The 72,089-nt window shown below is 45.5% G+C and overlaps 1 protein-coding gene and 1 gene segment (V, D, J or C); one reads left to right on the forward strand and one right to left on the reverse strand.

Annotated features, from left to right (window-relative positions):
• Nucleotides 1-9,247: 9,247 nt before the first annotated feature.
• On the reverse strand, nt 9,248-10,174 carry LOC122458280. The segment is given in 2 exon segments: nt 9,248-9,564; nt 9,699-10,174. Coding segments are annotated over 2 exon segments (348 nt in total).
• Nucleotides 10,175-24,141: 13,967 nt separating this feature from the next.
• On the forward strand, nt 24,142-37,528 carry LOC119854006 (trypsin I-P1-like). Its single transcript, XM_043506129.1, has 4 exons — nt 24,142-24,194; nt 34,559-34,812; nt 35,983-36,116; nt 37,219-37,528. The coding sequence occupies exons 1-4, from the start codon at nt 24,142-24,144 to the stop codon at nt 37,369-37,371; spliced, it is 594 nt and encodes a 197-aa protein (XP_043362064.1). The 3' UTR covers nt 37,372-37,528.
• Nucleotides 37,529-72,089: the final 34,561 nt, after the last annotated feature.

Raw genomic sequence — 72,089 nt, forward strand, 5'->3', positions numbered from 1 at the left:
ATGGAAAACCGTTATGCTGCCCTGGCAATGAGCGATGAGGAATCACCCCCAAAGTTGGAGGAGGAGAAGCTATGTACCCCCAGCCTCAGAGGATCACAGCCACCACTCCCAGCAGGATACATAGGATAGTAGTGGTTGGTGACTCTTCTAAGGGGGATGGAAGCACCCATCTGTCGCCCTGACATGGCATCCTGGGAGGTATGCTGCCTGCCAAGGGCTCATATCTGAGAGGTGACGGAGGGATTGTCGAGGATCATCCGACCCTCTGACTACTACCCCATGCTACTCATCCATGTGGGCACTAATGATACTGCAAGGTATGACTCTCAGCAGATCAGAAATGACTACAGGGCTCTGGGAGAAAGGGTGAAGGAGTTGGGTGCACAGGTGGTGTTCTCTTCGATCCTTCTGGTCAAGGGTATGGTCCTAGGCAGAGACAGATGCATCCTGTAGATGAATGCCTGACTGCGAGGGTGGTGTTTCCAGGAGGGCTTTGGCTTCCTTGTCCTCAGGATGCTGTTCCGGGAAGAAGGACTGCTAAGCAGAGATAGGGTCCACCTATCAAGGAAGGGAAAGAACCTATTTGGATACAGACTGGCTAACCTAGTGAGGAGGGCTTTAAACTAGGTTCGAAGGGGGCAAGTGATCAAAGTCCAAAGGTAAGTCAAAAACATGGAAACCTGGGAGAAGGGTCGGAATTTGGGGAAGCATGGGGTGTTATAGCAGGGATAAGAGAGAAACAAGACAGAACTGGAAATGCAAGTAAATAAACACCACTATGACATAGTTGGCATTACAGAGACTTGGTGGGATAATATGCATCACTGGAATATTGGTATAGAAGGGTACAGCTTGCTCAGGAAGGACAGATAGGGAAAAAGGGAAGAGGTGTTGCCTTATATATTAAAAATGTATACATTTGGACTGAGGTTTAGATGGAAAGTCTCTGGGTAAGGATAAAAGGGGTAAAAACAAGGGTGATGTCATGGTAAGGGTCTACTACAGACCACCTAACCAGGAAAAAGAGGTGGATGAGGCTTTTTTTAAACAACTAACAAAATTAACCAAAGCACAGGACTTGTTGGTGATGGGGGACTTCAACTATTCTGTTGGGAAAATAACACAGCAGAGCACAGATTATCCAACAAGTTCTTGGAATGTATTGGAGACATTTTTTTTTTATTTCAGAAGGTAGAAAAAGCTACTAGGGGAGAGGCTGTTCTAGAATTTGATTTTGACAAATAGGGAGGAACTGGTTGAGAATTTGAAAGTGGAAGGCAGCTTGGATGAAAGTGATCAGGAAATGGTAGAGTTCATGATTCTAAGGAATGGTAGGAGGGACAACTGCAAAATAAAGACAGTGGATTTCAAGAAGGCAGACTTTAGCACAGGGAGTTGGTAGGTAGGATCCCATGGGAAGCAAGTCTAAGGGGAAAAACAATGGAAGACAACTGGCAGTTTTTCAAAGCAACATTATTAAAGGCACAAAAGCAAACTATCCCACTGCATGGGAAAGATCAGAAGTATGGCAAGAGACCACGCTGGCTGAACCAGGAGATTTTCAATGATCTAAAAATCAAAGGAGTCCTACAAAAAGTGGAAACTAGGTCAAATTACAAAGGATGAATATAAACAAATAATACAAGTATGTAGAGGAAAAAATTAGAAAGGCCAAGGCACAAAATGAGATCAAACTAGCTAGTGACATAAAGGGTAACAAGAAAACATTTTACAAATACATTAGAAGCAGAGGAAGACCAAAGGCAGGGTAGGTCCATTACTCAATGAGGGGGGAAAAACAATAACAGAAAATGTGGAAATGGCAGAGGTGCTTAATGACTTCTTTGTTTTGGTTTTCACCAAGAAGGTTGTTGGTGGTTAGATGTTTAACATAGTGAATGCCAATGAAAATGAGGTAGGATCAGAAGAGGCTAAAATAGGGAAAGAACAAGTTAAAAATTACTTAGACAAGTTAGATGTCTTCAAGTCACCGGGCCTGATGAAATGCATCCTAGAACACTTAAGGAGCTGACTGAGGAGATATCTGAGCCATTAGCACTTATCTTTAAAAAGTCATGGAAGACAGGAGAGATTCCAGAAGACTGGAAAAGGGAAAATATAGTGCCAATCTACAAAAAGGGAAGTAAGGACAACCCGGGGAATTACTGACCAGTCAGCTTAACTTCTGTATCCATAAAGATAATGGAGCAAATAATTAAGCAATCAATTTGCAAACATCTAGAAGATAATAAGGCGATAAATAACAGTCAGAATGGATTTGTCAAGAATGAATCGTGTCAAACCAGCCTGATTTCTTTCTTTGACAGGGTAACAAGCCATGTGGAATGTGGGGGAAGCAATAGACGTGGTATATCTTGACTTTAGTAAATCTTTTGATACTATCTCTCATAACCTTCACTTAAACAAACTTGGGAAATACAATGTAGATGGAGCTACTATAAGGTGGATGCAAAACTGGCTGGTAAACCATTCCCAGAGAGTAGTTATCAGTGGTTCAGTCATGCTGGAGTGGGGTCCTCCAGGGATCAGTTCTGGCTCCAGTTCTGTTCAATATCTTCATCAATGATTTAGATAATGGCATAGAGAGTACACTTACAAAGTTTGCTCATGATACCAAGCTGGGAGGGGTTGCAGGTGCTTTGGAGGATAGGATTAAAATTCAAAAAGATGTGGACAAACTGGAAAAATGCTCTGAAGTAAATAGGATGAAGTTCAATACGGACAGTACTCCACTTAGGAATGAACAATCAGTTGCACACATACAAAATGGAAATGACTGCCTAGGAAGGAGTACTGAGGAAAGGGATCTGGGGGGTCATAGTGGACCACAAGCTAAATATGAATCAACAGTGTAACAGTATTGCAAGAAAAGCAGACATCATTCTGGGATGTATTAGCAGGAGTGTTGTAGGCAAGACACGAGAAGTGATTCTTCCACTCTACTCCATGCTGGTGTAACCCTTCTGCCCATCAGAGTTGGCAGCAACAAGGGCCAGGTTCAGTATCTAGGGGTTCCGTTCCAATAATACAATGCAAAACTGGCTTGAGCCCCCACCCAGTGACCTGGGACAAATATATACCACCCCCGATGTGCCTCTAAGAGGCAATACTTCCCCTCTCGCAAGCACAAAGTCTGAGTGTAGCAAAAACGTTTTAATAACAGAGCAAAACAATGTGGCATTATCTTGGGGAAACATCACCAACAGGATTGATAACACAAACCATGAGTAAAAACTCACCCCAAGCAAATTGGGCCGTGTCCTTTCCCTTTGGTTCTTGAGTCCAGCAACCCTAAAGTCCAGCAACCCAAAAGTCTCTGTCTCTGGTGAGTCTAGAGTTCAAAAGTTCATCTACAGAGTTTTAACCTCCACAGCCTGTTTGGAAATGCAGGGGGGGAAGGGAAGAAGAGTAAAGAGGCACCTTACATGCTCCAACAGCCAACTGTCCCACCTCTCTGTGGGTTTCTGCTGCAGCCTTCACCACCAGCTGCTCCTCCCCAGTAGCCATCCTGCAAGCCACTCACCAATATATTTTCAGGCCCCCTACTACTTAACACAGTACTCAGTGATTTCAGCTCACAGTAGGGGAGGCCCACTGCTGGTGCACTATTAGCTCAAAGTGAATTCAGCTCTGTAATCTGTAACCAGACTTCTAATAGACTCAACATTAGCTTTGCTAGGACAGGACAGGACGCATTTATGGCCTTCAAAAGGCACCTCTGCCACAAAACACAAATACCCACCCACAACCTCTCTCCATTCAGTGAATTTTGGAACCCATGTCCCTTCCCTAGCGAGTGCTACTTAGTTGAAGGCGAGTCCCTCCATCATAACAAAAAGCCAAGTACAGTTCCACTGTCCTTGATTCACATAATCAGGATAATAACACTTCATTCTTCCTGCCCCAATAACAGAGAAACTGGGGATCCCACAGCAGCCAAAGTGACCATTTGGGCTCATGCTAGGCTGGGTGGATGTGCCTATGCAAACAAGATCAGCCCCCTGAAGTTCTTTTCCACAACTCGCCACAATTCACCACCAGACATCAGGGTAAAGCTCATCCTGACTCTGCTTACACTGGTTAGACCTCAGGTGGAGTGTTGTGTCTGGTTACGGGCACTGCATTTTGGGAAAGATGTGCACAAATTGGAAAAAGTCCAGAGAAGAGCAACAAAAATGATTAAAGGTCTAAGGAGGAGGGAGAAGAATTGTTCTTCTTAACCTCTGAGGATAGGACAAGAAGCATTAGGCTTAAATTGCAGCATGGGAGGTTTAGGTTGGATATTAGGAAAAACTTTCTAACTGGCAGGGTGGTTAAGCACTGGAATAAATTGCCTAGAGTGATTGTGAAATTTCCATCACTGGAGGTTTTTAAGAGCAGGTTAAACAAATACCTATCAGGGATGGTCTAGATAATACTTAGTCCTGCCAGGAGTGCAGGGGACTGGACTAGATCAGCTCTTGAGGTCCCTTCCAGTCCGATGATTCTATGCAGATCCAATGCTAGTGCCACTGTCAAGGCTGCTATTATTTATAGTCTGAAAATTATGAGTCTTTGATGCCAGGTGCTGTTGCAGGTCTCACCATCTCTCTCTCTTTCTTCTTCTCCTCCTCCTCTCCTCAGTTGCTCCCTCTCTCTCTCTCAGGGGAGGGAAGGTTTGAGTTTGAGTTCTGGATCCCCTCACCACACTGTGTGCTTACAGGCAGCACAGAAATAGGTGGCTGCATCCTGAGATAGCATCTTCTCTTCACTTATAGCAGACAGCCCTTCTTCTTCTCTTCTGTTCAGAAACTTGCTCTCCTTGTAGCCCTTCATACAGAAGGGTGGTGATGCAATGATATCAGTAGCTATTTATTTCAGCTCTTCTCCCTGGGTTTGCTTGGTACCATACATGTTTGTCCGGGCAGTGTCGTTCTGGTAACAGCTCATGGTCACATCCTCCCCAGATTTCTGGATTGCTGCTCTTGGCCATTGCAAGATGCCGTCTCTGATCCTAGCACCTATAAGAGCAAGAGGTAAAAGAAGAGGAATATATTAGACAGGCACCAAAGTGTCCTCCACCTCCTCTGACTATACTCAGGGTCATGGGCAGCGGGTATCGTAGGTGGGGTAGGCTGTGCCTTTCCAAACAGCCTAGTGTGCCCTGCCCATGCTCCGCCCCAGGACCAGCCCCCTCCTGCAGTTCCCAGCACTCTGCCTTGGCTGGCCCCAGGGAGTCAGGGTGGCTGGAGCTGTGCCAGCCAGTAAACTAGGGCTGCCTGTGCTGCCTGGCAGCCCCGGAGCCCCAGGGCCAGTAGTGCTGCTGCCCGGCGAACAGGGGCTGACCACGCTGCCCGGAGCACTGGGGCTGAGGCCTCACTCCCAGGCTGCCTGGCGTTGGGGCCAGGGGCTGCGGTGGGTGTGCTATGGGCTCCTGCAGGGGAGCGGGGGCAGATGGGAAAGGATGGAGTCTTTGGCACAAGGGGAGGGGCTGGGGCCTAGCCTCTCCCGACAGCCGGGTCACTGGCTGACCATGCTCAGGGTGTTCATTAGCTGCAGAAAAACAACTGTGCTGCTTAACCCCCAGGGGAGCCTGGGATTTATGGGGCCTTACCAGACATTGGAAGGAGCAGAATTTTCAGCATTTTTAACAACAGATGTTCCTTAACACTCAGAATATACTAAGATAACAGGAAGTAGTTGGAGGCCAATTCACCACCCACTGCTGTGACATTCCAGCCCATGTTTCACCACTCAGTCACTATGAGTGGTTACTGAAACCCAGTTTAATCAAACAAAGGGTTCTTCTGATCTATAAGGTGGATAGAAAGCTGGCTGAATCGTCTGTCTCAACGGGTAGTGGTCAACAGCTCGATGTCTAGATGGCAGCTGGTATCAAGCAGAGTGCCCCAGGGTTTGGTCCTGGGGCCAGTTTTGTTCAACATCTTCATTAATGATCTGGATGATGGGATGGACTGCACCCTCAGCAAGTTTGCAGATTACACTAAGATGGGGGAAGAGGAAGGTAGGGATAGGGTCCAGAGTGACCTAGACAAATTGGAGGAGTCCAGCAGAGGGCAAAGAAAATAATTAGGGGGCTGGGGCATGTGACTTATAAGGAGAGGCTGAGGAAATTGGGATTATTTAGTCTGCAGAAGAGAAGAGTGAGGGGGATTTGATAGCAGCCTTCAGCTACCTGAAGGGGGGGTTCCAAAGAGGATGGAGCTAGGCTGTTCTCAGTGGTGGCAGATGCCAGATCATGGAATAATGGTCTCAAGTTGTAGTGGGGGAGGTCTAGGTTGGATATTAGGAAAAACTTTTTCACTAGGAGGGTGGTGAATCAGTGAAATGGGTTACCTAGGGAGGTGGTGAAATTTCCATCCTTAGAGGTTTTTAAGATCCAGCTTGATAAAGCTCTGGCTGGGATGATTTAGTTGGGGTTAGTCCTGCTTTGAACAAGGGGTTGGACTAGATGGCCTCCAGAAGTTTCTTCCAACCCTAATCAGGCTTCGAGATGCTCCTGCACCATGGGGTTTCAGAACCTAATGTCTACATTGTTAGCTCCTGTGGGGTTTTTTTTTTGCTCTGGTGACATACCCTAAGTGACATCTCTATCCCGTCACACCATTTCTGTGTGTAGTTGGCCTGAGGTATGCGTGTTGGAAGGTACATGAGGTGAGCAGCACTGGCGGGTTATTGCACAGGTGTGAGGCACAAAGTTCTCACTGTGCTTTACTTGCTGCACAGAAATACACTGCAGTGTCTTTAACCATCCCCAGATTGATCATCAGGGACGTGTTCAGCGTTGCTGGCCGTGCTAGACTGTATCTGGTTTGGAACTGATCTTCTTTTACTGCTGGATTCCCAACTACAGAGAAGGCTACTAATTGCAACTGCCTTTCTGCATTCTTCTTTTGCTGATACCACAGGACAGTATAGTAGGAGCTGTCATCATGTTCACATGGGAAACTTCCCTTGCTCCCATTCTGGATAGCTATAAACTTCTCCTTCTGTGTCACCGTCACCCCACTGCAAAGACCTGCAAAGGAGAGTGGAGGGGACAGGGTGAATGAAGGCCAGGGAGGATGGAACACACCTCACCTGGTCTCTGTGCATTTCAGGATTCACCTTCAAAACTCTGCCTTTATTTTCAACTAGGGTGACCAGATGTCCCGACTTTACAGGGATAGTCCCGATTTTTGGATCTTTTTCTTATATAGGCTCCTATTACCCCCCACCCCCGGTCCCGATTTTTCACACTTGCTGTCTGTTCACCCTATTTTCAACCCCTCCACGGACTGGTCTAATCACCTCACTGACCTTGTGTTTGTTCTGCTTCCTCTTCACTTCTATCAATGGTCTCTCTTCACACAACCTTGCCACAGTCAGTACATAAGGCCTCTCCCATGCACTTCCTGCCATCTGGAAGTGGTCCTTTCTAGTTTCCTCCACTCATCTAGCAAAGGCCCCTTCACTTTGTCCTACACACTCTTGCCAATTTGGTAATAGAGCCTTCTTCTCTGTGATTTCTCTCATATTCAGCAAACATCTTCCCGCTAATGCTGCATCTGATTTCAGATGCTAAAGAAAGTAAAACTGCACCATCTTGGAGTCAGCAGTATACCAGAAACAGTTTCTTACCGGCCAGCAGCTACAAGCCAAGGGAGACACCCAATGTCCTCCACATGGTGTCTGCAGGAAAGACAAGACAGAGTGATGATTCTCAATAATTGAACAAGGCGCAGCATGCTTTCCAGGGGGAGGAGCTCTGTAAAACCACTCAAGGGGAGGAATTGGTGATCATGAGGCAGAGCACATATTGGAGGGGACGAAGCATCCAGAACAAGTTGGCAACCATGTTGTGTTCCATTTATGATAGAACTTAAAACCCTGATCCGCACACTCCAGAATTGTAGTGGTTAGACATTCATATGCAAAGTGTGCACCTTGAGCCCATCTCCCACTACAGAAAGCCTGCTGATGCTTCACATTGAAGAGAGTCAATATTTTGACATTAGGATTTCATGGTCTTGACCGTGAGCATTCTGGGAAATGTCAGTTTTCTGCTCAGCAGTGTGCTGGCCAAGTGGTGATTTCTTTCTGCCTCTTTAAATCCCCTTTGCAGTTCCAGTGGGAGAAGTCACATGACCCTGTTTATAGCATTACTGGCAAAGGACAGCTGCCATGTTCTATCCCTGTATTGGCTACATTTTGGTGATAGGTGACAATTTCCTAATTAGAATGCACAGGTGCCAGAGAAATGTTGGAGTTTTTAGTAATTTGCATCTGCAAATGCTTGGAGTTTACAATAAGTCAAGGTCACCCTACTCTATGACTCTCCCCATCTCTCCTGTGTCCAGACATTCTCACCCAAACCTGGTCATTGGCTATGTGTTACACAGGTGAAGCTAGAGACAAAACAGACACAGCCAGGAAGATTGTTGACTCTTTCTCTGGTTTTGCTCTTTGCTGCTTTGTTTTGTTAGCATTATGTTGCCCTCCAGTGGCCAGGGCCAAGAAGGCTAATAGAAGACAGTTCTGGTAATCTAGCTTCTTTCTTCTTCTCCTTTCCTGGAAATCCAAAGCATTGTACCCACTGGGGAGTTGGTTAAATGCCAGCAGTGCAGGCAAAGACAGGGTGCACTGTCTGTGAGAGTGGCTAGTGCTTAAAGGAAGATGTTAGGCCCCCATAACTAACCTCTTTGCACAATAGAATCATAGAATGACAGGGTTAGAAGGGACCTCAGGAGGTCATCTAGTCCAACCCCCTGCTCAAAACAGGACCAATCCCCAATTTTTGCCCCAGATCCCTAAATAGCCCCCTCAAGGATTGACCTCACAACCCTGGGTTTAGCAGGCCAATGCTCAAACCACTGAGCTATCTCTCCCGCCTAATGCTATATATCAAATGGAGATGTGTTTGTGTGGAGGGACAATAATTCATTAAATATTATTTCAGTCCCCAGGTCCTGAACAGCTTATGCCCTGAGTAGGAGCATCAATGGCCCTGATAACTGTTAGTCTCTGTCTGTCTAGCACCAATCTCAGTGCTATTTGAGTGCTTAGATTGAGATCCATACTAGAGTCAGTATCAAGGCTGCTATTGTTCCTAGTTTTGAAGTCTGTAAGTCATTGATCTCAGCTGCAAGTTGATCTCTCACATTTTTCTCATACACTCCCCTCCCCATGCCCCTCTGAATTCTCTCGTTAAGGGGAGGGCAAGTTTTTGCTAGAGTCACTGATCCGCTCACAGCAGTGTGTGCTCACTGGCAGCACAGAAATAGGTGGCTGCATCCCTGGCGGTTACTTTCTTCACAGTCATGACAGACAGCTTCTGCTCTCTGCTGATCATGAACTTGCTCTCATCGAAGTCTTTCTCATAAGAGGGACTTGACCCAGTATAAATAATGGCTATTAACTTCAGACCTTCTCCCTGGGGTTGCTGGTACCAGAGCATGTTTGTCCGGTCACTGTCATTCTGGTAACAGCTCATGGTCACAGCCTCCCCTGGTTTCTGGATTGCTGCTTTTGGCCACTGCGAGATGAGGTCTCCAACCCCAGCACCTGTGTGAGAGAGGGGGAAAGGAGCAGAGATTCATTAGCCCGGCACCAAAGGGTCCTCTGCCCAACACCACCCCAGTCTGTGCACAGCCATGCTGTAGTATGCCCATTGCAGGTTGGGAGTTCTGGGTTCTTACCAGGCATCAGAAGGAGAATAATTTTCAACATCTCTAGCAACAAATGTTACAGGATTGGTTCTTGTAGCACTTGAATTTTGCTAAGGCAACAGGAAGTGAGAGGAGTGCAATACCCCTCCTACTGCTGCCACTTGGCTCTGAAAAGTGTGTCAGGGAAGAAAGAAATGACACTTTGTCTCAGATATTTACCTCTATATTACAGACTTCCTAATAAGCCTTTTAACCCAAGGCCTGAGCATTCATGGTGGTTAAAGATCCAAGAGCATTCTATCTTCTGCAGCGTTTGCCTCCAGCAGACCCCTGGACAATTCCAGCAGGGTTAAAAGTTTTGGTGTGTTCTCAAAATCACCCCTGCGATTTCATACTGTACAGTATTCAACTTGATTTCCCATCCTATGCCAAAGTCACGTATTGTACTTGCCAGAATGGCAGGCCTGTTCCTCCCCAAGAAGTGAGTGAATGGATCCAGTATTCAGAGCCTGTAGAAGATCCTTTGGGATAGGAATTTATATGAGAATGAAAGTGATACACATTCTGTCTATCTATCTAAGTGTGAATGAGCTGGTCAAATGAAGCAAAAACAATATTCATGAATATTAATTCATCCAGTATTCTGAATGCCTCTTTGGTTTAACCATTTTTGTGCTACTTTTTAGTGATCAGTGAACATTCAGGCAGAAGAGCTTTAGTTTGTATCAATGTTTGGTGGTAGCTGTGCTGAATAAATACAGTTACATACATAGTTGCACGCTTAGGTGTAGGCAAACAGGAATCTTTGCATGTGAATGAGATTATTTACTAATTCTTATAATTTTTCATCCTTATTCTTTATTCTTCTTTCTAAAAACACTCATTCAGAGTGACAAGTTACATGCCATGAATTTAAATGTAAGGCTGAAATACAGTCCACTGTTACCTCTATTTAGTTATACATATGTGTCTGACATACTGTTTGAGTGTTGCAAGCCAGGATCTGAATGAGGTATCCCCTGCTATTTAGTATGAACTGGGGAAAAAGACTTCAGTAATAGTGTGTCTATTTGCTTAGAGACATATATTCTTCCTAGGTGTTCAGCAGAGAGAGCTGCTTTGCCAAAGTGATCAATTTTGGCTGATTTGGTTTAAAACAATTTTAGGTATTGAATGCTAGGGAAATGAAATGTTGTCATCCTTACTGTACGAGTAAAGGGCAGCAGAATGGTGCTTGGCCTGCACTGACTGAGGGGGTCTCCCTTTATTGAACCACACTTACTAAGCAGGGAGTTTGGATGCAAAATCCAAATGAAAGCCTGAAGGGGGTTGGGGACAGTTGTTCCTATCTGGTGGTGTGAACTCTGTTTAAGAGTCCTGCAAACCATTTGACTCATCCTCTCCAGTGTTGAAAGATAGGGCTGATCAGCCTCAGTTGGGAGGTCTTGTTTCTGATTAGTGATTACCAGAGCTGATAATAAATTGAAATAATTGTTAAGTAGGTCTAGAGACAGGCTTAGACCTGATGTGGGGACAGTGTTGCAGCATTGCTTTCATATTCACCCTTGAGATCCTAAACCTTTGAATGTTTCATTCATAGAATCATAGAATATCAGAGTTGGAAGGGACCTCAGGAGGTCATCTAACCCCCTGCTTAAAGCAGGAACAATCCCCAACTAAATCATCCTAGCCAGGGCTTTGTCAAGCCTGACCTTAAAAACCTCTAAGGAAGGAGATTCCACCACCTCCTTAGGTAACGCATTCCAGTGCTTCACCACCCTCCTAGTGAAAAGGTTTTTCCTAATATCCAACCTAAACCTCCCGCACTGCAACTTGAGACCATTACTCCTTGTTCTGTCATCTGCTACCACTGAGAACAGTCTAGATCCATCCTCTTTGGAGCCCCCTTTCAGGTAGCTGAAAGCAGCTATCAAATCCCCCCTCATTCTTCTCTTCTACAGACTAAACAATCCCAATTCCCTCAGCCTCTCCTCATAAGTCATGTGTTCCAGTCCCCTAATAATTTTTGTTGCCCTCCGCTGGATTCTTTCCAATGCTTTCACATCCTTCTTGTAGTCTGGGGCCCAAAACTGGACACAGTACTCCAGATGAGGCCTCACCAATGTCAAATAGAGGGGAACAATCACGTCCCTCAATCTGCTGGCAATGCCCCTACTTATACATCCCAAAATGCCATTGGCTTTCTTGGCAACAAGGGCACACTGTTGACTCATATCCAGCTTCCCGTCCACTGTAACCCCTAGGTCCTTTTCTGCAGAACTGCTGCCTAGCCATTCGGTCCCTAATCTGTAGCCGTGCATGGGATTCTTTCATCCTAAGTGTAGGACTCTGCACTTGTCCTTGTTGAACCTCATCAGATTTCTTTTGGCCCAATCCTCTAATTTATCTAGGTCCCTCTGTATCCTATCCCAACCTTCCAGTGTATCTACTTCTTCTCCCAATTTAGTGTCATCTGCAAACTTGCTGAGGGTGAAATCCAGATCATTAATGAAGATATTGAACAAAACCAGCCCCAGGACCGACCCTTGGGGCACTCTGCTTGATACTGGTTGCCAACTAGACATGGAGCCATTAATTACTACCCGTTGAGCCAGACGATTTAGCCAGTTTTCTATCCATCTTATATTCCATTCATCCAGCCCATACTTCTTTAACTTGCAGGCAAGAATACGGTGGAAGACTGTGTCAAAAGCTTTGCTAAAGTGAAGGAATAACACTTCCACTGCTTTCCCCTCATCCACAGAGCCAGTTATCTAATCATAGAAGGCAATTAGATTAGTCAAGCATGACTTGCCCATGGCGAATCCATGCTGACTGTTCCTGATCACTTTCCTCTCCTCTAAGTGCTTCAGAATTGATTCCTTGAGGACCTGCTCATGATTTTTCCAGGGACTGAGGTGAGATTGACAGTCCTGTAGTTCCCCGGATCCTCCTTCTTCCCTTTTTAAAAGATGGGCACTACATTAGCCTTTTTTCCAGTTGTCTGGGACCGCCCCCGATCGCCATGAGTTTTCAAAAATAATGGCCAATGGCTCTGCAATCACATCAGCCAACTCCTTTAGCACCTTCGGATGCAGTGCATCCGGCCCCTTGGACTTGTGCTTGTCCAGCTTTTCTCAATAGTCCCGAACCACTTCTTTCTCCACAGAGGACTGGTCACCTCTTCCCCATACTGTGCAGCCCAGTGCAGTAGTCTGGGAGCTGACCTTGTTCATGAAGACAGAGGCAAAAAAAGCATTGAGTACATTAGCTTTTTCCACATCCTCTGTCACTAGGTTGCCTCCCTCATTAAGTAAGGGGCCCACACTTCCCTTGACTTTCTTGTTGTTGCTAACATACCTGAAGAAACCCTTCTTGTTACTCTTAACATCTCTTGCTAGCTGCAACTCCAAATGTGATGTGGCCTTGATTTCACTCCTGCATGCCTGAGCAATATTTTTATACTCCTCCCTGGTCATTTGTCCAAGCTTCCTCTTCTTATAAGCTTCTTTTTTGGGTTTAAGATGAGCAAAGATTTCACCGTTAAGCCAAGCTGGTCGCCTGCCATATTTACTATTCTTTCTACACATTGGGATGGTTTGTCCCTGTAACCTCAATAAGGATTCTTTAAAATACAGCCAGCTCTCCTGGACTTCTTTCCCCCTCATAAAAAGAAAAGGAGTACTTGTGGCACCTTAGAGACTAACAAATTTATCTGAGCATAAACTTTCATGAGCTACAGCTCACTTCATCGCATGCATCTAGTCCAACCCCCTGCTCAAAGCAGGACCAATCCCCAACTAAATCATCCCAGCCAGAGCTTTGTCAAGCCAGGCCTTAAAAACCTCTAAGGATGGAGATTCCACCACCTCCCTAGTAACCCATTCCAGGGCTTCACCACCTTTCTAGTGAAATAGTGTTTCCTAATATCCAATCTAAACCTCCCCCACTGCAACTTGAGACCATTGCTCCTTGTTCTGTCATCTTCCACCACTGAGAACAGCCGAGCTCCATCCTCTTTGGAACCCTGTTTCAGGTAGTTGAAGGCTGCTATCAACCCCCCTCACTCTTCTGTTCTGCAGACTAAATAAGCCCAGTTCCCTCAGCCTCTCCTTATAAGTCACGTGCCCCAGCCCCCTAATCATTTTTGTTGTCCTCCACTGGGCTCTCTCCAATTTGTCCACATCCTTTCTGTTGTGGGGGGCCCCAAAACTGGACGCAATACTCCAGATGTGGCCTCACCAATGTTGAATAGAGGGGAATAATCACTTCTCTTGATCTGCTGGCAATGCTCCTACTAATGCAGCCCAGTATACTATTAGCCTTCTTGGCAACAAGGGCACACTGTTGACTCATATCCAGCTTCTCATCCACTGTAATCCCAAGGTCTTTTCTGCAGAACTGCTGCTTAGCCAGTCTGTCCCCATTTAAGTGATCCATCCCGTCGCCCATTCCCAGCTTCTGGCAAACAGAGTCTAGGGACACCATCCCTGCCCATCCTGGCTAATAGCCACTGATGGACCTATCCTCCATGAATTTGTCTAGTTCTTTTTTGAACCCTGTTATAATCTTTATAGTAATTCAAACACAAAAGTCACAAAGTAACAAAAAACTAAGCTGTTCCCCTGAACAATACAGGCTACAAGTGCCCAGAGATCTTTCACTTTGCATGCCTGTGTCTGCTGCAAAAAGTCTGTTTCTCTGGGAAGCCAACAATGCCTCTGTGGTTTTGAAGCCAGGTGTGCTTTGGCCTATCAGCATCATCTCTCTCTCTCTCTCTTCCATTATTGTCAGCTCTCTCTCATTTGGGGGTAAGGTTTCTGATTGAGTTGCTGATCTCCTCACAGCACTGTGTGCTCACTGGCAGCACAGAAGTAGCTGGCTGAATCCTGGGTTCTCAGATCCACAATGCTCATGGAAGAGATCCTGGTATTGGGTCTAGTGATTGGAAACTTGGGTGCATTAGATCCCTCCTCATAAGTAGCATTGGACCCATCCACACTTTGGGCTATTAACCTTGGACCATCTCCCTGGAGCTGCTTGTACCAGTACATGTAAGGGTAGTTGGTTTCATTCTGGACACACATTATCTTCATGGTTTCTCCAAGTCTCTGGGTTGCAGTTCTAGGGAACTGAGAGATGAGAACTCCCAGTCCAGAGCCTGTGTGAGAGAAATAGAGCCAAAGCCCTAGAAATTAGCAATGAAAAGTCCAATGAAATCTCATTCAAAATGCCTCCCACTCCCCCAGCCAATGTAGATTTGCTCCTATAGCATAAACTCCATGGCATCACCAATTCAGGCTCTAATTGTTACAGCGGCAGTGTTTCTGCCTCTTCCCTTGGGAGACTATTGCACGGCCTAGTTCATCCTCATTGTTAGAAAGGGTTTCCTAGTTTCTAGACTAACGTTTTCCCCTTTTACACAGTTTCACCCCATTTACCTCTAGTTACATCACCTTGTCCTACCCAAAACAATTCTCCTTCCTCCTTGATATGTAACACTCCAAATATTGTTGTCATAGTACCTAGTTCTCTTCTCACTAGCAGTTTGGCTGAGCTGAATATGTTTAATTCCATTAACCCTTCTTCAATGGATAGTCCCTAGGTGCCCCCAACACTTTCACTGATATTCTCAGAACTCTCTCCAGTTTGTTGACATCGCTTCTGCATCCAATTCCCAGAACTCTGGAAAGATCCATATTGATGTCCTGGCCTGTACGTATCTGTAGGGAAGCTGTGCTCTTCTTGAACACCTGGCTGGATTCTGTCTTTCGTAGGGGTCAGGGCAGAATTTCTGGGTTCTTACCAGGCACCAGAAGCAGCAGGAAACTCAGCATTTTTGCCAATTAATCTTATTCTTCTCTTTTTTTACTTCTTGGTTTTTATGAAGGTGACAGGAAGTGGTTAGGAGACCAGAGCCCCTCCTTCGCCTCTGGCTTCCTTTTGAAAACCTGGGGAGGAGAGAAACCTGTATAATGAATGATGTATAAAGTTCTTATAAATGAGATATAAAACTGATTTCCTGAGTATTTGTGGTCAGAAAAGATCCTTCAGCACTTTATACAAGAGAAGCAGGAGTCGTTACCTGGTTCCTGGGCAAATCCCATCTCATGGTATTCCGCTCTGTCCTCCAGCGGTGTAGAAGATGTTATTCTGCACTTTCTTTCCTGAAATACTGAGCCATATGCTGAATGTATTACAGTTTTATTGATGCATCACCAGGGCCATGGAAATGTTTCTAGTTTTCCAGAATGTTCTCCTCAGAATCTGTGGAATATTTTGGAAAATGGGGATACTTTGAAAACAAATTCAATCAAAACACAAATGGTAACACCCAGTTGTTCAGTAAATTCATTAGTAGATTTTTATATGATTCACTTTCATTCTGGCTTCTCTTTCAGAATGTTTTAATATATTTGCCCCTTTCACCCAGAGATCTTTTTTTACCTTCCTTGAGATCTTTCTGCCTAGCTCTTTCACTTCCCTCAGTCTCCCCATCCCCTCACTGTGGAAATCTTCTCCCATCTCTTCCCTTCCTGCAAGAGAGAGAGAATCCAAATCTGTCATGTAACAGCATTTTGGTATTCAGTAGATGAACAATCTACAATCAACTGTGGGGTTCTTGGGACTGGGTGCTGCAGGGAAGAGACAGGAAGGGGGAAAGATCACAGGAGCCATCCCATTGTTCATGGGTGGGGAGACAGGGGTGATACCACACTGAACTGCTGGTCTCTTTGTTCCCATCTTTGTTCCTGAAGGTGTTGGCTGCTGGTGGCAAGAGGCGCTTTGTCTGCTTCCTGCAGAAGCTGTGGTTGGCTGCCCTGCCCCAGGAGGCAGAGAACTGGGGAAGTCAGCCAATCAGAGGGAGCTTTCCCCCCAGGAAGGGCTGAAATTTGCCAGAGGGTTGGAGCTTCTCCCATCATCACAGTCTGGAATGTCAATGTGTATTAGCATCTATCTATCCTCTACAAACCCCTCTATGTCTCTCCAGTGCCAAAGAGGCAAAGTGAAATGACAGGGCAACCAGCCATAACAGATTGCAACTACACCAGGGTTAAAGCCCCTGCTATTACCAACTCCAAGAGGAGAAGCATACTCTGCACACATAGGACAGGGGTGACCCAAATCCCACTTAAAGAAAGCACAGCCCCAACAGCCAACTTCCTGTAAGTGTGTTCCATGTTGCCATGTGGAATGTGCTAACAAAGAAAGGGACTGGGTACAAGACAGCTCTTGTCAAAGAACTCACCCATTATGAGATCACAATCACTGGCATCACAGAGGCCTGTCTGACACATCTAGTTACTGTGGAAGGAGCAACCTTCCTTCACACTGGTGGTCCACTGCAAACCCAAGGTATGGCTCTTGTTATTAGACAACCTTTAGCACAGAGTTTAATCACATGGAACCCCATCTCTCCACACTTATGGTATGCTAGGCTCCAATATCATTATGGACACTTACTGTCATTTTGGCTTATGGACCAATAGAAGATGCATCACTTGCAGAAAAGCATGCTTTCTACCACCAGCTAGCAACAAAAATCCAGTCAACTCTGCCACATGACACATTGCTAGTGCTCAAAGATTTCAGTGCCATGACTGACTGTGATTGAACTGGGTATGAAAGCCGGTGTTTGACATTGTGTGCCGCTGAGACCTTGTTTGTTATGGGCTTCTGGTTTAGGCACTTTAACAACCATTGCTGGACCTGGATTTCAAACAGTGGATGTGCCATGAAGGAAATTGACCACATCCTCATCAGAAATCATTCTATAGTGAAATCTCACTGGGTTTTCAGAAGCACAAGCCAACTCAGACCATAGACTAGTTGTCACTCAGTTCTCACTATTTTCTTCCAACTTCTCACAAGCCAGATGTCCACAAACAGTACAATGACCAATGTCTTTCTGAGGATCTTGTTGAAGCCATGAAATACACACAGGCCATCAAGGGTCACAGACATACCTTTGGTACCCTCTCAGATGATGTTGAGATTGCCTGGAGTGGTGTACATAACGCTACATCACATGCTGCCACTGCAACAATCATCTTCGCATAGTTATGCAAGAAACCTCAGCTTTCTGAAGAGGCCTTTGATATATTAGCAAAAATGGCAGAAGCACATAAACAAGGAGATGTCCAAGAATGTAAATGTCTGAAAGGCAGTTTCCAGGTCATGGTGAAATTTGACTGTGAGAACTATGTCAGCTCCCTGGCTGACAAAGCAGATAGCCTAAAAAACAGTAATCTTCATCCTGCCTACAGTGCCATTATGCACCTGGCTGGCAGCCATAAACAGCCTTCTATCATCTGCCTTATGAAACCAGATAGTTCTCCCTGCTCATTGACAGATGAGGTTCTGGACAGATGGAAAACACATTATGAAAGCACACTGATCCACAGACCTGTTAATGACTGTCTAGAGCTATGTGACCTGGTGAACCACAGAGTTGCAGACCCAGGGATGAACACTAATCCTCTGTCATTCAAGGAATTATGAAAGGTCATCCAAAAATTACAGAATGGACATGTTGGTATTCCACCTGAACTGCTCATAGGTGCCTTGGAAATATGAACATCAGCCTGCGTCACTGTTCAACAAGTGTGGGCATCAGGCAAAGTACCAGCAGAATGGAAAGATGGCATCATAGTGTCCCTGTGCAAGGGCAAAGTGTCTCACACCACGTGTGGCAACTACAGGCCAATCTCATTGTTATCCATCCCTGGAAATGTCTTTGCTCACATTTCTTGTTAGTAGGATGCAGCTGCTCCATAACAGATACCGTTGTCCACAGCAATCAGCTTTCACTGCAGAGCAGTCAACAATGGATGCTGCCCTTACCCTTCAGCTTTTGGATGAGCCACAGTGAGAATTTAACCACCCGCTTCATATAGTATATATTGACATCAAAGCTGCTTTTGATTTGGTAGACAGGTCAGCACTTGGCTTGCACTGAAAGGAGCTGGTATTCCAAATGCTCTGCTAAATCAGGTGCATGATCTTCCCACCAGTACTGGTGTGAGAGAGCATGTGTTTTTCACAGCTTTTACCATGTTTCTACACAACCTCAAGTGTGCAGCAGGGATGAAATCTTGCCCTGGCACTATTCTGTTGAGCTATTGACTAGATATTAGGACTTGCTGCTCTACATGTCAGAATCAAGGTTGGTCAAGAAGAGTTTGCCAACCAAGATTACATCAATGATGCTGTCTTGCTTACAGAGAAGTCATAGGTTTCAGAGTAGCAGTGAGCTGTAGCTCATGAAAGCTTATGCTCAAATAAATTTGTTAGTCTCTAAGGTCCACAAGTACTCCTTTTCTTTTTAGAGAAGTCACAGAATACTAGGGTTGGAAGGGACCTCAGGAGGTCATCTAGTCCAACCCCCTGCTCAAAGCAGGACCAATCCCCAATTTTTGCCCCAGATCCCTAAATGGCCCCCTCAAGGATTGACCTCACAACCCTGGGTTTAGCAGGCTAATGCTGAAACCACTGAGCTATCCCTCCCGCTCTGTCTTGTTTACAGAGAAGCGTGTTTGGTTTTATTTTGCTTGGTAACTTACTTTATTCTGTATGTGATTACTTGAAACCACTTAAATCCTACTTTTTATACTTAATAAAATCACTTTTGTTTATTAATTAACCCAGAGTAAGTAATTAATACCTGGGGGAGCAAACAGCTGTGCATATCTCTCCATCAGTGTTATAGAGGTGGGACAATTTATGAGTTTACCCCGAAGAAGCTTTATACAGAGTAAAACAGATTTATTTGGGGTTTGGCTCCCATTGGGACCTGGGTGTCTGGATGCTGGAGACTGGAGTACTTGCTGAGCAGTTTTCAGTGAAGTCTGCAGCTTTGGGGGACGTGGTTCAGGCCCTGGGTCTATGTTGCAGCAGGATAGCATGTCTGGCTCAACAAGGCAGGGTTCTGGAGTCCCAAGCTGACAAGGAAAATGGGCTCAGAGGTAGTTTCAGCACATCGGGTGACAGTCCCAAGGAGGTCTCTGTGACCGAACCCGTCACACTGGGGACTTCATTAGATAATGTCTGGTGTGATGACATCAACTGTGGTCACTCTGGCTATGATCACTAAATGAACAGTCTACAAATGAACAATTTACTATCGGCTGTGGGGTTTTTGTGGCTGGGAGTATCTATAGGAATAGTTTATTAGCATCTATCTATCATTGCCTGATATGGATCCTGTAGTTCTATGGTGACTTTGGATATTAAGGGAAAAGAATATTTTAGAGAGTGCTTGGGAAATAAAGCAGAACAAGGGCACTGTTGGAAATAGCTGGGTGTATCAGGAGAACTCTTACCCACAGGGATGTAATTTTAGTGCTTGTGGCTAAATATGGATGTTTGTGCAAATTGTGCTGCAGGCATCAATATCAGCAGGTGTTACTGACACCCAATCTATGTCTATAACATTCACTAGGAACCAGAGAGGCTAGTCTGTGTTGGAAAATACAAAACAATTTCATACTTACAGAGAGAGACAGAGCAGGAAAGCAGAGGAGAGGAGCCCAATGATGTCAAAGCATGGACTCTAGTGCTTCTCCTTGGCATTGCATCTTGAAATATTGTTTTGATATAAATACCACTTTGAAACTGACCTAAAATGTTTCTGTGAGAGACTAGAAAGGACCAAGGAATCTGCAGAATGGGATCTGGAGCTTTTCATCTCTAGGACCTAGTGTGATGCTGTATGGAATCTGGGACACACACAAAGATATTATGAATTTTAATATTGTAAAATTGTAATGAGTTATTTCACATATGCCATGTGTTGCTATAATGCTATAATTTGCCAGATATAATAATCTCACTTATGTGTTTGTATCACCTTTGTATTATGAGTTATAGATATGTATGTCCATATTTCAAACTTGTGCTATGCTTCTGGGTGTCAGCCCCAGATAGTTCGGCATCAGCACTGCCTCGCCTGCTTGATGGCCCATTGAGAACCATCAACTATACAACTGACCCATTAAGAGAAGGCAGATACACCTTATGACTCAGCAAGGCAAGCAGGGACATGCCTATGGACAGGACTCTAAGGCTTTCAGGCCATGTGCTGGGCAGCTTGTGTTTGAAACAAAGGAAGCTCAGGCCACATGGCAAGAGACTATAAAAGGTAGCTGCATCTTCTCCATTTTGTCTTCAATCCTGCTTCTTACCTCTGGAGGAACTCTGCTACAAACTGAAGCTCTGAACAAAGGACTGAATGATCCATCCAAGCTATGGATGCATTCCAGAGGAACTTTCAAGCCAGCAAACTCACCAGTAGTGCAGGAACCTGATATATGGATTTTGAAGTCTTTGTATGTATGTGACTGCTTTACCACTTAACACCTCTCCTGTTCTTTCTTTATAATATATCTTTAGTTTTAGATACTAAAGGATTGGCTGGCAGCATGGTATTTTGAGCAAGATCCAAACCTATACTGACCTGGTGACTTGGCTGACCCTTTGGGGTCAGAAGAACATTTTGTATATGTGAGCAGAGTTTAAAATAACTTCTCACTGTACTGGACGTAGGTGCTGATTGGGAGCCAGAGACTGGAATGCAATAAAGGTTGTGTGGGCTTTTTTATTTTTTTTTTTTGCTTCTTGATAACCAGTGTGGGGTATCAGAAGCACAGTTTGCGACTGGTTGAGAGGTTTAACTTCAGTGTTACCCACCAGTTTGGGGAGTATCTGCTCTCCTTTTTGCAGCCTGCCCTGACCTTGACATTTCCAGTGAGGGCTGCCCCGGGCACCCCCGGTCACACCTAGGTTCCAATCCATTTATTGTTTTAGGGAATTTTAATGCTCTTGAAAGTTACTGCATTGACAGTCCTTGGGGTAAAGTTTTTCCAGTTCATAAAATCCAGTTCAATGCTCTTTCAATCTAAGCGATTATTTTACTTTAGACTAAGAAAAACAGAAACAAAGAAAGATCAAATATAAAGTGACTTTCCTGGTTCAGATCTCAGAGGCAGACATGAAGGCATTTTTTGAAGAAGCACATTCTGTAAAAAACAGAAGTTAAAACACAAGGGACAAAGAAGAAGAGTGATGCACTTGGGAGTTCATAAAGACAATATAAGGGGTTAACAAGGCAGATTAACCTGAAGGAGTATTTAGCTGATTCCAAACCTTTATCAGGTAGTGTTTTGAGCACAAAGGACTGGATCCACAAAGGTACATAGGCACCCAAATCCCAGATTTAGATATCTAACTCCCATTTTTAGGTACTACTGTGATGCACAAAACTCCTTTTTGGCTGCTGCCTATCCCTAAACTCACTTGGCACCTACATTTTCAGAGTAAACCTTCCCTAGGTGCCTATGTTTCTCTGCCTCTGGGCATACCCACTGCTGCCTCGCTTTAGGTGCCTGAACACCTAAGGCCCAGAACGATCCAGGGTAAGATAGGTGTTTGGATGCCTGTCACTCCTGCAGGTCCCGAGCCCGTAGGCATGTTCTGAGGATGCCTAGCTTCACACAAAATGATTGGGGTGGAAGGAGGAGAACGACAACCTCCTTCATAACCTTTGGCCAGTGGTTAAGGTACTCACCTGGGATTTCGGAGACACACCAAGGTCAAGTCTCCCCTCTGTCGGATGTGGGGAAGAGATCTGAACAGAGATCTTTAATCCCACAGGTGAGTGCCCTAAACACTGGACAACAGATCAATTCTTGTTCTCTTGTCTTTTTTTCCCCTCCTGGATAGCTGGTCACATGTTGCTCGATCAGTCTTTTCCAGGTTTGCCTGTCCAGTGCTCACCCCATGCCCACTCCATACTCCCATATATAGTCTATCCACCATTTGCTTGGCCATCCTCTTGTTCTCCACCCATGAACTCTAGTCTCTAGTGCCTCCCTAATATGTCCATACCATTGCAGCCTCCTTTTCTGCAACTTCTGTCTAATGCTGCAGGTCTCACTTCTGAAGACACCTTTCTGCATGTGGTCAAGCATTGTCACCCTCTCTCACTGGCCTCAGACATCTCATTTAAATGGCTTCAGGTCTTCTCAAGTGCTTCTCGTTGATTCCCCATGTCTCTGATCCCCCTCCAGTGACCATCACCAGGAAGGCTAATAGAAGATATTTACATAAGAACATAAGAATGGCCATACTGGGTCAGACCAAAGGTCCATCTATCCCAGTATCCTGTCTTCTGACACTGGCCAATGCCAGGTGTCCTAGAGGGAATGAACATTCCTGATAGTTTAGATCAGCGGTTCTCAAACTGTGGGTTGGGACCTCAAAGTGGGTCATGAACGCATTTTAATGGGGTCACCAAGACTGGTGTTACACTTGGTGGGTCCTGGGGCTGAAGCCAAACCCCAAGCCCCACTGCCCAGGGCCAAAGCCTGAGCCCCACTGCTAAGGGCCAAAACTGAATCCGAAGCCCCTCAACCCAGGGCTGAAGCTGAAGGCCAAGGGCTTTAGCCCTGGGTGGCAGGGCTCAGGTTACAGGCCCCCCGTCTGGGGCTAAAGCCCTTGGGCTTTGGCTTTGTCATCCTCTCCCCCATCTGGGGCGACGGGACTTGGGTGGGCCCAGGCTTCGGTCCCCCATCCTGGGGTCATGGAGTAAGTTTTGTTGTGAGAAGGGGGCCATGGAGCAATGAAGTCTGAGGACCCCTCGGACAATGTATTTCAATGAGTACACATATATGCCTCTGACTGGAGGTGCTATGGCTGCGCTGTGATGCTCAGTTGGCAGGTCACTTGGCCACCAAAAGACCTCCTTCCTCATTGCCTGTTTTTTCTCATGAGCTTACAAGCAGGCTGAGGTCCAAACATATATGGACTCCTGTGAATGCTGTACTTGTACCAAGACACCCTGAAGGAGACCCCTTGGCACATTAGTACCTCTGAAGACTCTGGCTAGGCCTTGCTCTGCCATCAGCCCAGACTTTACTGTAGAACTCACAGCAGGGAGTTTGTGTTTTCTTGGTGGCTCTCCCAGGGGAGCACTCCTACCCCATTTCATCTTACCCAGAGGTGTGGGCCTCATTCCTCATTCCTGAGCACCCTCAGTTCCCTGCAGTGTCCTGCCACTCTTTAGAGGGAAGTCACCTGATCTCCCAGGTGTGGATCATTCAGTTGCCAGTGATGGTTAGCTCCAGGCTCGCTACCCCTTTTGGGTCAAGTGACCCAGTTACATTGTTCTTGGCGTTATTTATTTCCTGGAATCTGTTCAAGTTCTTCCACTGGTGTTCCCTGTGGAGGAGCTACCAGTGGATGCTACGCAGGGCGGGCACATACTGGGGCAAAGATCCTTGCAGGCAGAGAGGTTGAGAATGGTTTACAGAACTTTTCACCTCTAGCTCACCAGTTCCTAGCTGTACCCACATAAATCATAACCCAAGTTACTACAGTCTGTCAGAGTGTTTGAAACCATTTGATGGCTCTCAGCCCCGTTCCAGCTGGGACTGATGTCAGTAAAGCAGAGTCCCACAGACTGAATTTACTCGTAATGTCACTGCTAATGAATACTTATCAGATTTCATCTCCAATCACTTTCCAAAGGTAGGTGAGCATCATTTGTTCTGTTTTACAAGGGGAATCGGAGGCACAGGGAGGATAAGTGACCTGCCCAAAGTCATGGGGCAAGTCAGTGGTAGATGTGGGAGCAGAGGCCGGTGTCTGGAGTTCCTGTCCATTGGACTACACTGACTCCCTGGCAAATGACACTCTCCCTTGTAGTTGTGGTGCCCTCAGGGTAGCAACTGAGCAGCACATTCATGTGGGGGTATGTGTGTGAGGAAAGGAAGCTTGCACTGCTCTGCCTCTGGCTAACTAAAGGGCTTGGCTTCCAGAGCTGGTGACTAGGTACCCCTCACCATTGTTAAGTGCTAAGTGACATCTCTGTCCCCTGTCACACTATTTCTGTGTGTGGCTGGGCCTGAGGTGCGTGTATTGCGAGGGACGAGCAGCACTGGTGGGTTTTGCACAGCTGTGAGGCACGAAGCTCTCACTGTGCTTTACTAGCTGCACAGAAATACACTACAGTGTCTTCAACCATCCCCGGGTTGATAGTCAGGGAGGTGTTCAGCGTTGCTGGCCGTGCCACACTGTATCTGGTTTGGAACTGATCTTCTATTACTGCTGGATTCCCATCTACAGAGATGGCTATTAACTGCAGCTGCCTTTCTGCAGTCTTTTGCTGATACCAAAGGACAGTAATGTAAGAGTTGTCATCATGTTTACATGGGATTCTTGCCTTGTTTCCATTCTGGATTGTTAAAAACTTGTCCTTCTGTATCACTGTCACCCACTGCAAAGACCTGCAAAAAAGAGTGGTGGGGACAGGGTGAATGAGGGCTATGGAGGGTGAAACACACCTCACCTGGTCTCTGTGCAGTTTAGGATCCAGTTCCAAAACTCCTCCTTTGATTTTCAATGCCTCCATGGAGAATGAGGTCTAATCACCTCACTGACCTTATGTTTGTACTGCTCTCTCCTCACTTCTATCAATGGCCTGACCTCAGTCTCTTCCCACAACCTTACCACAGTCAGTACATAAGCCCACTCCTGCCCAGTTCATGCCATCTGGAAGCAGCTCCTCTGTATCCCTCCCTGCTTCCACCACCCATCTAGCAAAGGTTTCCTCCCTTTGTCCCTTCACATGTTCTTGTCAGTTTGGTACTGGAGCCTTCTTCTGTGAAGCTTCCATCATCTGCAGCAAACACCCTCCTCCCCATATTTTGCTTCTTATGTCAGACGCTAAAGTAAAGCTGTACCATCCTGGAGTCAAAACATTTATCAAAGACAGTTTCTTACCTGCCAGCAGATGGAAGCCAAGGAAGACACCCAATGCCCTCCACATTGCATCTGCAGCAAAGACAAGCGAGTGATAATTTCCATTGAACAAAGTTCTGTGTGCCTTTAGCAGGCGGAGCTCTGTAAAACCACCAAAGGGGAAAGAACTGATGATCATGAGGCAGTGCAAATATGACAGGTCGTAAAGCAGGGTCCAGATGTGGATCTGAAGTGTGCAACTACCTCTCATTCCATTATGGATAAAATTCCAAGCCCAGATCTGCACAAGTGGGAACTGTGGTGGTTAGACATTCTGATGCAAAATGTGTGACTTGGGCCCCTCTCCCTCTACACAAAGCCTGTTGCTGCTTCACATTGATCAGTGAAAATATTTTTACATTAGGGTTGTGTGATCCTGACAGTGAGCATTATGGGATATGTCTGTTTCCTGCTCAGTCAGTGTCCTGGCCAAATCTTGATCTCTTTCTGCCTCTCTAGATCCTCTTGCAGTTCCAAAGGGAAAAGTCACATGACACTGTAGCAGTACTGGCAAAGTACAGCTGCCATATTCCATCCCTGTCTTGGCTACATTTCAGTGGTGGGTGAGAATTCCCTACTGTTAGAATGCAGCATGCTTTAGGATCTGTCAGGAAGATGGAAGACAACAGATAAATGTTGGTGCTTTAAATAACACTGCATCTGCAAACTCTCAGACAAGGACACCTCCCCTCTGACTCTCCCCATCTTTCCTGTGTTCAGATATTCTCCTCCACTCTTGATAATTGGCTGTATGTTACGGGGTGAAGCTATAGACTCAGTCAGGAAGATTGTTGATTCTTTTTCTAGTTTTGCTCTTGGATGCTTTGGTTTGTGAGCACTACACTGCCCTCAAGTGGCCAGAATGGGGAAGGCTAATATTAGACCATTCTGATAATCTAGCTACTTTCTTCTTCTCCTTTCCCGGGAATTCAACACACTTTAGGCAATGGGGAGTTAGTTAAATTCCAGCAGCACAGGCAAAGATAGAGTGGACTATCTGTGAGAGCTGTCAGTGCTTAAAGGAAGATGTTAACTCCCCCATAACTGACCTCTTTGCACAATACTGTACATGGAGTGGAGACGCAGGTTTGTGGAGGAGCAATTATTTGCTAAATATTAATATTATTTCTGTCCCCAGGTCCTGAACAGTTTATGCAGGAGGACTGATGCCCCTGTTAGTTGTTACTCTCTGTCTATCACCAATCTCAGAGGTATCTGAGTGCCTAGATGCGGCTCCATAGCTAGTGTCACTGCCAATGCTGCTGTTGTTCATAGTTTTAAAGGCTATAAGTCTGTGATCTCAGGTACAGGTTGATTAGCCAGCATCTCTTTCACTCTCTCCACTGCGGCCCCAAGATCGGAGAAGCTCGGTCTCCCCTCCAACCACCATGGGCCCAGGCCGCACTCACAGCTGAAGAGGAAACAGGCCGGCACTAGAACCCAGGAGGTTGCCTCCAGCTACTGAGGCTGGACCCAGAGTGCAGGGGAAAGCTGCTCTGTCCTGCTGCTGGGCCCGAATCATGCTGGGGAGCAGGGCTGGGGCACGGAGCTCCTGGTCACAGACCCTGTCAGCCCAGTAGCTAATCTGCCACTGCTCCCTGGGATTGCTGGTACCAAACACGTTTGTGCAGGCAGTGTTGTTCTAGTAACAGCTCATGGTCACAGCCTTCCCTGGTTTCTGGATTGCTGTTCTTGGCCACTATGAGATGAGGTCTCCAACCCCAGCACCTGTGTGAGCGAGGGGGAAAGGAGCAGAGATACATTAGTCAGGCACCAAAGGGTCCTCTGCCCAACACCACCCCTGTCTATACTCAGCCATACTGCAGTACGCCCGTTGCAGGTTGGGAGTTCTGGGTTATTCCCAAGCAACAGAAGGAGAAGAATTTTCAACATTTCTACCAACAAATGTTACAGGATTGGTTCTTACAGCGCTTGGATTTTGCTAAGGCAGGGGTTATCAAACTTCATTGTACCACGGACCCCATTTTGATAAAAATTACTACAAGACTGAAGGAGGGGGGACCGAAGTCTGATCCCCGCCACCCCTGGGGGCCAAAGTCGAACCCCAAGAGCTTCAGCCCAGAGGAGAGGGGGCTGTAACCTGAGCCCTGCTGCCCCAAGCTGAAGACCTTGGGCTTTGGCCCCGGGCAGTGGTGCTCAGTCCTTGGCTTTGGCCCTGGGCCCCAGCAAGTCTAACACCAGCCCTGGTGACCCCATTAAAATGAGGTTGCGACCCACTTTGGGGTCCCAACCCACAGTATGAGAACCGCTATGCTAAGGCAACAGGAAGTGAGAGGAGTGCAATACCCCTCCCATTGCTGCCAGTTGTCTTTGAAAAGTGTTTCAGGGAAGAAAGAAATGACACTTTGTCTCAGATATTTACCTCTATATTACAGACTTCCCAATGAGCCTTTAAAACTAAGACCTGAGCATTAATGGTGGTTAAAGATCCCAGAGCCTTCTATCTACTGCGGTGTTTGCCTCCAACAGATCTGGACTGAGAATTCCAACAAGGTTAAAGGTTTTTGTGTGTTCTCAAAATCACCCCTGCTATAAAGTATTCAATTTGATTTCCCATCCTATGCTAATGTCATGTACCGTACTGGCCAGAATGGCCGGCCTGTTCCTGTCCAGAAGTGGGGAATGTTCCCTGTATTCAGAGTTTGCAGATTGTTGTGAAATCTTTTGGGGTAGGAATTATATAGGTATGAAATGATCGATCTAAATCTAATCTAATCTATATATCTACCTATCCATCTATGTGAATGAGCTCATCAAATGCAGACAAAACAGTATTATGAATATTCATTCATACAATATTTGAATGGCTCTTCGTTTAACCATCTTTCTGCAACTTATTTGCTATAAATGAACATTCAAGCAGAAGAGCTTTAGTCTGGTTGGGGGGCTATGATGAATCCATATTGTTAATAAATAGCCCCATGCTTAGGTGTATGGAAGCAGGAGTTTTTGTGTGTGAATGGTACTATTTACTTTTTTTGCTCACTCTTATTATTCTTTATCCTTATTCTTTATTGTTCTTTTAAAAAAATGTTCAGTTATTTAATTGATGATCAGCTATATGCCAGCAATATAAATACCAGAGGAGGGCTGCAGGATTGTTCACTAATATATCTACTGAATTATACCTATGTGTCTGACATATTGTTTGGGTGTTGTACGAGAGAGAGAGAGAGAGAAACTTTTCCAGAGAGGTGAAGGAGAAATGTGTTGAGATCTCATCAAGTCTCAACTGAAGCAAACAAATGCATGTGTCCTCTGGTTAAAGATTAGGGAGCTGTCATATCTCGTACCTTTTGCTGACATCAAGATACACCAGTAAAAGAAAAGCTTTTTGTTACTGTTACAACTAGAAATGGAAAACAATGGAGCACTGCTATTTCCAGAACTTTAGAAAATACCCCAATGGCTGTAATATGAGCCACTTGGAGTCTATCCAAGAAAACACAGCTGTTTTTTCCAGCCCATCCTGTGCATTGTTAGACACGTATTAAAGTCGTAGAAATCAGAGTTGGGGAAAATTCAAATCTTGCTCATCTCACCCCAAGACAGAACAGGATTTTTTTCCTACAATATATTTTCTTGGACTTTATCTACTCCTACTTTTAAATTATGTGGCTTCCACCATTTTCCTGGAGTACATTATTCCACAGCCCTGTAAAACCTCAATCTGAGGAAATGTTTCCTGATTAGACTAAATTTTTCCCTTCTGTCCAATTTAATCTCATTCCCTCCAAATTATGTCCCCTGTGTGCCATCCAAAATAATTCCTCTCCCTCCATGGTGTTCAGACCTTACAAACATTTGTAGCTGGTTTCCATATTTACCCTTGAGATCCTAAACTTTGGAACATTTGAGTCACCTAACACCAGTGGCTCTCAAACTTTTGTACTGGTGACCCCTTTCACATAGCAAGTCTCTGAGTGTGACCCCTCTAATAAATTAAAAATACTTTTAAATATATTTGAAACCATTATAAAAGATGGAGACAAAGCGGGTTTGCAGGTGGCGGGTGACAGCTCACAACACCCCAGGTAATAACCTCACAACCTCTTGAGGGGTCCCGACCCCCAGTTTGAAAACCCCTGCCTAAGACAAATAGAATCATAGAATCATAGAATATCAGGGTCAGAAGGGATCTCAGGAGGTCATCTAGTCCCACCCCCTGCTCAAAGCAGGACCAATCCCCAACTAAATCATCCCAGCCAGGGTTTTCTCAAGCCTGACCTTAAAAACCTCAAAGGAAGGAGATTCCACCACCTCCCTAGGTAACGCATTCCAGTGCTTCAAATGGAAATGGGCAGTTAGAGAACACATCTGATTTTCTGCTCGGGAATACATCTTGCACAGCCCCACAAGCAGCCGCCCACATGGCCCTTGTTAGTGACATCACCTGTTGAAACCTAAATTCTCCATCAGTCCTAGTTTCTTCTAGCAGTTGCCTTGTGCTGAACCCATGATTTACTTCCTGCAAATTACTGCCTGGTGAAATCACAAACTGAGTAGAATGTAGAAAAGAAGCAAACCAATCGGAAAAGCCAGAGCTGGCACAGGCCCTTGCAGACTATAGAGCAATGCTTTGTCCGGGCCAAATAATGGGGCTTCCACCACAACTCTTGAAGAGACAGTTGCACACTCCAATAGACCACTATGGTTAGCTCTAGAGCCAAGATGTGGATATAATAGGAATAGACCCAAAACTATTATGTCTTAAAAAGTTTCTGTTAACTCTTGTTCTCACTGGAGTTTTCCCCTGCTTCTGCGGTAGCCTCAGCACCAGTGTGTCCTGGCTTGGAACTGGAGCACCGCAATTGCCGTGATAGAAAGTCTGATCTTATTAGATTCACCAGCTGACGGGAACCAGGAAGGACTATCCCATTCCCATTCTTGAAGCCATAGAGGATATTGGATGCCAGTTGCAGACCAACCCACCAGACTGTACCATGTAGAGAATGTGCTATATGCCTATTCCCTCTCATGGTATCCTTTCTACCAGCTGTGCAAGACAGTCAGGGATGTGGAGGAGTTTGGGCCAACTGCCCATTCCCAGCCATGGGAGGAGAAGGAGGCCAAGGAGGCCAGTCCCCCTAACTGTGCCTCTGTTTCTCCCCCAACCCTTTGTCTGTCTTCTCTATTTAGATGTTGAACTTTTCAGATAGGGACCAGACTCTTATTATGGCTTTGTACAGGGCTTGGCACAGTGAGGCCTTGATCTTGGTTGAGGCCTGTATGTGCTTCTGTAATAAAAAATAAAAATATATTATTCTAGTGCCAAGATCAAACTTAAGTGTCAGTGTGAACAATTCTGCTTCTGTGACAGGGAGCTTTACTAGGAAGTGTTATGAGCACCTTGCCTATAGTTAACATAAACTAGGATTCATACAGTCACTTGATCATTACAATAGTGAAAACAGTTGCATGCACATATGCGAAGTCACACACACATACATTCTCAAAGAGGGACAGAGAGAGAGAAGGCCATTCTAACTAATACTTGACCCCCAGTGGTTGTCCCTGGTATCACATGCTGCAATATTTATATGCAACTAGAGGCATGCTGGCCTGTTTTTCCCAGTCAGGAAAGTCTAATGCCGTGTCTCAGTTTCTTTTTGGCCTTTTCCTCATGACACAGTTTATTATTTCAAACACAAATCTCACAAAGTGACACACAACATAGATTTTCACGAGAGGCCTTTCACTTTAAATGTCAGTGTCTGTTCCAGTCAGCAGCAAAAAAGTCTGTTTCCCATAGAAATGAACAATTCCTCTGTGGTTTTGATTCTTTGAAGTCAGGTATGCTTTTAGCCTCTCAGCAGCTACACTTCAATAAAAGACCCACAGCTATCCAGGGCCAGCTGACTTAGGCTTGCGGGGCTCAGCCTGCAGGGCTAAAAAATCACTGTTTAGACGTTTGGACTCAGGCTGGACTCAGGCAGGAGGCTCTGAGGTCCAGCGAGCAGGGAAGTTTGTACATATCTCTAGGGAAGTTATGCTCTGCCTGTGCACCTGGATGGACTCTGTTTTTTGTAGGGCTTGGGCAGGATTTCTAGGTTCTTACCAGGCATCAGAAGTAGCAGGAATCTCATATTTTTACCAGCGAATTTATTCTTCTCTTTTTTACCTCTTGGTTCTTATGAAGGTGACAGGAAGTGATGAGGAGGTCAGAGCCCCTCCCCCTGCTATGACTTCACCTTTGAAGCCCTAAGGAGGGGGAAAACCTTTATGATGAATGATGTATAATATTCTTCCAGATGAGATATAAAACTGATCTCCTCTGCACTCATAGTCACAAAAAATTCTTCAGCACTTTTTACAAAGGATGCAAGGGTGTTAACCCCAGCTCCTGGGTAAATCCCAACTCATGTAATTTCATTTTGCCTGCTTCCCATGTTAGTAGAAGTTATTCTTCACTACCTTTCTTGGAAGACTGAACCATATGCTGAGTGTATTGCAGTCTCAGTGGCGCATTAGCAGTGCCATAGAAATGTTTCCAGTTTTCTCAGAATCTGTGGAACACATTGGATAGCCAGCAATACTTTAAAAAAATACAGTCAAAACATAAATGGAAATACACAGTTGTTTAATAAATTAGTTTTAAATTTGTTAGTAGTTTTTTATATATTGATTCATTGTTACTCAGGCTTCTCTTTGAGTACATTTGAACAAATATTCCCACTGAGATATCTTCCTTTGCTTTCCTTGAGATCTTCCTGCCTAGATATTTCACTTCCTGCTGTTTCCCCGTCCCTCCCGGTAGAAATTATCTTCCTTCACCTCCCCACCTGCAATTGTGAAAAAATCCAAATCCTATGTGTAACTGCATTTTGGAGACTGCTAGATGAACAATCTATAGTCATCTGTGAAGTTCTCAAGACTGGGAGGCACTGTGGGAATTTCAGTGTTTATTGGCATCTGTCTAGCATTGCCTGATATGGATCCTGTAGTTCAGTAGTGCTCAGACTTCAAGCAAACAGTGAAGAGAACATTATAGGGAGCTCTTTGGAAATAAAGCAGAGCAAAGGAACTATTGGAAGGAGCAGCATGTATCAAGAGAACAATTACTCATCATTTTAGCGCTAGTGGCTAAATAGGGGTGTTTGTGCAAATTCTGCTGCAGGCATTAACATTAGCAGGTGTTACTGACACCTAGTCTGTGTCTATAAAATTAACTAGGGTTCAGAAAGACTCATCTGTGTTAGGAAATAAAAGCCAGTTTCATGCTCCCAGAAAGGAAGAGATGCAGAGAGTGAAAATGGGTGAAAGGAGCCCAGTGAAGTCAATGCACGATAGAAGTGAGGAGGGAGCAGTACAAACACAATGTCAGTGAGGTGATTAGACCAGTCCATGGAGGAGTTTAAAATCAAGCAGGGAATTTTGGAACTGGATCCTGAAATGCACATAGACCAGGTGAGATGTGTTCCATCCTCCACAGCCCCACACTCCACCCCTTTTCCCCCTGCAGTTCCCAGGAGAGCCTTGCAGTTCGGAAAAATCTGTCTTTCCGGTAGAGTGTACTGGCAATAAGTGTCTTAATAGTATGGCGTACTTGACCGTACCCACTTACTTACACCACTGGTCTGAAGCAAGCACACACTGACACACAACCCAGAGCACACAGAGGAGCCTCAGGCCCAGTTTTCTAAAGTTGTGTAAAAAGCCCCGAGGCAGATTTCCCTATCTTGAACAACCTCATCCTGGGCCAGTGAACAGGAGGGGGGCTACATATGCAAGTTCCAATTCTGCTTGGCTTAGGGCAATTCTTTTCCCCTAAACTTTCTGACTTCCAAGATGTAGCTGTCCTTGTGATCCATCCCATCTTCCATTCCTTGTAGGCTTTATGCTTTCTCTTAACAACCTATTTGAAATAGTTGTTCATCCACTTTGGTTTGCCACCTTTCCCTATGAATTTTTCTCCTTCTTGGGATGCTGGCTTCAGAGAACTTCCACCACTTTGAATTAAAGTAATTCCAAGCATTCTTCAAATTTATATCCAGAGTTCTTCAGTTCAGTACACTTCCCTAACTGCTTCCCTTAATTCATCCTTTTAGTTTAAATTGCATTAGCTCATAATCACTCAAACGAAGTGTGACATTCCCCAGAACACAAGCTGGACTGTTGAACTACTGTGTCCCCTTAACTCTCCAGCCCAGGGTGCTTTTTACACTGCTTTGCTGGTGAACAACAAACCCCTCCAGGCTCTGCTCACACACAGCCACTAGCCTGCAAAGTCACACCCAGCTAAATACATGAATACTCTCCCAGCCACTCATGGACTACATACAGGGCAACACCTACAAATTCCCTAGCCCCAGCCTTGCACCCAGAAACATGTCTTGTACTGTCAAGTTGCTTACTGGACTATACAAGCTCATAAGCAGTTTGTCATTCCATCAAAGGGTAATGATTATGCACCAGCCCTTGCTAACCTGAGTAGAGATTCCCCAGCACATCAATTAAAGCACACTGGTTTAGATAAAACAATAAAACAACTTTATTTACTAGAGAAAGATAGATTTTAAGTGATTTACAAGTAGTAAGGCATAAAGGTCAGAATTGGTTACAAAAGAAAAAAAGTGCCACAAGTACTCCTTTTCTTTTTGTGAATACAGACTAACACGGCTGCTACTCTGAAACAAGTTAAATAAGATTTGAAAGCAAAAAGGTATCTCTCACTCAAAAACTTTCGGCAGTCCATGTGTCCCAATATTTTGTCCGTTTCATCTGGTCACCCTAGTTGACCATCACTAGTTCTGTGACATGTATAGAGAGGCGTAGGCCAACCAGAATATCACCCAGGTCTCCTTCCAGGTTGTGCTTCAGCCAAAGCAGTACTCCCAGGACTTCCCTGCACTGCGGATTAGGTATTAAGCTAAATCCTGGTGTGTGAACTTGACGCCAGAGACTTGACGCTACTCACTGAACTAGAGCAACGGAGACCTTAGTGCCGGTGTTGACAGCAACTGTAGTTGTGGTAATATCCATAGTGATGGTGAGGGTTGTTATGATAATGATGATGAATAACGATGGTGACAGTGCTGGTAAGGGTGCTGTTATTCCATCCTCTTTTTCAGCTCTATCCAAGTGAGGCTTGGAGAACACAACCTGGCAGTCAGGGAAGGCACTGAACAGTTCATTAATTCAGCCGAAGTCATCCATCACCAGAATTACAGCCCTCAGACGCTGGACAATGACATCATGCTCATCAAGCTGGCCAGTGCAACTACCCTCAACTCCTACGTCAATACAAATGCCCTGCTGACCAGCTGTGTGGCCACTGGCACCCAGTGCCTGATCTCTGGCTGGGGCAACACCCTCAGCAGTGGTAGTAAGTGCTCTTTGGGAGTGTAGAGCTTCTCTAGGACACTGGAAACATTTATTGACCCAGTGGTGGGCCCCAGGGAAGAAAGTATGGGGAAGGGAGAGCACTTGTATGGGAGGTGGTTTGAAGAGAGAGCCCATGTGGGGAATCATGGCTCAAAGGGAAAAGCCTGTGGAGAGCAGGGGCCTTTTATCTGATTTAAATATGTTCTCTTCTAATATCCTTGATTTTCTCTTGTTCTTTATTATTGGCATGGGGCAGACTGAAGCACCAAACACGTTTTTCTATGATATTCAGGAAGAAGTCCTCCATCCCCATTATTTGGGACATTCAGTGGGCCAGATCCTGAGAGTTGCTGAGCACCCACAGTTCCCCCTCAGATCAGTGAACTCAATGGGTTATCCACACCTCTAAGGATGGAGGAAAATATTTTATTTCAAATTTAAAGTTTATTATATTAGAACTCCATTTTTAGAACATAACTCCTGCACTAGCCTAGGGAGCAGGAAGAAGGATAGACAGAATGAGCCAAATCCACTTGGGGTATCTGGCTACTGATCCATAGGCTACACACCACCAATGACTCTAGTGCAGAAGCTGGCTCAGAGTGATCCAACTGGTCTTTCCATTCACTGGTTTCCTCTGATCTTTGGAAAAAGAAAAGGAGTACTTGTGGCACCTTAGAGACTAACAAATTTATTAGAGCATAAGCTTTCGTGAGCTACAGCTCACTTCATCGGATGCATCCGATGAAGTGAGCTGTAGCTCACGAAAGCTTATGCTCTAATAAATGTGTTAGTCTCTACGGTGCCACAAGTACTCCTTTTCTTTTTGCGAATACAGACTAACACAGCTGCTACTCTGAAATCTGATCTTTGGGATGCTCTTTTCTAAGTCCAATTGGCTATCCATTTTCTGGAATCCAGAGATTAATTGTGCAATGGATCAGGCTGAACAAATCCCCCGTTGTGGATTCTGACCTCTCTGGAGGAAGGGAATCCCTGTGCAATGATAACGATCCTGTGGGAAAGCTGGGAGATGCTGGAGAAAAAGCTAAGCGGATAGAAATGCCACTTACTTAGAGAGAGGGCACTGTTCCAGTTACTGAAAGGGCAGCTGTAATTTTACAGTGAATTCAAGGATTTCCCTTACTAATTTGTCTCCCATTTCTTGTAGCTAACTACCCTGACCTCCTGCAGTGCCTGAAAGCTCCTGTCCTGTCCTCCAGCAAGTGCAGCAGTGCTCATCCAGGACAAATCCCTAGTAACATGATCTGTATCGGATACCTGGAGGGGGGCAAAGATTCCTGCCAGATAAAATAGCTCCCCCACACCTCTCACTTGTCTCTACCCTCCACCCTCACTCAACCCTCTGCAAAATAGGCATCACACATGGCTAGTTATTGCCTGAAGGACTGAAATCTGTTGGTGGCTGATACGGTGCTGACTCTTGGTCTATTTCCTAGTTGGAAACTCGTCCTCACCTCATAATGAACCATTTTTAGTGGTGCTTCTTGGCCTCATTCTTGGCAGTCTCAGTAGAGGCCAAGGACTGATTTTTATTTAGTTAGACTAAAATTTTCAATGTTAGTCATAGATTTTGAATGCCTCCATTTTTTGATGCCATACTTGAGACTCCTTGGTCCTGCATTTCAGAGGCGGTGAACACCTGCTGCTCCAACTCTAGCCCTTAAAAGATGCAGATGCTTAACATATGTTAAAATCGGTATCAAGGTGTCTTGAGGTGGGTCCCCAAAGTGGAGATATCCAAAATCAATGCCCACTTTAGAAATGTTGGCTCTGCGAGTTGTTCTGAGGGACGTATCATCATGTATATTCAAACCCGACAGAACATATGAATGGATTGATCCTCAGAATTCATATGTACTGATGGGACACTGAAACACAGGATGATTCGATAGCCCAATTTTCAGCTCAACTTATCTTGGGGTCAATGGGAGCTTGCAAATCAGTATGTGGATGACTTGGGAAGTTCCTGGCAGACATGAGCACTACTCACTTCTCCTGAATCCCAGCCAAGTACTTGTAACCTGCAGGTTGTCCTTTGTCTCTAACCCATGAAAAACACATTCCCTTTTGGCACTTAGATATGCTGTCTCCAGGCCACAGCACATTAATATGAGATGGCGTGGATTTGTGTGAAGCTGTCTGTGCCATACTTCCCCTCTGAATAAACAGAGCATTCCCATCCTGTGGGGTTTTCATCTAGCACCTTTCACTTAAAATGTGATATCAAGGCTGACATGAGATCAGCGCTATCAAACTGCCCCTCTCATTACTAGACTTTCCTATAAGCCACCAAAAGGACTTAGTATCTCTGTTGCTTTGTCAAAAAGGCAGAATCCCTTCTTGATTGTAATGCCTGCTAAACACCACTTCACAATCTTTGTCGCAGGGGGATTCCGGTGGCCCAGTAGTCTGCAATGGGAGACTCCAGGGGATTGTCTCCTGGGGAATTGGTTGTGCACATAAAGGTTACCCCGGGGTCTACACTAAAGTGTGCAACTATGTCTCCTGGATCCAAAATAACATTGCTACCAATTGAGATGCTCTCATGCCATGTGACCAGACTATCTTCCATACCCCATTTCCTCAGCCATGTATGAGACTTTCCAACTCTATGGAATAAATAGAGTTTGATGCAACATTGTGTTTGTGTAAATGTTCTTTGGGCTGTTTTTCTGCTTAGGTATACTGCATGGGAACAGGTAACCTTACTGAAAACAAAAGTAATCACATATTTTTGTAGTTCCTTCCAGATGGAAGAGTCTCAAAACACTTTACAGTCTGTATTTCTAGGATTCACTCAGCCAGTATTGAAGTGCAACCACTTCTGGAGTGGAATGCAGAAGCAGTTTAACAGCACTCAGTCAAATTAATGCGGCACAACAGTTTAAGAGAACAGCTGAAGAAGAAAATTTTATCCAAGTGAAAACAGATGTGGCAAGGCACCCCTTCTGCTTCACCAGACTTAGTGCTCCCTCCTCTGGCAGGGACAGGGCTGGGGTAAATCAGCCCCCAATCTAGAGCATGTCTGTCTTCCCTGTTCAGGGTTTGTTTCTCAGAGCCTTCCTGGTAGGCCTCAGGGCAGGCCTGAGGAGTGCTCCTCTGCCAAACACATCAAAACAAAAGGGGAATACCTTTCCCTGGCCCCCTCATTGGGGGAAGGGGTTGTCCTGTCGCTGGCCCCGAGGTGTCAGTCCTTCCCCTAAACAGGCACTGGATTTTGGGTGTCTCCCCTATGGGAAGGAGCGCAGTCTCTCACACTGGAGAAGCCTATCTTCCTACTGCCTCCAGCCTTGCAGCAATTTGTCCCACCAGCACCAGGAGAGAGATTTTAACAGGTTTCAGGCAGCTCTTAATTGGACTCAGGTGTCCCTAATTGACCTGAAGTAACTGTTAGAGAGCTTATTCCTTCACTCTCCCACTTCCCTGGTCCTTCTCGCATGAACAGAGAGCAACAATACCCGAAGTCTGAAGGTGAAAACAATTCGATGTTTATTGGGATGAACTTCCAGCAAGCTTAAATCCAAGTTTCTTTTTCCTTATTTTCGAATCTCAACTTACTTCCTGTTTGCCCCTAATTTATATAGTAATAATCTTAGCTATATCTTAACCAATCATTCTACTGAAATTTACCTAACCAATCCTAACATATTGTAACATGATTAGCTAACCAATTATATCCCACCACCTTAATTAGTTTACACCCAGCAAAATTAATTATACAGCAGACACAAACAATCACAGAACCAGACAGAGACCATGCAAATAAACAATAGCAAAGTGGGAACTATAATGACAAAACAATACAGAAGTGAGGATTTCACAACTACATCTATAAAGACATAAGGGTTTCCCAGCTGTGTCTATTGATAAGTGAGTTCTTACCAGACAGAAAACTATTAACCTAAATTTCCTTTTACATCTTCTAGGCTCTTCCCTTTCTCTGGAGGTGATAGATCGGATCACCTTCCTAACAGCCCCATATTGACTAGTTTGGGATGTGACCATTCGCTTCCCAGCTTATGGCTGCCTCTGCTGCTTAGCCAAAGGCATTGGCCTAAGAACAGGGCCTCAGACTGTCACAGTGAGAGAAGGCCCTTACACAGATTCTTTCTTGTATACCTCTATTACTAGCTAAATGATAAACATATACCTATATTCTTAGAGTATAGGCCTTTACAAGCAGGCCTGAATATCTATATCCTAACAGTAACCCTTACCAGCTTGTAGGAAAAAGGGCCTTTAGCATTACAGGGCTAACATACCTGTTTTCCCAGACCCTCCGGCAGCCGTCCAGCCTGACTTTGCCACATAGAGCAGGCATCATACAGTGGTAAAAGGGACCTATCTGAGTTGGAATATATCCAGCTCTCCAGGGCTAATCCCCTCTGGTTATGAAAGGTGCTGTGGATTTCTTATGACTCTGAATGCTCAGAGCTTTGGTTTTATGTCTTATCTGAAAGTAGTAGCCCCTATAGCACTGCACTCACTAGTATCATGCTAGAATACAGGGTCAGTGCTGACTCTGAGGCAAGAGCTCCCCCTACTGACTCTCCCTCAACACTTCCTGCAGCACAGCATGCATGAGGGAAGAGTGCCATCACTTGAGTGTACAATACTAACACCACCTATTGCTCATGGCTCTCCAACCTCTTGACAGATGCAATGAGACACGACAAAGTCAGTCCATCAGTAGGGCTCAGCAATGGTATGTGAAAAGAGCCCGATGCGTGAGTGGCAAACCTTCCCACCTGCCCACTCGCCAGATGGAAGTTGAAGCTCTGCTTCCCTGCTCACCTGTGACCCTCAGCCTGGCTTTCTGATGGCTCTCCATGGTGACTGCACCAGTCTTAACCCAGCTTCTCCAAACTGAATGATTGTGTGCAGTATTTTCCCCGTGGTCAGTGGGAATGCTGAATTTCTTGAGGCCTTGCTTGACCTTGTCATTGTATCGGAGATTTGGCCTTCCTCTGCATGGCAGCAAGGTTGGCCATAGTGCACAGCCTTTGGCAGACAATCTTGAGGCATGCATTCCACGTGTCCCAACCAGTGAAGCTTGCGAACATCCAGCAAAGTCTGCATAGACTGTAGGCCAGTTCTCTCAAGGATCTCATTATTGGTGATCTGTTGGTCCCAAGTAACAAGGATTTTTCTAAGGCAGTGGAGGTGGAAACTGTTCGATCTCTGGTCCTGCTTGGAGTACGTAACCCAGCTTTCACAACTCTAAAGAAGGGTACTAAGGACACAAACATGATAAACAAGACACCTTTGTTTTCAGGGTTAGCAACTTGTTGTTCCAAATATGTGAGGTAAGTTTGCCAAAGGGAACAGAAGCTTTGCTGATTCTAGCATTAACTTCCCTATCAAGGTTAAGTGAGCTGGTGATAATTGAGACGAAATATCAGAAGTGATCCATGTTGTCCAGACTTCATTATTGACATAGATTTTAGGTGGAATATTGGTACATGACAACTGTTGTCTTCATACTGGTTACTATGCAAAACTTGGTGCATGCATAGTAAAACTTAGGAAACATAGGAAAACTTGTTCATCATGACCTGAAGTTCATCAGGTGAATTAGAGATGAATGAAGCATCATCTGCAAAAAGCAGATCCTGAATAGTGAGCTGGGTGACATGCCTTCTGCTCTGGAATAGTCTGATGTTAAGCTGCCGTCCATCCTCGATTCAGTTAGTATGCCAGATTGATCATTTCCAAAGGCAAACTTAAAAAGAGCAGAGAAGATGCCAAAGCCACTGGGCACTAAGATGCAGCCTTGCTTCATACCAGTATCAATACTAAAGTCGGATGATGCTTCATTTTCATACTGGATGTTGCCTTCACTCCCTTGTGGAACTTTTTGAATAGGGAGAGCACCTTTTGTGGTCAGCCAGTTTTCAACAGGACTTTATAGAAGCCATTCCTACGCTACCCATGTTGAAGACCTTTTGTAGGTCAACAAATGCTATATACATAGGTGCCTGTTGTTCATGGCTTTTTTTCTTGCAACAAGTATAATGTGAAGGACATATCAGTCATGGAGCATCCAGATCTGAACCCACACTGGCTCTCAGGGTAGACTCTCTCAGCAAGGACTTGGAGTACTTTCAACAGGACCATTGAAAGCACTTTGCCGACCATGCTGAGCAAAAATACCCCACAATAGTTGTTGCAGTCTGCTCTGCCCCTTGTGGGGAAATCTATATTTACACACACACACACACACACACACACACACAGTGTTTTCCACTTCCCCCGCAATATCTCACAGCAGCAAGAACGGGACCCCCACTATGCTTCTTCCCCACATGCATGCATGATGAAGATCAGAGATGAGAGCTGAACCAGAAGATCAGGCTGGAATGGCTTTCATGGCACACAAGACCAGGCTGGCCACCAGGTACCAGGGAGGAGTCCCGGTCCAGCCTTTTTCTGCCTTCCAGCCACTGCATGTCCCAGGAATGAAACTGGGCACAGGGAAGGAGCAGGAGCATGTGCACCAGCAGTCAGGGTTAGGTAGGGGATGGGACAGGGCACCAGCACCTGGGTGCAGGGCAGGTGGACATTGGTACTCAGGGCACCATCTGTCAAGGAAGGTTGGGGTACAGGGTGCCAGGCACTAGCTGCCGAGGGGGTGTCTACAGGGTACCAGCTGCCAAAGAACTGCCAAAAGAATGGCAGCAGGAACTACCAAGATGCTGCTTCCCAGCCTGATGCCCCCACCCTCCATACTTCTACAAGTCTCAGTAGTTCCTTTTACTCCCCCTGCTATTCCTCTGCCCTCCCCCAATTCACAGAAAGCTCTCCATGGTCCATTCAGCATTTGATAGCATATTGAGACTGCTAATGGGGCAGTGTTTGTGCTGGTGATTTGAGTGATGGGAATACCTGCTCTAACAGAAGAAGCAAGAGGTCTCCAAACTCCTTTCTCACAGGCTACCAAACAGCCATTGATAGAAACAACCTTCAATAACTCCCAGCCTGGGTGAAATCTGTGACCTGGGGGTGAAAGGCTGCGGGCCCCATTCCTGGTCCCCATAAGCAAGCCAGTCTCAGCAGGAGTATAGGGGTTATTTTGATGTTTTTTTGTACTTTGGCTTGTGCACCTGAACACCACTTCCCCCTCCCGCAAGAGATATGTCATAGCTAAGGCTAAGATTTTGTCGTGGTTATTTTTAGTAAAAGTCATGGGCAGGTCACAGGCAATAGACAAAAGTTCATGGAAGCTGTGACCTGTCCATGACTTTTGTGGCGGTGGCTCCATTGTTTCCCCCACCACCGTGGTGGCTGGGAGCTGCGGGGTCCCTGCAACCCCCCGCCCCCGCCCCCGTCCCATGCAAGGCTGTTGCCCTTTGCTGGAACCTGTAGGACGGCCCCCTGAGGAGGCTGTCACTGAACCTTGCAGGGGTATCCTGAGGAGGCTGTTGCTTCTCACTGGAACCCTGCTGGGGCCCCACTGGCTGCCAGCTCCAGTCCTGCAGCTCCAAGGGCTGAAGCAGAAATGTCACAGAGGTCTCTGGAAGTCACAGATTCCATGACTTCCATGACCTCTGTGACATAAACATAGCCTTAGTCATAACTGCTCAGGTACGTACAAGTTTCCTCTGAAAAAGTAATGTCAAAAACCGCTACTGACATATTTTGCTACCAGTAGCAGTTACTGGCCTCTATGGATGTTCTTTTTCTGCCCTGTCCCAATTTTCTATCTCTCACCTTTCCCATCCTCTGGTCCAGTGTAACACACTCTTGCATCCGATGAAGTGAGCTGTAGCTCACGAAAGCTTATGCTCAAATAAATTTGTTAATCTCTAAGGTGCCACAAGTACTCCTTTTCTTTTTACACTCTTGACAGGAAGTCAAACATATGTCACAATTTGTTACCCCTGGAGCAGAGTACGAGAAAGGTGAGAGGTGGCAAATATGCCACAATTTGCTACCTCTCCCCTTTCTTGTCCTCTGCTCCAGGGGTAGCTAATGGTGACAGACTGGATTGTTCCTGTCACAATTTACTAGAATTTTGTAATCTCTATTTTAAATGTGGACACAAATAAAAAGAGATATTTCTCAAAATTTGGAAACTTTATTATTGTAATATAATATATTGTAAAAATAGCTTACTTTACATTTCAACTTTTTTTCAAAAACAAGCATCTAAACATATTTTTAGATACAGAGTTAACATTTTTTCTTGACTGAAATGTACATTACAATTAAACTTCTCTATTACTCATTTATATTTCAGCTGTACAATTCCAAGAAAACCAAAATATTTCTCCTAAACCCCAGTCAACAAATTAGTCACCTCATGCTTAGAAAAGACTTCTCGATGCTTCTCTAGCAAAATACTTAACTTAGCCACCTGTGCAGGAATCAGCCCTTGGGGCTCTGCTTGAACTGGAACTGGAAGTTTTCCACCATGTCTTTCTTGAAAAGAAGTATTTTCTCCCGTCTCATTACCCGCAGCTCATCTCCATTCTCTTCCAATTTCCAAAAGCCTCATCTCACTGAGGGCTGCAATATCAATGCCCAATTGATGTAATTCTCTATCAATTATGTCTGTTTTCTGAAGTTCATAGTCTTTCAGTTCAAGTCCAGTTAACATAATGCAAATGTTCCAACAAGTTTAGAGCCTGGAAAGAAGAAGGTAGAAGGATGCTTTTTTAGCCCATCTTTTCTAGAACCTTCCCCAGATTAGAGCAAGTAGGCCACCCCTAACTAGGGCTGCTTGGACATCCAGGTTCCTGCCAAACACCTGAGTCCCTCCCCACCAGAACGAGCAATGATCGAGCACAGACCCTCTGTGCATACACTTAGGCAAAACAAAGAAGGAAGGAGTTGCCATAGGCCCTCCATCTTCTCTCTTGGCAGAAACTATATAACTTCAATGGCAAGACGAAGGTCAAGATAATTGGTATAGGCCTGCTGGAGCTTCTAGCTGGAACACCACTCCGAGTTGAAGAATATTCCCACCTTATTGAGTCTACAACTGTGCCTTATCTGGATGGGTATGGTCCTAACAGCATGAATAACATTGGCCAACAGAATTCAGGCTCATCCGCTTTTCTGGGGACATTTCCTTCACCCAGGGGTTCCACTATCCCACCCCTAGGCACTCCTCCACCCGAAGCCATTGGAGCTTATTGCTCACTGTAACAATTAATCATATTACATGGGCAATGCCTAGCAGCAGCCTGGGCCTTATGTTCTGAGAGGTTTCCCTCAATGATACAAGCTCTCAGGGGACTCTATCATTCACAGAGAAACATCTTCAGTGGGGGATAGGCCCTTATGACCTCTTCCTCCTACTTCCTGACAGGGAAAATACCACTCTCCACCATCTCCCACTTGCTGGAGGAAGGAACTGGGATCCCCACTAAGTCTACACCTGACCACCTGATGAAGGGGTGGGAATGGAAGAAGTAAGTCCCGTGCACAATTCCCCACATCTTCCTCCTCCCAGCACTGAGTCCTTCCCTGCCCCCTTTTCCTTGAGGGCTGTGGTCTGTGCTCTCTGTGTGTTTACCCTTTGATTACGCTTTTTTCCAGCAGCTTTCCCATAATTGCTTTCTGTGTCTAACCAGCCTGGGGAAAAACACCTCCCTTCTGTCAGTCAGGTCATTTTTGTGGTTGTCAAGCAAACTTGGAGTTGTAGATGTGTGTACATTATGTCAGGAAGGCCAAAACTATAACTGGGTTCAGAAAACAATTAGATAAATTCCTGGAGGATAAGTCCATCAACGGCCATGGATGCAACCCCATGTTCTAGGTGTCCCTAGCCTCTGAGTGCCAGAAGCTGGGAGTGGAAGATAGGGGATCACTAGATGACTGCCTGTGCTGTTCATTCTCTCTGAAGCACCTGGCACTGGCCACTGTTGGAAGACAGGATACTGGGCTAGATGGGCCATTGATCTGAACCAGTAAGGCCTTTCTTATGTTCAGTAAAAATTACAGTAGATTTTTGCCTTTGAGAAGGATTTACTATGAGATAATATACTGCCCTTAGTGAATACTTTGGAACCAAGTTCTACATACCAGCCATGCCATGTGAAAAAGCACTGAGGGCTTGATTGAGAGGCAAAATAACAGTTGAGAAAGGCAATCCCCATTGGTGAAAATTAAGAAGTTTTGATACCAGGCCAGGAAATCAGTCAGACTTGAAGTCATATGATCCAATAGAATCAATATATGCTATAAAAAGGAAAAGGAAAATTTAGAATTAAAAATTCCAAATAAAAAATTAAAAATTACTGTAAAAACATAGGAAGTGCTATACTAAAAACATAGGTGTCATTGCTAAAACTACTAGCAACTTATAAATATTTTCAATGATTATTTGCTATTAAAATATTAAATAGCACAATGACATTCCTCTGCACAATGTTGACAAAGGTAAATGATGAAGTGCTAAAAGTAATAAGAATAATAAATACATATTTTAAAAAGTAAACAATTAGAAGGAGCAAGACGATTTTTAAAATGGATTGCAAGAAAGGAAATGCAATTCAGGGAATCACAGCAGCAGCAAAGACAAATTTGTGAACTGCTAGGAGACTTTATGCAGGCGTATAAACTGATAAGGGAATCTTTAAAATACTCAAAATGTGTGACACACAGGTTTTTTTGGGAAGGGGGCATAAAATATTTCACTGAATCAGGTCTCCTTTAGCGCCTCAGGACATTATATCAGAAAGGGAAGAGCTGCTGTGTCTAGGCACAGCCTTTAAGGACCCAACCCTGGGAAGCAGGTGCTGGGACATACTGTCTTGTGAAAGGGGAGATAAAAAAAGACCCTCTGCCCTCCACCCCTATATCTGTAAACATGGAAGGTGGCTCATCCCACCAGGGTAACTCTGTGCCTCCTTGTGCCAGGGCTTTGCCCTCTGCCACCACCTGGTAGTGCCTAGTATTGCCAACTTTCTAATTGCACAATCCAAACACCTCTGCCCTGCCCCTGCCCCATCCCTTCCCCGAATCCCCGCCCCGCCCCATCCCTTCTCCAAGGCCCTGCCCCCGCTCACTCCATCCTCCCTCCCTCCATCGCTTGCTTTCCCCTCCCCCTACTCACTTTCACCTGTCTGGGGCAGGGGGGCAGAGTGCAGGAGGGGGATGATGACTCCAGCTGGGGGTGAGGGCTCTGGGATGGGACCAGGGATGAGGGGTTTGGGGTTCAGGAGAGGTCTCCAGGCTGTGGCAGAGGGTCAGGGTGTGAGAGGGGGACGAGGACTCCAGCTGGGGGTGCGGGCTCTGGGGTGGGGCCGGGATGAAGGTTTGGGGGTACAGAAGGAGAATCTGGGCTGGGGCTGAAGGGTTTGGAGTGCGGGAGGGGACTCTGGGCTGGGGCAGAGGTTTGGAGTGTGGGAGGGAGCATGGGGTGCAGCACTTACCACAGCTCCCAGGAAGCAGCTGCCCGGTCCCTGCAGCCCCTAGATACATGGGCGGCCAGGGAGGCTCTGTGCGCTGCCCTCACACTCACAAGTATCACCCCGGCAGCTCCCATTGGTTGCGGTTCCTGGCCAATGTAAGCTGTGGAGCTAGGGGCTGCAGGGACCTGGTGGCTGCTTTCAGGAGTTGCATGGAAGTAGGGCAGGCAGGGAGCCTGCCTGAGCCCCGGGCCCCCGCTGCGCCGCTGACCAGACTTTTAACGGCCCGGTCGACAATGCCAGCTGGAGCTACCAGGGTCCCTTTTTGCCCGGGTGTTCCAGTTGAAAACCAGATGCCTGGCAACCCTAGCAGTGCCTCACCCCTGGGCTTAACCCCAGCTCCTACCCCACTCCCTGATTTTTCCCCTCGCCTCTCTCCTGCCCCTGCCTCCAGCTGTTTGAGCCGCCTGCACAGTCCCTGTCTGCCTCCTGCACAGACTTTGCCCATCTCCCTGCTCCAATTTTCCCCTCTTTGCCCCCCTTTAACTCCTGTAAACAGCAGGCAGCAGATTTTAATTACAAGTGAAGGCAGAACAAGGGCAATGGCTTCAAAATATGTTACTGAGTATGCTTAGTCCATACGTGCTTCCCCAGTGCAAGCCGAGCAGCAAATTCTGTCTGGTAGCAGTTTTTGACATTACAGCTGTCTCCTGTGCCTGCTGGGCTATGGCTCTCAGCAGGGCAGAAATCGGTGATGCTGTCCCTGGGGCTGGAATTGTGCTCTGAGGAACAGTGGCCTTAGGGGTGTGCAGTTGCTCCAACCAGGGCCTTAATGTGTAAAGGAGAAAAAAGAAACATGGGAAATGAGAGAGGCGAGGTGAAGAGAGGAAAGGGGTAAAAGGGGAAATGAGAGGAATGAGCAGCGAGGGGAGAAAGCAGAAGAGCACAGAAGAGAGAAATTATGTCCTACATCCAGCCTGAAATGGCTCCCATTGTTCAATTTCATCCCATTGAAGGGAGGAGGAAGAGAGGAGGGAATGAAAGAGGAAATTACGGAACAGAAAAGGGAGAGGGGAGTATGGAGAAAAGAATGAGTAAATTGAGGGAAGAGGAGAGAAGAGAGATGAAAAGTAAGAGAATTGAATAGAGAAAGGAAGGATGAAAGAACTCAGTGAGGGTGAAGAGAGACGAGAAGGAGAGAGGAGCAGAAAAATAGAGGAAGATGTAGAAGAGATAAGGAGGGCTGGAGGAGAGGTGCTAAAAACAGGAGAAAGGAGACAAGTGAGGAGGATAGAGAGGGAAGTGAGAGGAGTAGAGATGAAGCTGTTAGAGCAGGAAGGAGTGTTTCTGATACAAGATGCAAAGGTGTGTGTGCGTGGGGGAAGGGAAGTCCCTTCCCTTTGCCGGGAGGTTTATACTAAGAACTTTCGGCAGTTGAGTCACTGTGTGATCTTGCTTAGCACAGTAATATATGCCTGAGTCTTGCACCTGGGCCCTCTCTGCAGACAGAGACAGGACATTGTTTTTTGTCCCACTGCTCTGGAAGTGACCTTCAAATGCCTTCTCAACATTTGCACTGGAGCCTTCTGTAGAAAACATCACCAGCTGCAGCCTTGCATCCTTCCCCACGGCCTGCTTGTACCAGTACATAGTGCTGATTTGGGCTGTTGATAGAGAGCAGTTCAGTGTCAGTGGCTGTCCCTGACTGACCACCATGTCTGGGGGTTGGCGGATGGCCCATCCTGTGAGGAAATGGAAATGAAATTAGATGAGGGTTTAATGTGATGAAATTGGGGAACGGGGTGGGGGGATTTCTGGCTAGAGATCAGGAAACATTTCCAAAGGTGAGGGGTCTACCACGGGTTGGAAGATTCATTACCTCCTTCATTTTATAACCTCACTGTAGACATCCTTAGAGAATATAACATTGGAAACCACACCACAGGAGCTGGGGACTGTGTGCGATGGGAAAAATGCCCTCTAAAAGTTGTCCCATCTCTACTGTCTCTGATAAGAGTGAACAGATCTGTACACTCATTTATGAGCTGTTGGTTAATTTAATGGATTTCAGTGGTGCTCACTTACCCCAAGGGGACAGGACAACCATGAAGAGCAAACAGGGAACCATTGGGTACCTGCACGACTGGCTGCGGATCTGTCTGAGACAGCTGTGTAGACACACACAGCCTGAGACTGAATCAGAACTTCCAACCTCTGGCAGAGCTGGCAGAGACTGTGAGACAGGAAGTGATGAGAGAGAGAGAGAGAGAGTTCTGTTCAGGGACGGGGTGGGGAGGCAGAGTGAGAATATTCAGTGAGACAGCAGTGGAATCACTGTAATACATGTTAGCAGGAGATACGACCCATACACAGCTGTGTGTATGATCCTAATTGCTACTGTGGGGGCATTTGTGTGGAAGAGTAGGGGCATTTTGGGTGTTTGTTTTCAGTTCAGTAACAGGATTAGGAACTGGAGGAAAGAGTCACTATGAGAGCCAATCAGTTTTTTCTCTCCTCCTCACTCTTCTCTGGAGACTCCCACTAAACATGCAAGCTACAGAGAGATCACACAACATACCTTCAAGTTTGTTGTATGGGCTCATCACATTTTTCATACCCCTGAGATCCGCCTGTTCATATCACACAAGATCTGAACAGTCAGCAGCTAGGAATCACTTCATTCTCTACCAGAGCTGGACTGGAATCTGTTGTGTTATTCTCCACATGCACACAAGAAGAACTGGTGTTAAACAAATAAATGCCTTCATTAATAACTTTACATTTGCCTAACAGCACAGTGCCTGCTCTCAGCAACTTTCTGATCACAGCAGCCTTCCAGTTCCAAGTTATCTCGACATTTCTATGTGACGGTGAGACTTTGAACTCTCCAACAACACCCTACACTCTGTCACAACTATAGCTGCTGCTCCACACACCTGTGGCTTAGTGTCTTGAGATCAACTATTCACTGCATTTGCAACACCGTGTGCACCAATGGGAAGACACTGTTATTGAGCTCACAAGGACGGACTGTTATAGCATAAATAACACTATAGGCAGTTCTCTCATATGCGGTACACAGCGGTGTTGTTTGTGAGCATTCATCCCCAAGTCAGCTGACCATTTCTTTTCTTAAATTTCTGATTCAGCTCAATAGTTAAGGGATCTTATCTCCACTGGAGTTCAGGATGGCATTGCCTTTAGCCAGCCATCCTCCACGCTCAATGTGTCTGTCTATGAGCTGATGACTGTGACACTGACAGTCTAATGTGTCAGGGTCTCCTGAAGCTCTTGATGAAAGTACCCTTGCAGGCTCAGTATCAACACTTGCTCTCCCTTATATGGAACTTTCTCTCCACTGACACATGTATGCAAGGTCCTGGAAAAAATTTTGAAGGAGAAATTAGTTAAGGACATTGAAGTCAATGGTAAATGGGACAAAATACAACATGGTTTTACAAAAGGTAGATCGTGCCAAACCAACCTGATCTCCTTCTTTGAGAAAGTAACAAATTTTTTAGACAAAGGAAATGCAGTGGATCTAATTTACCTAGATTTCAGTAAGGCATTTGATACCATGCCACATGGGGAATTATTAGTTAAATTGGAAAAGATGGGGATCAATATGAACATCAACAGGTGGATAAGGAATTGGTTAAAGGGGAGATTACAACGGGTCCTACTGAAAGGCGAACTGTCAGGCTGGAAGGAGGTTACCAGTGGAGTTCCTCAGGGATCGGTTTTGGGACCAATCTTATTTAATCTTTTTATTATTGACCTCAGCACAAAAAGTGGGAGTGTGCTAATAAAGCTTGCAGATGATACAAAGCTGGGAGGTATTGCCAATTCAGAGAAGGATCGGGATATTATACAGGAGGATCTGGATGACCTTGTAAACTGGAATAATAGTAATAGGATGAAATTTAATAGTGAGAAGTGTAAGGTTATGCATTTAGGGATTAATAACAAGAATTTTAGTTATAAGCTGGGGAGTCATCAATTAGAAGTAACGGAAGAGAAGAAGGACCTTGGAGTATTGGTTGATCATAGGATGACTATGAGCTGCCAATGTGATATGGCTGTGAAAAAAGCGAATGCGGTTTTGGGATGCATCAGGAGAGGTATTTCCAGTAGGGATAAGGAGATTTTAGTACCGTTATACAAGGCACTAGTGAGACCTCACCTGGAATACTGTGTGCAGTTCTGGTCTCCCATGTTTAAAAAGGATGAATTCAAACTGGAGCAGGTACAGAGAAGGGCTACTAGGATGATCCGAGGAATGGAAAACTTGTCTTATGAAAGGAGACTTAAGGAGCTTGGCTTGTTTAGCCTAACTAAAAGAAAGTTGAGGGGAGATATGATTGCTCTCTATAAATATATCAGAGGGATAAATACAGGAGAGGGAGAGGAATTATTTCAGCTCAGCACTAATGTGGACACAAGAACAAATGGGTATAAACTGGCCACCAGGAAGTTTAGACTTGAAATCAGACGAAGGTTTCTAACCATCAGAGGAGTGAAGTTTTGGAATAGCCTTCCAAGGGAAGCAGTGGGGGCAAAAGATCTATCTGGCTTTAAGATTCTACTCGAAAAGTTTATGGAGGAGATGATATGATGGGATAATGGGATTTTGGTAATTAATTGATCTTTAAATATTCAGGGTAAATAGGCCGAATCCCCTGAGATGAGATATTAGATGGATGGGATCTGAGTTACCAGGAAAGAATTTTCTGTAGTATCTGGCTGGTGAATCTTGCCCGTATGCTCAGGGTTTAGCTGATCGCCATATTTGGGGTCAGGAAGGAAGGCAGATTGGAAGAGGCCCTGGAAGTTTTTCGCCTTTCTCTGTAGCATGGGGCACGGATCACTTGAGGGAGGCTTCTCTGCTCCTTGAAGTCTTTAAACCACGATTTGAGGACTTCAATAGCTCAGACATAGGTGAGGTTTTTCGTAGGAGTAGGTGGGTGAGATTCTGTGGCCTGCGTTGTGCAGGAGGTCGGACTAGACGATCAGAATGGTCCCTTCTGACCTTAGTATCTATGAATCTATGACACCACCCTCATTTGCTGCTGGTCACATTGCAGATTTGTTAGATGGACCGAGATCTCATTAGGGCATAGAAGAAGGGTGCCACCAAATCTGTACCTCTCCCTCCATAGTGATGCCAAGCAGGAGGAAAAGGCACCCACCAGGCACTGGGATGGGGAGCTGCTTTCTCTCTATATAGATACCTATCCCTCTCTTTCTCTCCATTTCCTTTTGCTGAACCTCTCTGGAGGTCTTATTCACTGCCCTTCTCGGCTGCAGGCCCAGCAACATAGGAATATATGATGTAAGTGCTACTGGAATCACCAGAATAAAGGGCTTTATCGTGTTCCTCTTGATTGTGTAGTTATCTGGGGTCATATGTGATGTGTTGACTGCACCTCTTAGGGAATGAAGAGGACTTCCAGCATCCCTTCCACTGCCTGACTCTTCTAATATATGAAGTCGTACATACTGTCTATCGGAAGAGAGGAGACACCCAGAAACCCATGGAGATGCGAAAGCAGCTCTACAGACTGCAGCCACCCCTCTACAACACACTAGAGCACTTGTCTCAGCCACTGTAGCCAGGACAGGAGGTCAGGGAGGGCCAGAACGTGATAGCATTGCAATAGAGTAGGAATGGGCTTAATGACTGGATTGGGGAAAAGAAAGAAAGAAAGAAAGAAAGAAAGAAAGAAAGAAAGAAAGAAAGAAAGAAAGAAAGAAAGAAAGAAAGAAAGAAAGAAAGAAAGAAAGAAAGAATAGCAGAGCGGACAGGGACTAAGAGAAAATCATTTGGAAAGAAAAAGGAGGGCAGGAGAGAGAAAGATCCATAGCCTGAGATGTATGGCATGGCAGTTCCTGGGGATCTTTACAGCCCATCTGGAGACACCGAATGTATCCTAGACAATTTGACTAGGAACCATGGCCCTGCAATAACCTTCTGACTCATAGGTGCGTGCACTCCCTCTGTTTCCTCCCATCTCTCTGGGTTTTTGCTGCCTGTCTCAGAGCTCTGTGTCACTGTGCAGTGCTGCACGCACAGTAATACACAGCTGAGTCTGTCAGTGAAAGGCTTCTCCATGTTAGGTCCCATTTTGTGTTGTTCCTCAGGGCTGTCATGGGCTCAGCTGTGAAGTTGGTGCCAGGTCCATCTCCTCCAGAGTTGAAAAGTCCTTCCAGCTCCCTGCCTTCCCGTCGCCTATACCAGTACATCCAGTAGTAGCTGGTTTGTTTCAATGTACACTGCAGGGTTTTAGGATTCTCCTGAGCCCCTGTGAGAAAGGGCGGCTGCTCCACATAGGCTGACCACATACCTGGAAAAGAAGCATTAAAAAACTTGATAGAAATATGAGGGATGAGTGAATGCAGAAAATGGGGAGGTGGGGGAGGGAGAGAAAAAAAAGTTTGAAAGAGAGAAACACAGAGAGAAAAATGAGAAGGAGAAAAAGACAGAAAATGGAAAAGACCTTGCGTGTGCAAACAAACTGGGATCTTTGTGCAATATTCTTGGCTGAGATTTGCCTTCCCTGTGGACTGAATTGACTGGACGTGCATTAGGAGTCTCCCATCTGGGATTCACTCTTGGTTCTGACAGTCTCAGGTGGGTGTATTTTAACTCATAAAACTCTGGTCCTTGGTGATTCTCTCCATTCCTCCCAGTGTCTCAAAGCAGATGAGAGATGTGATCTCCAAATATCCCCTCATACCTCAATCTCAGTGACGAGAATGTGTCCCTCAACGTGGGACCAACTTGGGACTCTGGGCCTGCCTGCCCCACCCCATTCCTTTGGTCACTCAGACTGTACCTGGGACCCAGAGGAGCAGTGCTGAGAGCACGAGATATTGCCACATGCTGGTAACTTTCCCCTGCTTTGTCTCCACGACACTGTGGGTTTCCTCCTCTCTGCACCTCAAGTTGAAAGCGAGCTGAAGAGCAAATATGCTCCTCAGTGGGAGGAGAAACAAAGAGGCGTCTGTTTATGGAGAGAGTTATGGCTGCCTATGTCCTCTTCTCTCTCTGCTTCCCGGAAAGCCAGTTTCATGAATCCCTTGGAGACTGTTGTCTTATCCCCTTTGCCTGGATGATGCCTTCTTGCCACTAACACAGAGATGAGAATTTCTCCTCAGGTATGATGAGGGAGAAGATGCTATCACAGGAGAGGACTTATGCCATGTAGCAAGCAACATATCCTAGAAGATATGGACAGGAGCTCCTGATAGGTGACTAGAGTGACCCCTTGAGGCTTAATGGGTTTCAGTTACTGAGGCTGGATTATACACAGAAGGACAGAAAGTGAATTTTATTTATTGCTTAATACAGTATTGTGATAATCAGAAGGATAGGTTTATATTACCTCTCTACGAATGTGTGGTAGTACTAGACTCCTTTGATCTGTTTTCTGGAAATTACGATAAAGCACGAAGAAGAAGATCATCTCTAAGGTTTTGTCAGAAGTTATTCCAGAATAAAGTAGAGTGTGAATTTGAAGGGCAATAGCTATCCTGGAATAAGAGTATCCTCACGGGGAGCTATTCTGGAATAGCTATTCCAGTCAGTTTCCCAGAATCCCTAAATAAAAACCTAGCTGGTTCAAGATTATTGCTCTGAGCAAATTATCCATCAAGTGATGAGGCTATTAAGAAGTCTGGGGCATGTCAGCGTAACACTCCAGTTAGTGCATGTGACCATGGCTCCCTCTAGCGATTGGCTGGCAGAGCTGATGAGAGAGTGAGGGAGATAGGGGAGAGTACATCTGACTGGTGTCCTGTGTGTGCCTGTGAGGGAGCTCTCTGATCACAGCAATATTCCAAGTCTTGCATTGCTAAGGGTATGTCTACATTACAAAATTAGATTGAATTTATAGAAGTTGGTTTTGTAGAAAGCGTTTTTATACAGTCGATAGTGTGTGTCCTCACACAAATGCTCTAAGTGCATGTAGACGGCGGAGTGTGTCCACAGTACCGAGGCAACCATCCGCTTCCGGAGCGTTGCACTGTGGGTAGCTATTCCACAGTTCCCGCAGTCTCCGCCACCCATTTGAATTCTGGGTAGAAATCCCAGTGCCTGATGGGGCTAAAATATTGTCACGGGTGGTTCTGGGTAAATATCGTCAGGCCCCCCTTCCCTCCCTTCTTCCATGAAAGCAATGGCAGACAATCGTTTTGCGCCTTTTTTCTTGAGTTACCTGTGCAGATGCCATACCACAGCACGCATGGAGCCCGCTCAGCTAACCGTCACCGTATGTCTCCTGGGTGCTGGCAGACGTGGTACTGCATTGCTACACAGCATCAGTTTATTGCCTTTTGGCAGCAGACAGTGCAGTATGACTGGTATCCGTCATCGATGTAGTCCTGGGTGCTCTTTTAATTGACCTCGATGAGGTCAGGGGTGCCTGGGCAAACATGGGAGTGACTCAGCCAGGTCATTTCCCTTTTAAGGTTCATCTCATGGCAATTGAGTCCTACCAGCATGCACTGTCTTTTAATCAGCAGCCAGCAGAAGACGATGGCCAGTAGTCATACTGCACCGTCTTCTGCCGAGCACCCAGGAGATGACGATGGCTAGTGGTTGTACTGCACAGTCTGCTGCCAGCAAGATGTATAAATATAGATGAAGTGGCTAAAAACAAGAAATAGACCAGATTTGTTTTGTATTCATTTTCTCCTCCCTCCCTCTGTGAAATCAACGGCCTGCTAAACCCAGTTTTGAGATCTATCCTTGAAGTTTTGAGTTTTATCCTTGAAGGGTCCATTCAGTTTCTCGCAAAGCCACCCCCTTGTTGATTTTAATTCCCTGTAAGTCAACCCTGTAAGCCATGTCGTTAGTCGCCCCTCCCTCTGTCAGGGCAATGGCAGACAATCGTTCCGCGCCTTTTTTCTGTGCAGACGCCATACCACGGCAAGCATGGAGCCCGCTCAGATCTCTTTGGCAATTAGAAGCACATTAAACACCACACGCATTATCCAGCAGTATACGCAGCACCAGAACCTGGCAAAGCGAAACCGGGCGAGTAGGCGACGTCAGCGTGGTGATGAGAGCGATGACGTCATAGACACAGACTTCTCTCAAAGCACGGGCCCTGGCAATGTGGGCATCATGGTGCTAATGGGGCTAGTTCATGTGGTGGAATGCCGATTCTGGGCTCCAAGCACAGGAAACAAGCACACAGGAAACGAGCACAGACTGGTGGGACTGCATAGTGTTGCAGGTCTGGGACAATTCCCAGTGGCTTCGAAACTTTCGCATGCGTAAGGGCACTTTCATGGAATTTTGTGACTTGCTTTCCCCTGCCCTGAGGCACAAGAATACCAAGATGAGAGCAGCCCTCATATTTGAGAAGCGAGTGGCAATAGCCCTGTGGAAGCTTGCAATGCCAGACAGCTACTGGTCAGTCAGGAATCAATTTGGAGTGGGCAAATCTACTGTGGAGGCTGCTGTGATGCAAGTAGCCAACGCAATCAAAGATCTGCTGATATCAAGGGTAGTGACCCTGGGAAATGTGCAGGTCATAGTGGATGGCTTTGCTGCAATGGGATTCCCTAACTGTGATGGAGCCATAGACAGAACCCTTATCCCTATCTTGGCACTGGAGCACCAAGCCGGCGAGTACATAAACCGCAAAGGGTACTTTTCAATAGTGCTGCAAGCACTGGAGGATCACAAAGAACATTTCACCAACATCAACATGGGATGGCCGGGAAAGGTACATGATGCTCGCATCTTCAGGAACTCTGGTCTGTTTCAAAAGCTGCAGGAAGGGACTTTCTTCCCAGACCGGAAAATAACCATTGGGGATGTTGAAATGCCTATATTTTTCAGAGTAGCAGCCGTGTTAGTCTGTATTCGCAAAAAGAAAAGGAGTACTTGTGGCACCTTAGAGACTAACAAATTTATTAGAGCATAAGCTTTCGTGAGCTATAGTTATCCTTGGGGACCCAGCCTATCCCTTAATGCCATGGCTCATGAAGCCATACACAGGCAGCCTGGACAGTAGTCAGGAGATATTCAACTACAGGCTGAGCAAGTGCAGAATGGTGATAGAATGTGTATTTGGATGTTTAAAAGTGCTGGTGCAGTTTACTGACACGGTTAGACCTCACTCAAACCAATATTCTCACTGTTATTACTGCTTGCTGTGCTCTCCACAATATCTGTGAGAGTAAGGGGGAGACCTTTATGGTGGGGTGGGAGGTTGAGGTAAATCGCCTGGCTGCTGGTTTCGCACAGCCAGACACCAGGGAGGTTAGAAGAGCACAGAAGAGCGTGGTGCACATCAGAGAAGCTTTGAAAACCAGTTTCATGACTGGCCAGGCTAAGGTATGAAAGTTCTGTTTGTTTCTCCTTGATGAAACCCCCCGCTCCTTCGTTCACTCTACTTCCCTGTAAGCTAACCACCCTTCCCTCCTCCCTTCGATCACCACTTGCAGAGGCAATAAAGTTCTTTATTAATTCATCACACAAATAGGGGGATAACTACCAAGGTAGCCCAGGAGGGGTGGTGGAGGAGGGAAGAACAAGGCCACACAGCACTTTAAAAGTTTAAAACTTATTGAATACCAGCCTTCTATTGCTTGGGCAATCCTCTGGGGTGGAGTGGCTGGGTGGCCGAAGGCCCCCCCCACCGCGTTCTTGGGCATCTGGGTGAGGAGGCTATGGAACTTGGGGAGGAGGGCGGTTGTTACACAGGGGCTGTAATGGCGGTCTGTGCTCCTGCTGCCTTTCCTGCAGCTCAACCATATGCTGGAGCATATTAGTTTGATCCTCCAGCAGCCTCAGCACTGAGTCCTACCTCCTCTCATCATGTGGCCCCACCTTTCAGCATCAGCCCTCTCTTCAGCCCGCCACTTACTCTCTTCAGCCTTCCACCTCTCCTCCCAATCATTTTGTGCTTTCCTGCCAGGTCAGGCTTGACAAAGCCTTGGCTGGGATGATTTAGTTGAGCAGGGGGTTGGACTAGATGATCTCCTGAGATCCCTTCCAACCCTGATATTCTGTGATTCTATGATTGTCTGTCTCCATGCATTCATCTGTGCTCTGTCAGTGTGGGAGGACAGCATGAGCTCAGAGAACATTTCATCGCGAGTGCGTTTTTTTTGCCTTCTGATCTTCGCTAGCATCTAGGAAGGAGAAGATCCTGTGATCCTTGAAATACATGCAGGTGGTGGAGAAAAAAAAAGGGACAGTGGTATTTAAAAAGACACATTTTATAGAACAATGAGTACACTCTTTCACGGTAAACCTTGCTGTTAACATTACATACATAGCACATGTGCTTTCGTTCCAAGGTCGCATTTTGCCTCCCCCCAGCATGTGGCTAGCACCTCCACCCTCCTCCCTCCCCATGGCTAACAGCGGGGAACATTTCTGTTCAGGCACAGGCAAACAACCCAACAGGAACGGGCACCTGTGAATGTCCCCTTAAGAAAAGCATCCTATTTTAACCAGGTGACCATGAATGATATCAGTCTCCAGAGGATAACACAGAGAGATAAAGAACAGATGTTGTTTGAATGCCAGCAAACATACACTGCAATGCTTTGTTCTACAGTGATTCCCGAGTACGTGCTACTGGCCAGAAGTGGTAAAGTGTCCTACCATGGTGGATAGAATAAGGCTGCCCTCCCCAGAAACCTTTTGCAAAGGCTTTGGGAGTATCGCGAATGCCAGGGCAAATTAATCATTAACCATGCTTGCTTTTAAACCATATATACTATTTTAAAAAGTAAATTCACCAGAGGTCCCTTCTCCGCCTGGCGGGTCTGGGAGGCAGCCTTGGGTGGGTTCGGGGGGTACTGGCTCCAGGTCCAGGGTGAGAAACAGTTCCTGGCTTTCGGGAAAACCAGTTTTTCCACTTGTTTGCTGTGAGCTATCTACAACCTCATCATCATCATCTTCCTCGTCCCCAAAACCTGCTTCCATGTTGCCTCCATCTCCATTGAAGGAGTCAAACAGCACAGCCGGGGTAGTGGTGGCTGAACTCCCTAAAATGGCATGCAGCTCATCATAGAAGCGGCATGTTTTGGGCTCTGACCCGGAGCGGCCGTTCGCCTCTCTGGTTTTCTGGTAGGCTTGCCTCAGCTCCTTAAGTTTCACGTGGCATTGCTTCGGATCCCTGTTATGGCCTCTGTTCTTCATGCCCTGGGAGATTTTGACAAATGTTTTGGCATTTCAAAAACTGGAACGTATATCTGATAGCACGCATTCCTCTCCCCATACAGCGATCAGATCCCGTACTTCTTGTTTGGTCCATGCTGGAGCTCTTTTGCGATTCTGGGACTTCATTATGGTCACCTCTGCTGATGAACTCTGCATGGTCACCTGCAGCTTGCCACGCTGGCCAAACATGAAATTGAAATTCAAAAGTTCGCAGGCCTTTTCCTGTCTACCTGGCCAGTGCATTTGAGTTGAGAGTGCTGTCCAGAGCGGTCACAATGGAGCACTCTGGGATAACTCAGGGAGGCCAATACCATCTAATTGTGTCCACAGTACCCCAAATTTGACCCAGCAAGGCCGATTTCAGCGCTAATCCCCTTGTCGGGGGTGGAGTAAGGAAATCGATTTTAAGAGCCCTTTAAGTCGGAAAAAAGGGCTTTGTTGTGTGGATGGGTGCAGGGTTAAATCGATTTAATGCTCCTAAATTCAACCTCAACTCCTAGTGTAGACCAGGGCGAAATGAAGGTGACTCTGTGAACTGTCTAACCTCATTCCACACCCTACCACAACAGTAGCTGCTGCTCCACACACCTGTGGCCTAGGCACAGGGCAATTTGCAGAGGTGTTGCTACATGGATACAATGACACTGATGCACACCCCTAATACAGAGTGCTGCGCTGATGCAAAACAGGGGTTACAGTGGTAAATCTTACTGTAATATGTTTAACTTGGTTACTCCCATATGTACTTCCTTAACGTAAGCAGGGCCTGAGATGTGAAATGTTGCTTGGCCCAGTTCTTAATTCCCAGACCTAACTGCTGTGATGAACATAATTTGTTGTGGATGTGCAACATGAAATGAGAAATAGTTCTTCCATCTTGGTTTAACCTAGAAATGTGACCAACCCTGCAGAGTTTGGATCTACATTTGGATCGGAACTTCCCTAAACTTCCATTGTGTTCAGATTCAGTGATGTAGTTTGGGTCTTTCAAAGAGGCAGACCTGACACAGGAAGGTGGGAGGATTTGCTACTCATGTGCTGATTTGAGTCTGGGCTAGTGGTTGGGGCCCATCTCCAGCATATTATGCCATTTGCAGCAGGAGTCTTCCTCTCCCCGGATAACTGTCCTGTTCCCTGAGGAGTGGCTGTGTGAACAAAGAAATAAGGGTGAGATACTGAGGGAGGAACATAAGAATATAAGAATGGCCTTACTGGGTCAGACCATAGGTTCATCTAACCCACTCTCCAGTCTTCCTACAGTGGCCCGTGCCAGGTGCCCCAGAGGGAATGATCAGAACAGGTAATCATCAAGTGATGCATTCCCTGTTGCTCATTCCCAGCTTCTGGTGAACAGAAGCTAGGGACACCATTTCTGCCCATCCTGGCTAATAGCCATTGATGGACCTATCCTCCATGAATTTATCTAGCTCTTTTTTGAACCCTTTTATGGTCTTGGCCTTCACAACATCCTCTGGCAAGGAGTTCCACAGGTTGACTGTTCGTTGTGTGAAGACATACTTCCTTTTATTTGTTTTAAACCTGCTGCCTATTAATTTCATTTGGTGACCTCTAGTTCTTGTGTTATGAGAAGTAGTAAACAACACTTCCTGGTTTACTTTCTATACACCAGTCATGATTTTATAGACCTCAATCATATCTCCCCTTAGCCAAACTGAAAATCCCCAGTCTTATTAATCTCTCCTCATACAGAAGCCATTTCATACCCCTAATCATTTTTGTTGCTCTTTTCTGAACCTTTTCCAATTCCAATATATCATTTTTGAGATGGGGTGACCACATCTGCACACAGTATTCAAGATATGGGCGAATCATGGATTTATATAGAGGCAACATGATATTTTCTGTCTATTATCTATCCCTTTCTTAATCATTCCCAGCGTTCTGTTCACTTTTTTGACTGCCGCTGCACATTGAGTGTATGTTTTCAGAGAACTATTCACAGTGACTCCAAGATATCTTTCGTGAGTGGTAACAGCTATTTTAGACTCCATCATTTTATATGTATAGTTGGGATTATGCTTTCCAATGTGCATTACTTTTCATTTATCAACATTACATTTAATCTGCCATTTGGTTGCCCAGTCACCCAGTTTTGAGAGATCCTTTTGTAACTCTTTGCAGTCTGCCTGGTCTTAACTATCTTTAGTAATTTTGTATCATTGGCAAATTTTGCCACCTCACTGTTTACCCCTTTTTCCAGTTCATTTATGAATATGTTGACTGACTGGTCTCAGAACAGACCCCTGGGGCACCACTATTTACCTCTCTGCATTCTGAAAACTGACCTACCCTTTGTTTCCTATCTTTTAACCAATTACCAATCCATGATAGCACCTTCCTTCTTATCCTGTGGCAGCTTACTTTGCATAAGAGCATTTGATGAGGTACCTGGTCAAAGTCTTTCTGAAAATCTAAGTACCCTATATCCACTGGATCCCTTGGTCCACATGCTTGTTGACCCCCTGAGAGAATTCTAGTAGATTGGTGAAGCATGATTTACCTTTACTAAAACCATGTTGACTCTTCCACAACGAATTATGTTCATCTATATGTCTGACAATATTGTTCTTTATTATAGTTTCAACCAGTTTGCCCGGTATTGAAGCCAGGCTTACAGGCCTGTAGTTGCCGGGATCACCTCTGGAGCCCTTTTTAAAAATTGGCATCACATTAGCTATCCTCCAGTCATCTGGTACAGAAGCTGATTTAAATGATAAGCTACAGACTACAGTTAATAGTTCTGCAATTTTACATTTAAGTTCCTTCAGAACTCTTGGGTGAATACCAGTGAGTCCTGCTGACTTATTGCTGTTTAATTTATCAATTTGTTCCAAAACCTCCTCTAATGAAACCTCAATCTGGGACAGTTTCTCAGATCTGTCACCTAAAAATAATGGCTCAGGTTTGGGAATCTCCTTCACATCGTCAGCCATGAAGACTGATGCAAAGAATTTAGTTTCTCCGCAAAGGCCTTCTCATCCTTGAGTGTTCCGTTAGCACCTTGATCGTCCAGTGCCCCCACTGGTTGTTTAGCAGGCTTCCTGCTTCTGATGTACTTCAAAAAAAAAATTGCTATTACTTTTGAGTCTTTAGCTAACTGTTCTTCACATTCTTTTTTGGCCTTCCTACTTGCATTTTTACACTTCATTTGCCAGTGTTTATGCTCCTTTCTATTTTCCTCACTAGCATTTAACTTCCACTTTTTAAAGAATGCCTTTTTTGCCTCTCACTGCTTCTTTTACTTTGTTGTTTAGCCACGGTGGCACTTTTTTGGTTCTCTTACTATGTTTTTTAAATTGGGGTATACATTTAAGTTGAGCCTCTATTTTGGTGTCTTTAAAAAGTTTCCATGCAGCTTCTAGAGATTTCACTTTTGCCACTGGACCTTTTAATTTCTGTTTAACTAACCTCCTCATTTTTGTGTAGTTCCCCTTTCTGAGACTAAATGCTACAGTGTTGGGCTGCTGTGATGTTTTTTCTGCCACGGGGATATTAAATTTAATTATATTATGGTCACTATTACAAAGCTGTCCAGCTATATTCACCTCTTGGACCATATCCTGTGCTCCACTTAGGACTAAATCAAGAATTGCCTCTTTTCTGGTAGATTCCAGAACCAGCAGCTCCAAGAAGTAATCATTTAAAGTGTCAAGAAACTTTATCTCTGCATCCTGTCCTGAAGTGACATGTACCCAATCAATATGGGATAACTGAAATCTTCCATTATTATTATTGAATTTTTTATTCAATCTATTTTTATTCAAACTATCACCATCCTGGTCAGGTGGTTGGTAATATATCCCAGCTGCTATATTTTTATTATTAGAACATGCAATTTCTAATCATAGAGATTCTATGGTACAGTTTGATTCATTTACGATTTTTACTTCATTTGATTCTACACTTTCTTTCACATATAATGCCACTCCCCCACCAGCACAACCTGTTCTGTCCTTCTGATATACTTTGTACCCTGGTATTACTGTATCGCATTGGTTATCCTCATTCCACCAAGTTTCTGTGATGCAGGTTGTATCAATATGCTCATTTAATAAGAGGCACTCTAATTCACCCATTTTATTATTTAGACTTCTAGCATTGGTATATAAGCACTTTAAAAACTTGTCTCCTTTTAGCTGTTTGCTATTACACGATGTAATTGAATGGGACTCTTTTTTATTTGACTGTTTCTGATCAGACCCTGCCTGTATTTTATCATTTTCCATCCTCCCTACACTATCGTCTCATCAACACATTGAGACTCTGCTGTTCTGCCTGTCTAACTGGCCCTGCGTGTGGAACTGGGAGCATCTCAGAGAATGCCACCATGGAGGTCCTGCACTTCAATCTCTTACCTAGCAGCCTAAATTTTGGCCTCCAGGACCTCTCTCCTATCCTTCCGTATATTCTTGGTACCTACATGTACAATGACCACCGGCTCCTCCACAGCACTACTGTCATAAATATAAAGGGAAGGGTAATCACCTTTAAAATCCCTCCTGGCCAGAGGAAAAACCCTTTCACCTGTAAAGGATTAAGAAGCTAGGATAACCTCGCTGGCACCTGACCACAATGACCAATGAGGAGACAAGATACTTTTAAAAGCTGGGGGGAGGGAGAAACAAAGTCTCTCTCTCTGTCTGTGTGATGTTTTTGCTGGGGACAGAACAGGAATGGAGTCTTAGAACTTAGTAAGTAATCTAGCTAGATATGCGTTAGATTCTGATTCCTTTAAATGGCTGATAAAATAAGCTGTGCTGAATGGAATGGATATTCCTATTTTTGTGTCTTTTTGAAACTTAAAGTTTTGCCTAGAGGGATTCTCTATGTTTTGAATCTAATTACCCTGTAAGGTATTTACCATCCTGATTTTACAGAGGTGATTCTTTTTACTTTTTCTTCTATTAAAATTCTTCTTTTAAGAAACTGAATGCTTTTTCATTGTTCTTAAGATCCAAGGGTTTGGGTCTGTGGTCACCTATGCAAATTGATGAGGATTTTTATCAGACCTTCTCCAGGAAAGGGGGTGTAATGTTTGGGATGATTTTGGGGGGAAAGACGTTCCAAACGGACTCTTTCCTAGTCATATACCGGTTAGACGTTTGGTGGTGGCAGCGAAAGTCCAAGGGCAAAGGGTAAAATTGTTTGTACCTTGGGGAAGTTTTAACCTAAGCTGGTAAAAGTAAGCTTAGGAGGTTTCCACGCAGGTCCCCACATCTGTACCCTAGAGTTCAGAGTGGGGAAGGAACCTTGACAACTTCACATAAATCTATCCAGATGTCTCTAGAGATTCGCAACCTTTGCACCAGGCAGGTAAGTCACCATGTGGTTCTTCTGGTCATCGCAAACCCAGTTATCTATGTTTCTAGTGATCAAATCATCCATTAGTAATATCTGTCTCTTCCTAATAACTGGAGTTCCCTCCCCCGGAGTGGTATCCTCAGTGCGAGAGGATACCACAACATCATCTGAAAGGAGAGTCCCAACTATGGGATTGTTTCCCTCTGCTCCAGTTAGATGCTCTCCTTCCCTGGACTTTCATCCTCCTCAACAGCACAGAGGCTGTCAGACCAGGGATGAGACCCTTCTACTGTGTCCCGGAAAGTCTCATCTATGTACATCTCCGTCTCCCTCAGCTCCTCCAGTTCAGGCACTCTGGTCTCCAAAGCCCGTACACAGTGTCTGAGGGCCAGGAGCGCCTGGTACCGAATGCACGCATACCTCTCGATTGTATAGTTATCTGAGGGGGTCACATGTGTTTGACTGCTTATCTGAGTTAATATCATCTTGATCCCCACTGCCTGACAGTCACAGTAGATGAAATAATATGCTGTGTTCTTCAGGAGGCAGGGGGTGCCCCAGAATACCCTGGCGATGAGAAGGAGTGGGTATGCGATCAGATAAGAGAGAATGGGACAGGCACTCAGCTCCAGAGACAGCAGCCATCCCCCTACAACACACCAGGGCACTTCGCGCAGCCACTGCAGCCAAGAGAGAAGGTCAAACAGGGCCACCGTTTGATTGCAGGGGAGTGGAATAGGCTCAGTGACTTGATAGGGATATCTGAAGAAATAAAGAAACGGAGGAAGGAAAATAACAGAGAGCACTGAGACAGAGAAAGGAGAGAAAGTCATTGGGAAAGGAAAAAGAGGGAAATGGAGAGAAACCCCCTAACCTTGAAACCAACTGTGTGAATGAGCCAGTGCTTTGATATGGCAGTTCTTGGGGTTCTTAACAGACCTTTTGGAGACAACGCAGATATTCCGGACACTTCATCTGGGAACCACGGCTTCTCAATAGCCTTCTGACTCCTAAGCACACACATGCACTCTATCTCAACCCCACTCTGCCTCTCTGGGTTTTTGGTGGTTATCTCAGAGCTCTGTGTCACTGTGTAGTGCTGCAGGCACAGTAATACACAGCAGAGTCAGATTGTGAAAGGCTTTTCCATTTAAGGTCCCATTTTTTGTTGCTTCTCAAGGCTGTCATAGGTTTGGCTGTGAAACTGGTTCCTGGTCCATCTTCTAGAGAGTAGAAGAGCCCCTCCAGCTCCCTTCCTTCCTGCTGCCAGTACCAGTACATGTACTTGCAGCTGGTTTGTTTCAAGGTACACTGCAGGGTTGAGGATTCTCCTAAGCGCCCCATGAGGAAGGGCAACTGCTCCACATAGGCCAAGCCCACACCTGGAAAAAATGTGATTTTTTTTTTTTTTTACAAAAACACAAGGGGACAAGTGGGGGGTGGAGGAAGAGAGAGAGAGAGAGAAAACTTGAGAGGCAGTAAAAGACACAAAATGGACAAGACAGTCACTTTGCCTGTGCAAATAAACAGGGGCCTTTGTGTGTTATTCTTGGCTGAGATTTCCCTACCCTGTGGAGCGAATTGACAGGCTATGTACTAGGAGTCTCCCATCTGGGATTCACTCTGGGATGGGACAGTCTCAGGTGAGTATATTTTTACCCACAAGTCCCTGCTTCTTGGTGATTCTCTTGGTTCCCCCCAGGGTCTTGAAGCAGATCAGACAGTGTCTAGAGATTCCCTAATACCTCAATCTCAGTCATAAGAATGTGTCCCCTCAACTTGGGACTCTGGCCCTCCCCGCCCCACCCCATCCTCATGGTTACTCAGATGTACCTGGGACCCAAAGGAGCAGTGCTGAGAGCAGATGTCTCCACATGATGGAAACTTTCCCCTGCTCTGTCTCCTCCACACAATAGGTTTCCTCCTCTCTGTGCCTTGAGGGGAGCGAGAGGGGAACTACCCTCCTCAGTGGGAGGAGAAACACTGTAGTGTCACTTCAGAGGAGAGACTTACCTCTGCCTATGTCTGCATCCTCTCCTCTGCCTCCTGGATGACCAGTTTCATGAACACTTTGGAGATTGTTTTCTGGTTCCCTTCTCCTGGGTGATGCCTTTCTCTCGCTAACATGGAATAAGAATTTATCCTGAGGAACAGTAATGGAGAAGACAGCAGCTGAGGAGAGGACACATGTGCCGTGTTGCAGGCATGAGATTCTAAGTCTGGACAGGTTTCAGAGTAGCAGCCATGTTAGTCTGTATTCGCAAAAAGAAAAGGAGTACTTGTGGCACCTTAGAGACTAACAAATTTATGCTCTAATAAATTTGTTAGTCTCTAAGGTGCCACAAGTACTCCTTTTCTTTTTGCGAATACAGACTAACACGGCTGCTACTCTGAAACCTAACAAATTTATTAGAGCATAAGCTTTCATGAGCTACAGCTCACTTCATCGGATGCATTTGGTGGAAAAAACAGAGGGGAGATTTATATACACACACAGAGAACATGAAACAATGGGTTTATCATACACACTGTAAGGAGAGTGATCACTTAAGATAAGCCATCACCAGCAGCAGGGGGGGAGGGAGGAAAACCTTTCATGGTGACAAGCAAGGTAGGCTATTTCCAGCAGTTAACAAGAACATCTGAGGAACAGTGGGGGGTGGGGTGGGGGAGAGAAATAACATGGGGAAATAGATTTACTTTGTGTAATGACTCATCCATTCCCAGTCTCTATTCAAGCCTAAGTTAATTGTATCCAGTTTCAAATTAATTTGGAATTAATTTGCAAACTGGATACAATTAATTTAGGCTTGAACTGGATACAATTAACTTAGGCTTGAATAGAGACTGGGAATGGATGAGTCATTACACAAAGTAAAACTATTTCCCCATGGTATTTCTCCTCCCCACCCCACCGCACCCCCCACTGTTCCTCAGATATTCTTGTTAACTGCTGGAAATAGCCTACCTTGCTTGTCACCATGAAAAGTTTTCCTCCCTCCCCCCTGATGCTCATCTTAAGTGATCACTCTCCTTACAGTGTGTATGATAAAACCCATTGTTTCATGTTCTCTGTGTGTGTATATAAATCTCCCCTCTGTATTTTCCCCCAAATGCATCCGATGAAGTGAGCTGTAGCTCACGAAAGCTTATGCTCAAATAAATTTGTTAGTCTCTAAGGTGCCACAAGTACTCCTTTTCTTACTCCGGTTAGTGCATGTGATCATGGCTCCCTCTAGCGACTGGCTGGCAGAGCTGATAAGAGGGAGAGGGAGATAGGGGAGAGCACTTCTGACTAGTGTGTGCCTGTGAGGGAGCTCTCTGATCACAGCAACTTTCCAAGCTCTGCATTGCTAAGTGAAGTTTACTTTCTATGAACTTTCCAACCACAACCCACTTCCTGTCATAACTACAGCTGCTGAGCCACACCTGTGGCCTAGGCTCTCCCAGCATGAGAGTAATTTGCAGTGGTGTTGCTACACTGATATAGTGACACACACACTGTAATACAAAAGTGCTGCACTGATGGAAATCAGGGCTTACAGTGGTGAATCTTACTCTAGTATGTTCAATGTGGCTACTCCATGGTGTACTTCCTTAATGTAGGTTTCAGAGTAGCAGCCGTGTTAGTCTATATTCGCAAAAAGAAAAGGAGTACTTGTGGCACCTTAGAGACTAACAAATTTATTAGAGCATAAGCTTTCAAAATGCATCCGATGAAGTGAGCTGTAGCTCACGAGAGCTTATGCTCTAATAAATTTGTTAGTCTCTAAGGTGCCACAAGTACTCCTTTTCTTTTTCCTTAATGTAGGTAGGGCCTGAGATGTGAAATGATGCAAGTCATCAAAGTGTTTCAATATCATGCTCTGTCTCTGGGGTTTTGCTGGCTGTCTCAGGGCTCTGTGTCACTATGCAGTGCTGTAGGTGCAGTAATACACAGCTGAGTCAGACTGAAAGGTTTGTTGATTTTAGGTCCTATTATTTTTTCCTCCTCAGGGCTGTCCTGGGCTCAGCTGTGAAGTGGTCTTCATAAGAATAGAAGAGCCCCTCCAGCTCCCTGCCTCCCTGTTGCCTATACCAGTATATCTTGTCACAGTTGGATTGTTTCAGTGTATGTTGCAGGATTGTGGAGTTTCCTGAGTACCGTATGAGGAAAGGGGGCTGCTCCACATAAGCTGAGCTCACACCTGGAAGGAAATGGGAAACAACATCTGGAAAATGAGAGGATAGAAGTAGAGATACAGGGAGTGAGAAAAGAAAGAAACACAAAGTCAGAAGCAAATAAAATGTGACAGGAAAGGAAAAGAGTAGCCTTCTCTCAGCAAACCATTTGATCTCTCCTGAGTGAGTCCTGTCTATGAGCTGAGTTGAGTCTGTCATGCACTAAACAAGTGGGAGCTGCACTAAGCATGTCCTGTCTGGGAATCACTCTCCACAGGTCTCACAGTCTATGGAGAGATGATTTTTTCCCCAAATTATCCTGTTCTGTGATGATTGTCTCCCAAGATTTCAAAGCAGATGAGACATGAGTTCCAGACATCCCCTTCCTCTCAGTCTGAGAGATGAGTGTGTCTCCTGGACAAGGGACTCTGCACCTGTTTTTCCCATCCCCAGTCCTTGCATCACTCAGCTGGTACCTGGGACCCAGATGATCAGCACAGGGAAGAGGAGATGTCTCCACATCCCAGAAATAGTTTTCACCAGTTCTATTTCCTCCATGCTGTGAGTTGCCATCTGTCTGTGCTTTAGGGGGAGTGCAGGAGATGGGCTTATACATTCCACAAGGAGAAGGGCTGTAAACCCTGGAGCCCCCCACTTGCAATTCCATTTGTGAGTTTCTGTCTGTATGTTTCTGTTTTTCTCTCTTTATGGGGCTCTGTGTCTCTGCTGTAAATCAGGAGTAGCCCTGCTGAGGTCAGTTCCAGATGTGTACAGCCACTGCAAGTGAAAGCAGAGCCATGTACAATGTGTCTCTGTTTCTAGATCTATCTGTGTCCATCCCCTGGTCTGCATTAGAAAAAAACATCTAAGAGAGTGATTCATTATAGTGTGTTCAGAAAACCACACAGGGATATGACCAAAGCCCCACGTGGCCTCCATAGTGAAAATATTGGCAACTGTGGAATGCAGGAGAGGAAATTAGAAGAAATGGGAGAGAGGGAGGGAGGCAGGCTATGGGTGGTGCAGGACATGATGAGACATGAAGAGCTAGAGCACATGACTTATGAGGAGAGGCTGAGGGAACTGGGATTATTTCATCTGCAGAAGAGAAGAATGAAGGGGGATTTGATAGCTGCTTACAACCACCTGAAAGGGGGTTCCAAAGAAGATGGATCTAGACTGTTCTCAGTGGTAGCAGATGACAGAACAAGGAGTAATGGTCTCAAGTTGCAGTGTGGGAGATTTAGGTTGGATATTAGGAAAAACGTTTTCATTATGAGGGTGAAAAGAAAAGGAGTACTTGTGGCACCTTAGAGACTAACAAATTTATTAGAGCATAAGCTTTCGTGAGCTACAGCTCACTTCATCGGATGCATCCGATGAAGTGAGCTGTAGCTCACGAAAGCTTATGCTCTAATAAATTTGTTAGTCTCTAAGGTGCCACAAGTACTCCTTTTCTTTTTGCGTATACAGACTAACACGGCTGCTACTCTGAAACCTGTGATTATGAGGGTGGTGAAGCAGTGAAATGGATTACCTAGGGAGGTTGTGGAATCTCCTTCCTAAGAGGTTTTCAATTGGGGATTGGTCCTGCTTTGAGCAGGGGGTTGGACTAGATGACCTCCTGAGGTTCCTTCCAACCCTGATAGTCTATGATTCTATGTATCTATAGTGCAGATGTTGCCTGGGACAAGCTGGGAAAGGAAGAAGAGAGCACGATGTTCAGAGGACAGGAGGATGGGGTGAGTAGCATGTGAGGGGGCTGCTGCTGACATTTATGAGCACATCATGTTTATTACAGTAGAAATAACAAATCTTTCCCCGGATTTTACATCAGGCCCTTTTCCCTTCCCAGGTACCTATTTTTTGGGAAGCTAATTATTTTGCCTGAGTTGAGACTGCGCACTGCTTAATTTGCAATGAAAGAGGTGCCAGAGATCAAGCAATTAGGTGGTGGGGCTCAAGCAATTTTTTTACTTTCATAACTGACTTGGCAAGCACAGAGGTGCTGGAGCTATGAACTGCCAAGCCTAGAGGTGCCGGGACTCAGCCGTGGCAAGTCCCAGCACAAATTAAGCACTGAGGTTGCCGGTCTGTTGGTAAGAGCAATGCTGAACCAGGAGAAATGGCAGCCGGGGGGAAGGGAGGGTTAGTTGCTATATCCACTCTGCTCTCTCACTGTGCCCTGTGCTGTAGGTGCAGTAGATGGTCTGGGACTGAATCACATTCTTCATCTCCAACCTAGCTTTGTGCTACTGACCCACTCAGACCTGTAGAATGTTCCCACCCAAGGTATTTCCTCCTAGTCATCCTTGGTTTCTGATTGCACCAGGAAGTGCAGATGGCCTTGGACATCCTGCAGGTACCAACTCATCCAGGAGTCAGTAATGTCCTTCAAGGTGCAGGTCACTGACTGTGACCCTCCCAGCCTTACCATGAAATATGGAGGTGACTACTTCACAAATCTGCCCCCTGTCCCTGAAAAACAGAGGGGGATGCCCCATGAGGTGATGAACTTCTTCAAGGATCCTGAGTCCACCCGGGTGGCTGCTGCTGGGAGCCCGGGCCTCACCTAAGAAGGCAGTGGCCAGCAGCCCCATTAGCAGAGAGAGGAGCTGCAACATCCCCATGTCCCTCTCAGTGTCTGCACAGGGAGCTGTCTGTAGGGGGTTGCAGAGTCCAAGGGAGGAAATGAGACTCAAACATCCCTTGTATGGAGTGAATAGGTTTGTGCCAGAGGTAACAGTGTTGATAAACGTATTAAGCTCAGTAAGCCGGATGTCTGTGTGGAACACTCCAATACCGAGAGGAGGATCTCTGCCCACATGGACAGTAGAGGGAATTGCTAAACCTTGAGGAAGTCAGGCACATTCCAACTCCTAGAGGACAGTGCCAATTTCTTGTGCACGTACCACACATGCACTAACACACTTCTGTGTTCCCCCAGGCTACCTTATGCAGTCTGTCATGTCAGGCATTGCTGCACTGAGAGGTCACAGGGAGCCTTTTTGTTCAGTGTCCCATTATCCCATCATATGCAGTGCATGTGCTATACTTGGCAAAATCATGCAAGGTATGTAGATACGAGCCTTTGGGAAAGGACATGAGTTACACAAAGAAAAGAGACCATGCTATTATTCTGCCATAGCACAGCTAGGACATAATGCTGTGCACAAAGATTGCTCTTTTTTAACATCTTGTAGAAGTTTGGTAATGGCCCACCAGTATGTGGTATGGGTTTGGCTGAATTGAAAATGGTTCCTATAGGACCAGTAAACTAAAGGGAACAGGCAGCTTTCCTTGGTTCATAGTTGCTCCGTACATGGGACCCAGCAGGTATTGGTCCTGATGGGGACTGTCACAGGACTATCAGTGATTCCTGTAATTGTGGTATATTTAAACTGTGTTTAAAGTCGTAAGCTATCATTTTAAATTTCAGGGGGGTTCCTGGTCCTGCTTTCAGGCTATGGTGCTCTGTAGGGAAGCATGTGATCTGGGCCTAGCAGCGGTCAATCTGCAGCCAGCAAGCCTAGAGTAAAGTAGGGGAAGTTGTGTCTCTCCATCTTTAGGGAGCAGCCTGTTTTATCTCTCTCTCTTTTGGGGTTCTTGTGTGTTATTGTTCTGAATTCTAAGAAATAAAGCACTGTAATGGCCAATCAACCAGCAAGAATATTTTTTGTATTTATTTAATTTCTCTGTGTTTAGGCTATGAACATAACAGTTATATAACATGTGGACTCCCTATATTTGTCACGCTCAACCTAGGCTGATAGAATAACCTGTCTGAACATTGGAGATGGCCTTTAATACACGTTTGCCTCTGAATCGGTCGGCTCTCTGCTATGAAAATGGTTTGTGTTCATTAAATGTGGTACTAAAGGTTTTTGATCGACTGTTATTGTTCACTTCATTTCCAGCATCCTGAGCACTAGTGGGAAGACATCATTCCTGATATTCCTTACAAAGATTCCTCAGAAATCTTCTCTCGATGTAGGTATTTACTTCTTCACCTTCCCTTGGATAAATTAAATAGAATGAGCTTTAGGCTACATCTACATTATGAGATGGGATGTGATTCCCCCAATCACATACACATACTTGCTCTAGCTTTCCTCAAGCTAGCATGGATGTAAAGAGCAGTGTAGCTATGGTAGCACAGGTAGCCAGAGTTCTGGCAGTACAAACCCACCTCATGGGTACATACTTGGTACAGCTAAGATATGCCTC

This window comes from Dermochelys coriacea, chromosome 1, assembly GCF_009764565.3.
Source record: "Dermochelys coriacea isolate rDerCor1 chromosome 1, rDerCor1.pri.v4, whole genome shotgun sequence".
Lineage (NCBI taxonomy): Eukaryota > Metazoa > Chordata > Testudines > Dermochelyidae > Dermochelys > Dermochelys coriacea.

Bases quoted from the DNA above. Each gene is read 5' to 3' on its own strand.
- LOC119854006 (XM_043506129.1), top strand. From the start codon at position 24,142: ATGTCACTGCTAATGAATACTTATCAGATTTCATCTCCAATCACTTTC. The intron at 24,195-34,558 runs GTAGGTGAGCAT...CCTCTTTTTCAG, and splicing joins TCTCCAATCACTTTCCAAAG to CTCTATCCAAGTGAGGCTTG. The intron at 34,813-35,982 runs GTAAGTGCTCTT...CATTTCTTGTAG, and splicing joins CAACACCCTCAGCAGTGGTA to CTAACTACCCTGACCTCCTG.